At 44.5% G+C, this 72,089-nt stretch overlaps 2 protein-coding genes across 2 annotated transcripts; both read left to right on the top strand.

The window, feature by feature from the left end:
* The first annotated feature begins 4,550 nt into the window (after window positions 1-4,550).
* Window positions 4,551-19,386, top strand: LOC124707421 (DNA mismatch repair protein MSH5-like). The gene is made up of 34 exons (XM_047239077.1): window positions 4,551-4,593; window positions 6,198-6,229; window positions 6,805-6,899; window positions 7,110-7,190; window positions 7,264-7,336; window positions 7,916-7,979; window positions 8,648-8,799; window positions 9,071-9,172; window positions 9,253-9,280; window positions 9,458-9,489; window positions 9,576-9,633; window positions 9,711-9,797; window positions 10,099-10,155; window positions 10,620-10,721; window positions 10,838-10,882; window positions 11,829-11,906; window positions 12,666-12,716; window positions 12,805-12,886; window positions 15,239-15,312; window positions 15,375-15,471; window positions 15,974-16,070; window positions 16,151-16,240; window positions 16,356-16,420; window positions 16,509-16,567; window positions 16,798-16,874; window positions 17,039-17,125; window positions 17,198-17,259; window positions 17,345-17,406; window positions 18,171-18,224; window positions 18,338-18,420; window positions 18,503-18,534; window positions 18,618-18,641; window positions 18,919-19,034; window positions 19,143-19,386. Exons 2-34 carry the CDS (start codon window positions 6,204-6,206, stop codon window positions 19,224-19,226), a joined length of 2,376 nt encoding a protein of 791 aa, XP_047095033.1. The 5' UTR covers window positions 4,551-4,593; window positions 6,198-6,203; the 3' UTR covers window positions 19,227-19,386.
* A 12,331-nt stretch (window positions 19,387-31,717) lies between these two features.
* LOC124648504 lies at window positions 31,718-33,472 on the top strand. The gene is made up of 4 exons (XM_047188261.1): window positions 31,718-31,723; window positions 31,844-32,032; window positions 32,988-33,218; window positions 33,413-33,472. The coding sequence occupies exons 1-4, from the start codon at window positions 31,718-31,720 to the stop codon at window positions 33,470-33,472; spliced, it is 486 nt and encodes a 161-aa protein (XP_047044217.1).
* The last annotated feature ends 38,617 nt before the right edge of the window (window positions 33,473-72,089 follow it).

The raw sequence follows: 72,089 nt of genomic DNA on the forward strand, positions 1-72,089 counted from the left end.
GGGGGCACGTACAGTAGGTACGTACCGTGCTCGATCATCTTCCATTACTTTCCTGCAAGTTCGGAAAACCTTGCTCCGTCAACCCACGTCCCAAGTCTGAACCGTGATGTGGTACATAAGCTAGCACACTGACCAAACACAACCCGGCCGTCCCGAACTATCTAGCTAGCGAGGTGATGCTTGGAACACTCAACGCAGGACCCCTTCTTGATTCCGACTACTAGTGCTTATAGACATTCAAATCCGGATCAACCGTAAAAAAATATGCATCGTTAGGAGGCATACCCGTACATAGGGTTGTATGCGTCGTATTTGTACATATCGATCAACAACAAAAGAATATCAGAAACCCAATTCACACATGCTTACACTAGGATTATTCAGCCCTGGTCAGATGACCCTTCTCTACGCGAACCAGGCAGCGGCAAGGACCGGGGCAACGACGACCGCTCCCACGTTCCAGGCGCGGCCCCGGCCACCGGCGGAGTAGTCGTCGCCGACTCCGAAGCTCGTCTGGTAATTGCGCGGGACGTGGCTGAACCCGCTCCCATGGTAGGCGCCGCCACCACAAGAAACGCCAGGGCCTCCGCAGGGGCGGCCCGGGAAAGTGGTAGTGGGCTCGTGATTGAATCCGAGGACGCCGCCGTGGCCGCGGCTGAAGGTCGCCGCGACGGCGAGGAGGAGCAGCAGCAGCACGCAGAGGCGCCGCGTCGAGCGCGCCATGTCGATCGCTGAGAGTTCGCACGTACAGCTACGGCTTGCTGAAACTTGGTGATTGGTATATCTAACGGTTTGCTCCGACGGCTATCGATCGATCGGCGCGGTGTGGCGCTGGTACTTGTAGTGCAGGTGCGCGCCGGGGCACACGTACGCGCGGCTCGCCGAAGGCGAACGGTGCTCGGATTTGGTGCACGGTCAGGTTTCGGAACCGGTGTAGAACTCTGTCGCGGATTCAGTGTTTAGTTGATCACGGAGCTTCGACACCCAGAAGACCAAGTAGCAGCAACGACTTCCGTCACGGGGCCAGCCAAATAAAGGGAAAGTACACCTTGGACCCGTCTCACTCAAAACAACTCTCGTTCAATTTTTGGAGGATACGATCTGTTTTATTTTGGGACGGTGCTGAGAATCCTTCGGAGGCTCCGAACTTTCGAGCCTCCGACTTCCCTGCTTGACACGTGTCCAAAATAAACAACAGAGAAAAAAATCCCCCGTCCTCATCCCCCATCTCCAACTACCCTGCACCCTGGACATCGACGCCGCCCCCGTTTAGAGCTCCACCTCCCGTCCCCGTCGCCGGAGAAGACGGCGACGCCGAAGAAGACCTTGTCGCCGGAGAAGATCACGTCGCCGGATTCCCTTGCAGCATCCCGGCCTCCGACTTGCAGCACCGTGAACCACGACGGCGCCGGTCGCAGCACCAGTGACCGCCGCCGGCGATAGTCGTAGCACCACTGGTCGTCGCCGGCGCCACCCCAATATCTAGAAGTAGCGCTTGAAGCACTGCTGCTGGTGCCTCGCCCCGGCGCCCGCCGATGGCAGCTCCCGCGGAAGGCGCTTGCAGCACCGGCGGTGGTGTATTGCAGCTTGGGCGCCCGCCGATGGAAGCTCTAGTGGAAGGAAGTTGCAGCACCGACGGTGTTGGCTCGACCATGGCAGCACCGGCGGTGGTACATTGCAGCTCCGGCGGCGGGGCTGGCAGCTCGGCCGTCAAGCATTTGCAGCACCGGCGATAGGGGATTGAAGCTGCGGCCCGCGTCCGTTGCAGCTTCGGCGGCTGGCAGCTCGGACAACGGAGGATTGCAGCTAGGGAGGCGGGCATTTGTAGCACCGGCGGTGGGGAATTGAAGCTCTGGATCCTTACCTTTGCAGCAAGGGCGGCGGGGTAAAAACATCGCTGGCAGGAGTACCGCCTGCTCCTCTCAGCTCCAGCATACACCGGTGGCAGCACTGGTGACCGCCGTATGAAGCTCCCTCTCCCTTGTTTTGTAGCATTGCCGCCCGCCGCATGCCAACCTCCTCTCGAGCTTCGCCGCCCCTCGCATCGCGGCATCTGCGACGGCATGTAGAGCCCCCCCAATTCCTTTGCAGCTCTGCCCGCCTCCGTCACCCTCCTTTGTAGCAGCACGCATCCGCTACCTTGCAGCACGGTGGCGGGGAGCCCTCAAATTCGCCGCCGCGTATGCACCGCTCGATTGGCCACCCCCCTGGTGTCGTCCTCGGACCCGGCGAGCGGAGGCGCACCCACTGCTGCGAGTGGTCAGCGTCGTGGGGGTACCGGTAGGTGGCGCGGCGGCCGGAGATCTAGGCGGAGGAAGAAAATTGGTGGCTGCCGTAGTGAAGGGCGGCGGGGATCGGTGGCCCCCGGAGCTGGGAGGTTCACTGCAGAATGGGAAGGAGGTGGGGAGTGGTCGCTGGTTTTCTCTCTCTGTTCTGGCGAAGACGAAGACACGAGGATGAGGATGAATTGTCGGTGGCTCGGTGCGGTTGCAGGCCCACATGGGACGCGTGTCAATTGGGAAGCCCACGCGATGGACACGATCGGACGACGCCCGACCCGGAGGCTGCGTTGCTTGCAGCCTCCGAAGGAAACGAAGCTTTTTCCTTTATTTTTTCCTATATATATGCCAGCCGTGTAGTTTTGTACATGTGAGATGTATACACGATTTTTTTCTCGGAAAAATCCTTTATTTTCGTGTGACACAATCAACAAAATCCCGCTAATTGTGATCCTGCATTATTTTTCCATTTGTGCATTTTACAAATCCCGCTAATTCAAAAAGGCCTACTTGGTAGGGTTTCTATACAATAGTTTATTTGCAAACCATTTGCAACAATGACACCATGGGACACGCCATCATCAGCATTGGCATTTGCGCCGCGGTCTTTGCGGTGTTGCCAGAGGGTGGAGAATGTCAAGATAAACAAGATTGGAAGACTAGAAGCTATATTGATCACTCAAGTCGAGTTTGAGACCGCTAAGTAATGGTGGAGATGGGGCCCTTGGTTGCGACAAAAACAATGCTACACGGGCTGTTATGTGAACATGATAATGTTCCCGTCTAAACTACACATGCTTGTGAGCCTAGTGGTTGGTGATTTACAGCAATGGCCTTGGCTAGGGGCGAACTTTATTTATGGTGGTGCTACTCAAGCGCAAGTCTCAATTTCCAAGGTAGAATCCTAAATCTGACCTATATCTTTACTATTAAACGGCAATGGGTCGTACATCGTACTTCGTGCATTTTGTATTGAGCCCCTCAAGAGCAGAAATATTAATCCGCAGTCCAATAGTTCTTATCCACTCGCCTCCACCTGATCCTCCGCCTCCTCTCTCCTCTGAGCGGCGGTGACAGATGGGCGACGCATTGGCGAAGCCCCGAGGCAGCCGGCCATCCGGTGATCGGCCTGTTCGTGGCACGGACGGTGGCCGCGTGCCCAGGGATGGAACCAGGAAGGAAGTATAAGGGGGGGCAGAACTAGCTAAAATCACACAAATAAGGAGTTGTCATGGCTTGTGTTCAAATAAAAATCATGAGCATGGGAGGGGGGGGGGGGGCGCACGCCCCCCATCCCCCCTTGTCTCCATCCTTGCGCGTGCCGACGGGAGACTGCGAGAGATACAGAAGCTTCCGGCGGTAAGCTGCGACCTGCGAGGCAACCACCCACCCGACGACAGGGCTATTCATGTTGCAGCGTCCCAGCGCAGCTGCTGGAGCCTGGCAGCAATGCCAATCACTTTCTTGTTGAATGCATCGTCTCAAGAGTTCGGACTTTCTCCAGGATAAAATCCTAAGATATATTCATCAAGTAACAATGATGATTGCGCATTGTTCCTTTCATATAGGCGTCACATTTGGATTTCCCTGTGTGAGTCTCAATGCGGATATGGACCATCTCAGGGCGACGGGATAAAAAAAACTCAAAAACTTTGATTTAGCAAAAACCATATTATTGCACCATTTTTCTTGTTTGCAATTAGGAGATAAACGTTGATAATATAATGTGAAGATTTTTAAAATAGTCGGCTTTTATAACTGTCAAAGCAGGGGAAAAAGAGAATAAAACGATGGAGATGAAGTTTCCGCAGAAATAAGAATTGAGAAAAGCATTTTCACGTCGACGCCGATGGGAATGTGACTTGCTCAACTCCGGAACAAAACCCAAAAAAAAAGAAAAACAAATCTAGCTGTTTTTTATTACAGTAGGTAATTTTCGCTGCTTCTTGTCCAAGTCAGCCAGCGCCGGGCCGTGTCCAAGTTCCAAAAGCCCACACGCAGCCACGCCCAACTTCGGACTCATCACACACCGCCTCTCGCCGTCTCGCCGCCACCGCGCTCCGCAGCCGCGCTCGCTTCCCCGCCGTCGCCGCTCGCTCTCCTCTCCCCGCCGTTGCCGCTCGCTCTCCTCTCCTCCCCCCGCGCTCGCTTTCCACTCCGCCTCCGACGGAACCGCATTCCCGGACCTAGGGGTAAGGGGAGGCGGGTAGCCGCCGTGCAGAGGAGCGGGGGAGGCGAGCGAGCGACCGAAATGGACGAGGAGGAGGTGGAGCAGGACGAGGAGGAGGTTGCCGAGACGGGGATCGATTCCCAGGTGCGTATCGGCTCGATCATCCCGAGAGTTCCCCGCTTCCATCGCGTTATGTCGAGTGCTCTATTCTCGCCGAGAGAAGTGAAAACCCCGCAGCGCCTGACCGAATCGCGCTGCGGTAACCCCAATTTCGTGCAATGCCGTGCCCTAATCTGGAGTGTAGTCGGAGTCAATTGTGGTTTTCGCTCACGGCACTTCCCAAACCTGTATGCTTGTAGCGTCGATCTCCATCGCATAACTGCTTTTGATCTGATGGCCAGTGCTCTGATTTGGTTTATCTAATTTTGGTACGAGGACACTTGTACCCACGCAGTTTGTAGTGTTATTTTAATAGAACATGCCTTTTAGCTTAGCAATTGTTTTCAGGACTCAAGGTACGGAGCGTATTGGTAATTTGAGATGATTGTCGCTTTGCGGCCTTACCCTACAGATATGGCTTGTTTGCGTGTTGCAGGCCTCATTGGCTTACACAATATTATGTCCATTTGAGTAGAGCTTTATAGTAGAACAATAGATTAAGGAATGATGGAACACTCACCAGACGAATCGATCACGATGAATGTTTGCTGTGCAACTATTTCAGTTCAGAACCTGTTTTGAAATTGCATGCATGTTGTGGACACTAGAAAGCTATTCTGCTGCAAGGTTGCCTGCTACTTAGATCAATTGTGGAAGCAGAGCCTATGAAGGTTGAGGGATAATCATATTGTGATAGGATGAAGTATGCTGCTTCATTACTGGGAATCCTTCTTCTGCATTTGATGGGGTTTAGACGCAGTTTTTGTATTCGATAGGATAACTTTTTTCAACAAAGCTAAAGGGGACCTTGATATTACTTTAGAGTTTAGATTGCAAACTTCTTTGTTACTTCTTATGTGACTTACTCCCACCAATCTGAGCCTCATTTGGGAAATGCCCTAAAGTGTCTGACTTGATTGGATCAGTCTCTCAAGCAGGTGGAGTTGTGCATTCGTGTAATAGAAAAACTCCTATGTTACGTGTTATTTGGCAATGTTTTTTCTGAGTGTTGAAGTGCTTCTGCACATCTGAGAACTGAATAAAAAGCTAAGCACAGAGGAAAAAGGATAACAAATGATTGTTCGACTAGACCAATTTAGAGTGAATCAGTTAAACAGTGCAACTGACGGAACCATATTTCTTTACTGTAAAGCAATTCAGAGTGTGGTGTGTCCACCTCTGAAGTTCTTAGTACTGCCTTTTTAAAGCTTATTTTCAGATTTTTCAAGGATAAGGCATCAAGATTTCAGTATAAGTAATATTGCTACATTGAAGCATCATTTTTTTTTAGAAAAGAATGGCATAATTCCAAAATTTGTTAGGGGCCTACCTTTTGTCTTGATATGCATGCACTGCAAAGAATGGAAGGCTTTGGATGGCTTACTTTGGAGTTTCTGTTACTTTGTTCTTACTTTAGTAGACTGTTTCATGAATTCATATGTAGCCTGAAATGTAGTTTCTGTTTCACACTCAATGATCTGGCGGATATGATTCTATCTGTGTATGATGCTTCAATAACTTCTCATAAAATTATTCACACATTCTTGCTATACAATGTACTTACTGATATTCATCTGATTGTATTGTAGGTCCATATGGCTTGTGTAATGCAAGGACGTAGGTAAACTTTAGATGTATATTTAATATATTTCGATTGTTTTCGTCATTTTGTGAGCAAGCTTCTTTTTTCGAGAAAACGCAAAAGCTTTCCGTTTCAATTCATTGATAGAAAGAGTTTGGGACAGCCTAGAGAGGCAACACCTGGGTACAACACGATACTCTACACATTAGGCCGGGGGGAGCAGCACTGCTAGACCCGAACCGTGAACTTGACCCCAGCGATAGGTATACTAGCCGGGAAGCAGATCCAGGAGAGGACCTTGTGCCAGGTGATCCGAGAATAGGGGCAACTGACAAGGATGGTGCTTCTTTAGGATAGTTTATGTGGCAAGTAAACATTTATCTTGTTTACCATTGCACCAAAATTTTAAATGCTAAAATTTCACGGTGTGCGGCAAGCTTCTTTAGGATAGTTTCTGTGGAAGTAAACTTTTCTCTTGTTTACCATTGCACCAAAATTTAAATGCTAAAATTTTATTTTGTCGATTAGTAGCACATCAATGTATTTGTTGGATCAGTAGAAGATACAGCATGAGCCAACTGGTTATAATCCCTGTCACTTTCATGTGATATCAGGGTTGGAGTGGCATACTATGATTCAAATACGCGCCAGCTTTTTGTATTGGAAATCTGGGAAGACAGCACCGAGGGATTTCCTCTAATTGACCTTGGTATGTTGTTAACGTCAATACTATGGTACTGTTTATATCTTTTGAACCAAAGTTCCAGGTTACATACCATGTATACTATTTATTAATATGGAAAAATTGTTTTGGTAGCAAGGTTTTCAACATTTCCACTGTGAAGTAATTTCAACATGTAGAATAGTAAACAAACATAATTGCATATCTGAATCCCTGTATTGCTTGATTTTGGATCAGTGAAATGTCAAGCAAAACCAAGCACCATATATGCAAGTACAAAGACGGAAGAAGAACTTTTGTCGGCTTTACAACGAAATGGTTTTGACCCCATTCACTTCTTCAGTTTATATCTTAAGCTCTGTTTTTGATGGTTTTGCATGGAATCACACAGATAATAATGATGAGGCCCCTGTTGTGAAGCTCATGAAAAGCTCGATATTCAGCTATGAGCAAGCCTGGCACAGGTTAGTAGCTCTCTATACTGTTTACCTGATCGCTAGACCAGGAATTCCTTGAATGCATTGAAAACTATGGTTGCTGCACCTTACGATATGATGTGCATGAATATCTTAAGGATTAGTCAAATTGGGTGATACCTATCTGCTTAATTATTGGATATGTTGTTTCAACTGCTATTTGCTCCTTCTTGAATATGTACGTTAATCAAATAAATTTACCAAAAGATTCAGTCAAAACTTGAGTATGGTTTAGCAATAGTATACAATGATGAGGGCTTTTCAACAGAATTGTTTTGTCAGTGAAAAATCTGTTAGCTGAATAACTGCAGTTGAATGATTTTTTTGTTTCGACGTTGTAGAAGGCTGAGAAACTCATCCATGGAGGTGCTTCATAACTTATGATATGAATGACGAACTTCTTTGGTTAAAAACCTGACAATCTTTTCTGCAATTGGAAATCTATTATCAGTGACTGGAAAGTTCGTCGCAATTGGGCCAACTCTTTCTCCATCTCATGCATTTCCCAATTATTCAAGCTGATGAACTGATGCTAAATTTTCTTTGTATTGCATGTCTAAATTACAGATTAATATACTTGAGAGTTGCAGCAATGGATGATGGGTTAAGTGTAAAAGAGAGGATTTGCTTTGTAAGCGATCCAAACGAGAACCTTGCCACTACTGTTTTCTACCTATATGTTTCACTTCTCAATAGGTTTAAAAAAGGCCAGTTTATGCCTTGATAAACTCTTGCTCATCGTGGTGTTCAAGACATTTATTTTTGTTCTATTATTGTTTCATTCATTCTATATTGCCTGGTCACTTTTCTTTTTAACAGTATCGGTGAAAGTTATATGCTTAGCGTTCTGAATGGGGGCATTGTCAACAATTCCGCTCTATTTTTAGTATCTTGTTTGGTGATTGTAGAGCCATTTTTTGTACCCAACATTACTGTGTACCATCTTGTTTGGTAATTTTGTGCCCTCAAAATGAAGCAGGTTCCTTGGATCTCGCAAATTCTTTGTATAGATAGAAGTTAACTTTTGTCTTCTTGTAACTTATGGAATTTACTTTTATAACATTTTTAGTTATTTTATGGAACTTTGCAAACCGGACATGCTTATTTTCTTACAAAACCTGTAATATATAATTAGGATCCTCATATGGATACGTATCCGATTCTTTTGTGTTCCTTTTTAAACTGATTCCCTTCAGTATATCCTGTAGTTACTTGGTTTTTGACCTTTCTCTTGGCTCTCAAATCTTGTTAAATCATTTTGTCAATGCACAGTAAAATCATTTTATGTTCTACTTGCAGCTTAATTCCATGATGGATCTTGGAAGTGATGTTCAAGTTCGTGCGGCTGGAGGTCTTCTTGCTATATTAGACAATGAGAGGCTTCTTGATACACTTGAGCAAATGGAAGGCGGAGCATCCATTGCGATTGATTCTGTGGCACAGATATCATTTTATCCTTCAATCTGTGATTTTATTAGACGACCTTAACATGATGTTGCGGTGAATTTTAAATTTCATCTTCCACCATGATACCTTATTTCAGGCCCAATATATTTTTTGGTTCATACTGTAAGCAACATAAACAATTTATGTAGCTTCACTGTCACGGTGGAAGCAACTTAGCAATTTATGTAGCTGCGCTGTAGAGTAACTTTATGTCATAAATAGTGACAATTCTTTATATGGTTAGTTTGGCACTGTGTACCTTGACATGCATCACAGAGACAGATACCTGAAACTTGATGCAGCTGCTCATGAGGCACTACAGATTTTTCAAGTAGATAAGCACCCCAGTTACATGGGAATAGGAAGAGCCAAAGAAGGGTAAGAACCGAGAATCTTCGATATGCGTCTTGTACTCTTAACCTGCTTCCAGTGTGTTTAATTGTAGTTATAAACTGCAGGTTTTCAGTCTTTGGTATGCTCAACAAGGTAAATAATTTTGGCTTTTGGGCTTTGGCTTATAAGCCACAAAAGCACCTATTTAGGTGGTTTTTGCTTAGAAGCCAAAATCCAAAAAGGCAAAAATAAGCTCAATGAAACAGCCCCTTAAGCCTATTGCTTTCCTTCACTTATTTTCTAACATTTACTGATCTGTCCTAAATGTAGTGTGTAACACCTATGGGAAGACGTCTCTTGAGGTCAGTTTCCTGCCTTTGCTAGTTATCACTGAAAGAAGAATAATAACATGTTCATAAGCAGTAATTATAACTATGCTTCATTTTAGGGCATGGTTCTTGCGTCCCATAATTGATATTGAGGTCATAAATAATCGGCTCAACACAGTATCCTTATTTGCACAACACATGATCTTTCATCTCTTCGGATTCATTGTTGGTCCTGTATTTCCTAGCAATTCTAGATTTCATTCTTCCTTTGCTGTGAAGAAGTAATGTCTGTACTGCGTGGGACTTTGAAGTCTGTGAGAGATATTCCCCACATGCTCAAGGTGCTATTTGGGTTTACTCTGCTTATGTAGATATTTAGATACTTTATTTCTACTGTAGTCTATAAGCTATCTTTGTATATATCTCATCAAAAGTTATTTCTTGTACTAACTTCATGAATGAATCTGAGATCTTGAGACATACTATTTTGGCCTGAAGTAGAAAAGGCAACTCAAAAGTAGTTCAAAACAGTTGAATCATATGTTCATTTACAATGTCATGGTTATTCTTAGTTTCTTCGAGCATGCATTCTGTCTTAGATTTTCAGATATGTGCAACTAACGTTTGCCTTTTTTTCTGAAGAAATTCAACTCTCCTAGTTCCATCTGTACAAGCAGTGATTGGCACACATTTCTGAAGGTCCCCCAAAAAGCTTTATTTCCAAGTTCAAATATATGTTATCCTGGCACAATATATCTCCTGTCGGCCTTTCTAGACATTTGCTCATTTATGCCTACCGTACTATTATCATACTCTGTTCACAAATAGTGTCATTTTGAACATTGACACAGTCTTCAAGATTTACCTTTGACCACAACTTTTACTATATATATGCATAAAACCAAAGAAAAGTATTATTGAATATAATTTTTGAGACAAATCTAAACATATGACTTACAGGTTCTTAATCTAAATATTCGAAACTATATTTATATTTAACACTTCAAAAGCTTGACTTAAGACACATCCAAAACAACATATATTTGTGATATGGAGGGAGCACTTATTAATCCAGCTATCTGTCACTGCCCTGTTTGTGTGTATGTTATTTATCTCCTTTCATTTCTCTTGGTAATTTCTTTTTTACGGCTCTCTTTTTTCAGTGCCTTTGCTCTTTGCTTCATATAAACAAGATTTTTGAAGTAGGAATATCAGAGCATCTGGCAAATAAGTTGCAACATATGAACATTGACTTGGTTGAGAAGGTACTATTCTCCGAGCAGGGGCTATCAGTTACACACACTAACTAATCGAAGTTTTGAACTAGTTTCATGATGACGCAGTAAGATTTTTCTTTGTTCATGGATGCTTATGTTTTCAGGCAAATTCTTCTATTACAGAAGAGCTGGATTATGTATCAAATCTGGTTCGTACTCATACGGCAATTTGTTCATGTGTTTTACCCTTCTATTTGACTTATAATGATATTCGGTCATCTTCTGTAGGTCATTAGATACAACAATACTATCATCTTAAACTTTTCATCCAATATTGGTGACGTTAAACCATATATGGCTCTGCACACGTCTGCCTACTCGTATCTCTAACTAGGCAATATTAGTGAATTATGTGTGTGTGTGTGGTCAGCACTTGGGTTTCTGACATTATGTAGCATAAGTGTGCATAAAATGATTTATGGATACTTTGTATGAAAAGTTATTTGTGAAATTTGTTGCTTCAGAATCAGACCTGAGCAAACATGTTCGACTTGGACGAACACATATGCAATCATTGCTTCATATCTTTTTCTTTCTCTGAAATAGTCACCGTTTACATTTCCCTTGAATTTGTGGCTCCGTGCAGTGAATGATTGCTATCTTGTTGTTTTGTCCTAATAGTATATTAATATTTGATCCATGCAGAGTGTGGCATTTTGGAGGCCGAGCTATATGTAGCTCTTTATTTTCAAACACTAAAAATTTATTTTTCAAAGTTTCAAAAAAATCCGAAACAAAACTAGAAGTTTGCAAACAAATTTGTATTCAGCTACACGAAATTGACAAAATCTGACAAATCTTATAGTCTCGAAATGTGCACTATTCACTATATAATTTGAAATAGTTTGTATTGAGATTTTTCACCATTGTAGTATACAACATTGGCTATCACTAGAAAAAAATTTCGGACTTTTTGAAACTTTGAAATACAAATTCTGAGTGTTTGCAAATAAAGGGCTACGTGTAGCTTGGCCTCCATTTTAAGTTTTCCATCCACCCAAGGCATATTTTGTTCTTCTGGAGGACTCTAGGCATGCTATTGTTGTCTCATAGATCACGGCTTGATGATTTCTATCTATTATTGATTATTGATAGGTAATTGGTGTCATTGACGTGCAACGGAGTAAGGAGAAAGGCTATGAGACAGTGGTAAAAGAAAATTTCTGTGACGAGGTCAGGCCTTGTGGTGCTTTCTCCTGGCTTTGTGTTCTGTTATTATAAATTGTATATACTTTATAAGCGGTCCCATACTTTATAATTAAGAGACTTTTAGCTGTAACCCATCACACGGTTATCAAACTCTCATCTCTTTATGCGATACTTGGAGCAGGCTTATTGCTTTGCCTTGCACATAACCAGTACTTGTGGTATTCATCATGCTCACTTGTTGCAGTTGGTGATTGCCATATAACATTATTTATATTTTTCATTTGATGTTTAAAATAGCCGGCTACAGGATATAGCCGCGGCCTTCCAAAACAGCTATAGCCTGGCTATAGCCTGGCTATAGCCGGCTATTTAAGGACTTTGACACCTTTTAGCGGGCTAATGCAGTTAGCCGCACCATGCGGGAAAGGCTATAGCGGGCTATAGCCCGGCTATAGCCGGCTATTTTAAACTATGATTTTCTCGAACAAAAACATAGTTGTGTTTCCTTATGCTAAATACATCAGTGGCTCATAGGGATCTGGTAGAATTGGGGTGATAGAAACAGATTTTCATATGTGTGGGTACCATTTGAAGTTTGAACATCCAATCCTCTATGTGATAATAATTGATCATAACATGAAAATTTCTCAGCAACTTCTGCAGTTCTTCTAAATATCTTGATTTTTCCTTTTAAGTGTGATACTTGTACATCTTGTCTATTTCTGTTTTCGCGAAGATATGGGCTGGTTCCTCTAACTAAATCACCCTCCTTGTGGAATGCAGCTGGATGAACTGAGGATGGTGTATGAAGGATTACCTGACTTTTTGGAGCAGGTGAGGGATCTTTCAAACTGAATTTACTTTGATGCATCAACAGTTTATGCATTTATTCGGTAACTTGTCACAGTTTAGCTGCTTCTAGGTTTCAGGAAATGAAAATGCCTCCTTCCCTTTTTCGCTTCAATGCAGGAAAGCTCCGTTAATTGTCTACGTACACCAAATAGGTAGCTGTTTTGTTCATCCCCGGATACAACTTTGTTCTTATTATGCTGCTTAATTTGGTACCATCTCACCCTCTATGTGATGTACATTGCTATTGCATGCTCAACCATTGTCCATTTTCTTTTGTTTATGCTACGAAAGGTCTCGTTGTCTACTATATTAACATTAAATATAAACAAGCATTCTCCTCATTCTTTTGTTTATGCTATGAAAGATCTCTTTATCTACTTTGTATTAACATTAAATATACATAGGACTTCTTACTAATGAACTAGCATTTCTTAGAAACCAGCGTAATTGTTTGGCCATCAAGCATTTTTGTGGTCCAAAGATCATCTTACAAGAGAATATCTTAGTTTTTCTACTTGCCTGCCTGTTGCACCTGCCCAAACTGGACCTCTCCAGAGCTATTGATTCCGTCTCGTGGCCTTTCCTCTTTGAAGTTCTCAATTGCATTAGTTTGGGGACCTATGGAGGGAATGTATGAAAAATGAGTGGGACCAAGGAAGTTCTAACCCACACCTACACTGTCATCTATGTTGGGTTAGAACTTCCTTGGTCCCACTCGACTTTCACCACTTGCCGAGAGAGAGGTGGGGGCAAGCGTGTGGGTAATTAATTGGCTGGATGGGTTTCCTGGTAGAGCAAGAGAGCAAGTAGAAATTTTTGAGGCCCTGTGCAGGTGCACACTCTGCACCTGCATGCGGTACGGCCCTGGCTTGCAATCTTATTATCATCTGCTATCACCGAGGTTATGATCAACGGTGATCCTGGGCCACCAATCTGGCATAGAAAGGGGTTAAGCCACGCGACCCTCTTTCCCCTATGTTATTCTTCATGCCGTTGATGCCCTAAACCGTCTGCTCTATCGTGCCAGTTCTCTTGGAGTGCTGGAACAGCTCAATTCTTGGTGTGCCATGACGTGCGTCTCTCTTTATCCTGATGACCTGGTCCTATTCTGCCGCTCTCCATTCAGGATCCGACCGCCATTCCTGATATTTTGGCGCTCTTCTGAGAGGCCTCTGGTCTGCGCACCAATTGCTCCTTAGAGGTCAGTAACGATGATCCGTGCTCCCCTGATGAGGAGGCTTTGTTTTCCTCCCTTCTTGGTTGTCGGCAGCAAGCTTCTCTGCTGACGAATCTTGGTGTCCCTCTCACGGCAAGCCGCCCCTCGCTGCTCAGTTCCAACTCATGGTTGATCAGGTCACCAATCGTCTTCCATCCTGACAGGCACACCTGCTAAACAAGTCTGGGCGCCTTGGTGTCCAGGACCTCGAGCGCGCTGATACTGCTCTGTGCCTTCACTGGCTCTGGCCCCAAGCCACACTGATGGGGCATGCTCTTGGAGCGGCCTGGAACTGCATTTTTCCATGACAGATTTCTTCGCCTCCACCTTTGTGATTGTTGCCAATGGCGCTACCTTGCTCTTTTGTAACACCAATGTCTTGATGGCCACGCTGCCTATGAGGTCGCCTCCGATGACTATTGCTGCAGGCTCTCACTACCTTGACTGGACCCTTGATATCCGTGTCGTCTTGACTGTCCCAGCTCTTGCGCAACTCGTGCTGCTCTCATGTGCAGTCTTGCAGGTACGTCTCAGTGATGAGCCTGATCACCTTATTTGAAAATGGACAGTGAGTGGTATCTACTCAGCATACCCTTGGTACTGAGCCTCCTTTGAAGGCTCCATCCTGTGCCAAGCCTGGTGCTCACCTGGTGCTCCTGGGCACCTGCAAAGTCAAGGTCTTCTTATGGTTGGCTTGTCTGAATCTCTGCTGGATGGCCGACCGGCTGGAAGTCCGAGATATCCCCCATAGTCCAACCTACCCTCTCTGTGGCCACGCAGCCTGAAACCCTGACACATCTCCTGGCAGCTTCCCTTTCTCGTGCCATGCCCCCCCCCCCCCGGTCGGTAGGCCATGTTTGTCAAGGTCGAGGTAAGGGCGCTGTTTCAATGGTCTTGCTTACCACTTGGATGCTTTGGAAGCACCATAGTGCTTGCATCTTTAAAGATGCACGACATGTGTTGCAGAGCTTCTTAGGCAGACTGGAGGAGACTAGGCTCTGGGCTCATGCTGGTGCCCTTGGCCTCAGAGCATGGCTGCCCACAGCCTGTGATGTGCATTAATGTAAAGTTTGAGTTGGCACATGAATTGAAAATATTGGCAATATGATGCTGAACTTTTTTTCTGGTTGTGATTTACTAGTTTCTTTGTCTAGTTTGCTGTAGTTCGAACTGGACTCTTAATGTTGGTAGGTGGTGCTTGCAAAAATATATTATTCAATCTGTCATACTAGAAACTAATTTTTTTTGAAGTTAGCACTCATGAGTTTTCCATTTATGATGTTAACAGGATACTTGATGTGTTTTTTTGATGAGAAGATAAGTGATGCCTTGTTAGTAGGACTTCCAGATTTTGAATTTGCGGTAAGCTGTTTGTCATTTTTTATTTTTTTATTGATAATGTGTAATATTTTTATGTTCATCAGTTTTCAGAGGACAGGGATGAGAGAAGGTTCTACTATCATACACAAAAGACAAGAGAGCTGGACAACCTTCTGGGAGATATTTACCATAAAATTCTCGGTAGCTTTCAACAATTTATTTGCTTACTATTTGATTCTTGCCCCAGTGGTGTGATTTCTTATCTGATGACATTTAATGTTGGTGCAATAATCATATTTTCCCTGATGATAAATATATAGCCATTCTATGATTAGGAATAAGTTTGTCTTGAACTTGGTGTTCGATGGTTTAAAGTTACAGTCCATGAATAAGCAACCAGTGAGTATTTCACCTTAACAAAATTATCTTTCCATACTCTCCAGATATTGCATACCTGTGAATTTTGGAATATAACTTTATATTAATCTACCAAATTCTTGCTATGCTATCTTTTGTTCCAGTATTTTCTGTAGCTTAAGTTTACATGTGATTTATTTTCGAACATGAAATTTACATGTACGATAACCCTTTTAATATTTTCCAAATTAATTTTTCATACCTTTTCTGATAATTTTTATATTGAGCATACCCCACCTTAGCAAATATAGAATGATATTTGACTTGGGCCTGGTCGCGCTGACAGACATGGAAAGAGCAATCATAAGGGATTTAGTATGCCGCGTTCTTCAGTTTCTACCTCAACTGACAAAAGCAGTGAACTTTGCAGCAGAGCTTGATTGGTATGCATAAATTTGTTGCACATATCAACTTACTGACAATACGGCTACCTAATGAGCTCCTCTTGTTAATATTACATCAGTATTTTATCATTGGCAATTGTTGCTCGCCAAAATAATTATGTGAGGCCCATCTTAACTGAGGATTCTATACTTGAGATACAGAATGGAAGGTTAGTGTTTATTCGTTTTCTTTTCTCATGTTACGTGTTAGCCGGGTATTACTGACAGTCTTATGGTTTGAGGTTTCATCTAGAAGTTCCTAAATTTACTCCAACATCAATTTAGACATGTTTTGCAGGAAATGACTGTTGACACATTTGTTCCAAATGATACTAAAATGCGCAGTGCAGGTCATTAGTTCTCAAGATATGTGAACTTGAAACTTACACAGTACTTCTGTTGTAAAAACTCGGATTTATGACTATTTTTGTATCCCAGGAAGAATAAACATAATAACTGGACCTAACTACTCAGGGAAAAGCATTTACATTAAGCAGGTAATATTACCTGAGAAGTGCTTTATGTCCCAAAAACCAAATTGCACAAATGCTGAAGCTGTATTGGCCAGTTCTGGATTAAAGAGTGGCTGCAGCTCAGATATTTGATATGTTTTCAATTTTGTGTTTTTTTCTTCTAGGTAGATCATGGAAGAACTTCTCTTCCTACTCCCATAAACTCAAATGAGCAAAACAATAAAGTTCAAGCTGTGTTGGGTATTTGCTTTCAGGTTGCATTGGTGGTTTTTCTTGCTCATATTGGAAGCTTTGTTCCTGCTGATTCTGCCGTTGTTGGATTAACAGATAGGTTTGTGTTTGTATTGCATGTTTATATGTTGCGGATTAAGGGACATTTTTGTGTATTACTGTTCCAGGACAAAGGCCAAAGGACAATATGTGTATTGTTCATTAAACACAGTTATAGTACTAATAGTATATTTGCATACTGATAATTTTAATAACCTTTTGTAGGATATTCTGTGCAATGGGAAGCAAGTCAATGACAACGGAGCAGTCAACCTTTATGATTGATTTACATCAAGTTGGAACAATGCTGAGGTATCATAGTTGTATGCACCTTTAAGTTTGTTATCTAGTGATCCTGAACATGCAAATAAAGAAACTCTGCAGGCATGCAACATCGAGATCATTGTGCTTATTGGATGAATTTGGTAAGGGCACTTTAACAGAAGGTGAGACAACAGAAAATCTCAAATCCTCCTTCCATCCTCAAAAAAACTCAAGATTAGATGGCTCATTTTCTCTGATTCCAAGCAGATGGTATTGGTCTACTTGGAGGGACTATCAGTCATTTTGCAAATTATGATTATCCTCCAAAGGTTAGGTTGCCAGCTTGGTAAATATTACAGTTGAATATAAATCTGATAGTATTGCCTGTATGATCTTCTTTGCAGGCACACTTGAAGTTACTACCATCATTTCATAATTAGTTAGCTCAGATTTTCCGCATTGCAAACTTTGTTTTTTCTTTTAACTTCTCTTTCAGTTATCAGGCATTTTGATGTCATTGGTTACTGGACATTAGAGATTTTAATAACGGAACAGTTAGCATTGTCAGGTGGCAGATTTATGCATTTTTAGAACTGAATCATTTCATTCAGGATAGACAATAGCTATATACTCCCTCCGTTTCATATTAGTTGTCGCTGATTTAGTACAAAATATGAAACGGAGGGGGTATATTTTGTAACTTGGAAATAAGAACTTGATGTTAGTATAGAACTGAGTGCACACTGAGCGTTTTCAGATCAGATTGATTTTTTTTATGCTTTCATGCATGAGGAACACAGTATTATCCGGGTATGGCTCTATATTTTTTCTAAGGGAAGACCTGGTCCTTTACTGATCCTGCATCCTATAACATATTTCCTATATAAGAGTTTCTTCTGTATGGCATTTTTTTTCTTGAATGCTATGAACATTGTTAACACATTAGTTCTTCTGATTGACTTGTATATCTTGCAATCAGCTTGATCCAACATGGGCATGCTATAAATTTACTCTATTCACAAATGAGGGAAATATTATAGTATTGTGCTATTGAATGTGTTGGGATCTGATCTAATTGTTGCAAATTTTGCAGGTCCTTTTGTCAACACATCTGACGGAGATCTTCACCGAAAACTACTTACCACAGGTTAATATCTAACTGTTGATGTATAGAAACGATTATGCCCTCTTACACTTGGCGTTTCCAAACCCTGGTTATAATGGTCTGATCTCTTTGATTAATCTTGAGATATTTTGCAGTCTGAACATATAAAATGCTATACCATGAGTGTTCTGAGTCCTGATGGACAGGCAAGCAACGAAGATATCATATTCCTTTACCGGTAATTATAAATGAAAGCTGCTATTATGTATTTTTCCTTTTTGTACTAATTTCTTATATAACTTATAATACCCATGGCGAAGACTTGTACCTGGACAGGCGCTCTTGAGCTTTGGTAAGCTTAGTACTACCTTTATATTTATACAATGACCATGGATACTTTTGAGTCAGATAGAAGTAACTCATCTTTTCTTGCAGGACTTCATTGTGCACAGCTTGCTGGTATGTACATGGAGTAAAGAGTAAACTTCTATTTAGCTGGCAAATTACCATAACATGATAAACTAATATAATTTCATTTTGAGGGAAAGGCTGAATTAATATATTTACTTCGCATTGTTAGTTACCCTTGTTTGCCTGAAATTCACACGGTAAAGTGCTGAGTGTCATTTTCCTTAATTTACATCATGACATGGACAGTTCCAGGAGATACTTTGCAAAGAAACCGGACACTATTACTGTCCGAACAAAGATTATTCTCATGTTTGGCTGTTTGCAGGTGTCCCCGATGAAGTTATTCAGAGAGCTGCTATTGTCCTGGAGGACGTCCATTCCAAGAGACCTATAAGGCGCATGATCTGTGATAAATTGGTGGCAAAGGACCAACAATACCAGGTATGACTTCAATGCGTGTTTGTCAGAAAAGATTGTTCTGATGGTAGGCTGTTACATGCAAAATGGCACAGTCAAGTGAATATGATGTGTTTTTCTTCGAAATTTCAGGATGCATTGGCAAAATTGTTGGCCTTCGATCCGCGTGGTCATCTGAACAACTTCTTCGAGGAAATATTCCCCCCTGAGCCGTAGATTAGGCTGATTTAGAGTTACAAGAGTGACTGTAAATATGGAACTGGTAGACCGTTGAATATAAGCCGTGAAAGTTAGAATGCTATTGGCTACAAATAATTCACTCCATCAAATGAGTACTAATCAATATTGACCATAGAGTACTTAATAAATTAAAGTACTCCCTTCATCCCATGTAAAATGTTTTAACTTTATCTAAATTTGAATGTATATGGATAATATCTAGATATACCCAAATTTTAATGAATCTAGACATCGAGTAGTTAATGTTTTGTGTACCTTGTTCAAACGAATGAGGCATGATTTACAGTTGTCACATATGGCTTGTCTCGCTGATATAATATCTCAGAGTGTACCGTAATGTAGCAACGCATAAACTGGCGATCTTGGACTAAACCAGATATTTCATTTAGAGACGGGATTGCTCTAGCCATTGGGCATATAATATGCCAGAAAATAGAAGCTGTACAGCATAAATTTGGTACAGAAATAAGTGATTTAACTTTATGTGCTGTTGGAATCTAAGATTAGTGTAATAGTACTCTAGTAGAGTCTAGAATGCTCTAGGGGAATTGGAGATTAGTAGTCTCCTAGGAAAGTCTAGAATATTCCAGTAGTGTGTTAGAATCTAAGTTAGTTTATTAGCAAAGTCTAGAGTATTCTAGGGAGTGTTAGTATAGTAGTAGTGTCTAGACTATTCTAGTGTATGAGTTAACATGTAAGCCTAAGTTGAGCTATATATATGAGAGGGTGTGGAGGTCCAAGTGACCAACTCATCCACAATTTCCCCAAAAGCCTACATGGTATCAGAGCTAGAGGCAGTGATGGTGTGTGCTACGGGCTGTCTGTGGTGATTCGGTGGAGTGAGGTGGAGTTCCGCAAAATCCAGGGGAAATACAACAGACGGGCAGAGGAGTGGAGTGTTGCCCAGGTAGAAGTGTTGATGTGAGCTGCTGCAGAGGTGCGGAGCCAACCGTCTGCGGCGTTCGGAGTGGTGGTGAATCTTGCAAAGTTCGGTGTGGTGGTGAAGGGAGCAGCTGGGTGAGGTGTAGCTGCTTGTGGCTTGCAGTGAAGAGGGAGAAACAAAGGTGCTGATTTCTGCGTGTGCGAGTAGAGGACAGAGGAGAGACCTAAGCTGCGTGTGCAGCCAGAAGAAAGATCCAGAGGGGTCGAGAGATCTGCAAGAGTAGGTCAAATATAGCAGAGAAGAGAAGAAGCACATAAGCTGGTTTGTTGGTGATTTTCAGCAATATTGATCAACCTGTGAAAGGGGTCGGCACAGTGAAATGCACTCCATCCATTACATTGTCTTCGGTATTATATGCTCCATCGTTTCCGGTGAGTTTGGTGTCTATGAGCTCTTTGGTTGATGATATTGATTGTCGAATAATTGCCGATCGATATAATTGTATAATTGAAGAGAGGAAGACTGGAAGGAGGCTTGGGATAGGTGTGAGACATAAGGGATTGTGGTACTTGGATAGAAGGGAAACCGATGAAGCGTTGTGCACTGCTCTCACAGTTGTTACCAATGATGATGAGGCAAGGTTGATACTCCAACATTGTCGATTGGGCCATATGTCCTTTGATACTATGAGTAAGATATTCCCTGAAGAAATGAAGAAGGTGGACAAAGAAAAACTTGTGTGTGATGCATGTGAGTTTGGAAAACACACCAGGACATCATATGTGAGTCGTGGACTGCGGAGCACGTTGCCCTTTGTACTGATTCACTCGATGTATGGACTTCCCGGTGGTCTGCGTTAGCGGGATGAAGTATTTTGTCACCTTCATTGATTGCTACTCCCGAATGACTTGGATATATCTTCTGAAACATAAAAGTGAGGTGCTTACATGCTTCAAGGACTTCTATGCATATGTCCAAAATCGCTTCAACGCTAGTATTCAAATTATCAGGACAGATAATGGGACGGAGTATGTGAACAATGAATTTGGCAATTTTCTTTCCCAAAAAGGAATACTTCATCAAACTTCATGTCCTGATACTTCTCCACAGAATGGAGTAGCTGAAAGGAAGAATCGTCATCTGCTCGAGGTGGTTCGATCACTTATGTTTACCATGAATGTGCCCAAATTCTTGTGGAGTGAAGCGGTTATGACTGCTACTTATCTCATCAACTGGATGCCCTCAAGAGTGCTTGGGATGAAGACTCCATATGAAATGATCTATGGCCAAAATGAGTTCATCGTTCCGCCAAAGGTGTTTGGGTGTACTTGCTTTGTTAGAGACCATAGACCTTCGGTGGGAAAATTGGATCCTCGTGTCTGTGAAGTGCATCTTCATTGGATACCCATCTGGACAAAAGGGCTACAAGTGTTGGAGCCCTAGTGAGCGGAGAACATTTGTTAGCATGGATATGACATTTAGAGAGTCTGAGCCGTTCTATGGAGAGAAGACGGACCTCAACTCGTTGTTTGACTTTGACTCTCCTAGCACAATCGAAGCTAGTCGAGAGGGGAGAGTGAACTTTTGAGGACAAAGGAACATGAACCATCCGAGTTGTTGTTGGTTCAATTCCATCTCCTACGAGTGAAGAGAGATGGACAAAGCCAAATGAGGAAGAAAATCTAAGGGTGTCTACAAGGAGACAAGCTACAAGTGAAGAGAGATGGAGAAAGCCAAACGAGGAAGAGAACTTGAAAGTGTATACACGGAGAAAATCGCAGCATGAGCGGCAGCAACAACGAGTTCCCATGACAAGTGACACACGAGTGCGGGGGAGCAACATGTGCAAAAACAGGTTCCCACGACAAGTGACACACAGAGTGCGGGGGAGCAACATGCTCCAACAGGTGTTGAAACCGATGAATTGTCCGATGACGCAGGTCCATCTATTACGAGGGATTCAATGGACTTGCCCATTGCCTTAAGAAAAGGAACCCGAGTTGCAGCTAGAAAACCTCCAAATTGGTACCGGGAGGAGCATGACATTGCTAATTATGTATCATATGCATCTCTATCTACGAACTACGGGGCCTTCATCGCATCATTGCAATCTGTGGTGATCCCAAGAGATTGGAAAGAAGCAAAACAAGACCCAAAGTGGTACGAGGCCATGTTGGAGGAAATGAAAGCTCTTGAGAAGAACAATACATGGGATCTTGTTACTCTTCCAGCTGGAAAACGTCCAGATTACTTGCAAATGGGTGTATTCCGTGAAGCAATCCCCGAAGGGAAAATAGAACGATACAAGGCAAGGTTGGTGGCAAGGGGTTACGAGTCAAACATATGGGATTGACTATGACGAGACCTTTGCGCTCGTTGCAAAGATGAGTACTATAAGAACTCTTATTTCTTGTGCTTGCTAACTTTGGTTGGCCCTTGCATCAGCTGGATGTCAAGAATGCTTTCTTGCATGGAGATCTCCGGGAAGAAGTTTATATGGACATTCCACCTGGCTTTAGTAACTCCAACACCCAGGGGAAGGTGTGCAGATTGAAGAAGTCTTTATATGGTCTCAAGCAGTCACCAAGGGCATGGTTTGATAGGTTCCGGAGAGCCATGCACAATATGGGTTACAAGCAATGTAATAGGGATCATACCGTGTTCTATAGGCATTCAGGGCGTCGTATTACCATCCTTGCAGTTTATGTGGATGACATTGTTATCACTTGGAGACGATAATGATGAAATAAGCCGGCTGAAGATGAGATTGAGCGAGAGAATTTGAGGTTAAGGATCTAGGACAACTCAAGTATTTCTTGGGTATTGAGATTGCGAGATCTCCTAAAGGAATAGTTATCTCTCAACGGAAATATGTGTTGGATCTACTCAATGAGACTCGGTATGCTTGGGTGTCGGCCTGCTTCAACTCCTATTGAGCAAAATCACCAGCTATGTGCTCAGTCAGGAGATCCAGTTAATAGAGAGCGCTACCAACGGCTTGTTGGTCGACTTATCTATTTATGCCACTAGTAAAAGACACGTGCGATGCACGTATGAAATGTATGAAATCTGATTTAACAAACATTAGATTGTCATTTTATTACTCCCTCTCATGTAAAGTAGTTGAAGCAGATTTATTGAATCTAGACAAGTTTTAGTCAAGATTTGACTGAATCTGAGTCAATTAATTTAGATTGAAGAAAGTTCCTTGAAATCAAATTGATGAATAGTGCGATAAAAATTCTTATTGCTATATTTTCCTCTAACATTTCTATGAATCAAATATGCCGTAGAGCTTTGACAGAGGAGAGAGGTCAACAATGACCAACGAACGGATATGCTAGGCGACGCAACTTATCCGTATCAGTGGAGTATTTTTACCTGAAAAGGGGAACTTCTCCGTATCACGGCAGTACATTTTCTTTCTTATCTATAGTTGTACACCTTATCTTTAGTAGTACACCGGTGAAAATCCGAAAACTGCACATTTTCCCACCGTAATCAGAGCTTAGTTATTGCTGCAACTGTAAATAAAAAAACTCCTGCTGCCGCCCAAGCGCCAAAACCAACCGATCTGACATCCGCTGCACTATGCTGATTCACATTGTCCGCCGCCGGATCGAGGACGCAGGCGGTCAAATCGATCTCTCCGCTGTCCTTTTCAAATCCTCCACCACTTATTTCTCGTAGCCACGGTCCTAATTGACGACTATCTGCACATTTTTGCACCGTAATCACAGCTTTGCTATGTCTGCAAATCTGAAGAAAAATAACTACTGCTGTAGTGTGAGTGCTGAAGCCTACCGACCTGAAATCTGCGGCGCCGCCGGCTGATCATGTTGTCCGCCGCCGGATCGAGGCTGCCGGCGGTCGAATCAATCTCCCCGCCGTCTATTTAAAATCCTCCCGCGCCGATTTCTCCTAGCCACTGTCCTAATCGAGGACTCCCAAGGCCGCACCTAGGAGCTCATCGCTCGATTCCGCGCCTGGATCCTCTCCTTGCGATTCGTAGGCCGTGCGAGGACAGCTGGCCCCGCTGGTCTCCGTCCTGGTTACTCACAGACAGCTCGCGCAGTGGCGCCTCATCGTCGTCCTCGATCAACGGGTCTACGGTGGGAGAAGGGACGATTCTGGAACGATGTAGAGGAAGCTATGCTCTACTGTTCAGGCGAATCCCTTCGATCTCGTCCGTCAGATTTAGGAAATCAATGGTTATAACTGATGCTTTCGTCTCAATTCAAAACTCGTGCATTATAGTAGTAGAGATACGAGACCTGATATATCTTATGCCGTGAGTGTGGTGAGCCGCTACATGCATGACCCAAGAAGTGGACATCTAGAGGCAGCTTATAGAATTTTACGCTATCTGAAAGGAAGTCCTGGAAAAGGTCTATGGTTCAAGGCCAATGGGCACTTGAGTGTGGAGGGATATTGTGACGCTGATTGGGCAAGTTGCCTTGATGACGAAGGTCAACATCGAGGCTTTTGTGTCTTCGTAGGAGGAAACTTGGTATCTTGGAGGAGCAAGAAGCAGCATGTGGTCTCAAGATCAAGCTGCATGAGCGAGTATAGAGCAATGGCGGTGTGTTTGTGTGAGATGTTATGGATGAAAGGCCTCCTATCGAATTGAAACTATCGCGGAGAGGGCCATTGAATCTTTGGTGCGACAACAAGTCAGCAATAAACATTGCTAACAATCCCGTTCAGCATGACCGAACAAAGCATGTGGAAATAGATCGATTCTTCATTAAAGAACGGCTTGACGAAGGAACCTTGAAGTTAAGCCATGTAACCTCTAGAGAACAAATAGCAGATTGTCTAACCAAAGGATTAGGTAGTAAGGAATGTTTGTTGGCATGTAACAAGATGGGAATGATAGATATCCATCGCCCATCTTGAGGGGAGTGTTGGAATCTAAGATTAGTGTAATAGTACTCTAGTAGAGTCTAGAATGCTCTAGGGGAATTGGAGATTAGTAGTCTCCTAGGAAAGTCTAGAATATTCCAGTAGTGTGCTAGAATCTAAGTTAGTTTATTAGCAAAGTCTAGAGTATTCTAGGGAGTGTTAGTATAGTAGTAGTGTCTAGACTATTCTAGTGTATGAGTTAACATGTAAATGATGTAAGTCTAAGTTGAGCTATATATATGAGAGGGTGTGGAGGTCCAAGTGACCAACCCATCCACAATTTCCCCAAAAGCCTACATGTGCCGATGTAACTAGACTCATTTTAGTCTTATCCATATCTATAAAAAAATTAATCACTTATTTTCAAACCATTTTAGTGTATAGATATATCCGCATTTTATGATATTGTCCCTGTAATACTTCCTGTAGTACAACTTAACAGGTATACACACAGTTTAAGATAAACTTTAACCATTAATTTGATAAAAACAAATATGAATGATGTGTCTCCAAAAGCTATACCATTATATCCCTATTAGATATGGTTTTCACTGATATAATTTTTATGACATATAACTTTAAAATTTTCACTAATAAAATAATGATCAAACTTCAAAGTAGGAGTAGTTTCTTAAACTATGTACGGCTCTATTAAACTGATCCGAGGAAGTATCTGAATTCCCTCTCATGGTCGACTGCTCAAGAGGTCAAACAACTCAAAACGTGGCCATAAATATTTGATAGGCACTTCAAGAAAAACAACACACGTGGGTCTCACCTCGCTTCCTTAGCTCTTACTCATGTCTTATCTTTTTCTTTCAGTTGTTTGCATAAAATTACTACTATATTTTTACCTAAATTTACCAAAAAAAAGTTTTTGTTAATGTGAGCTCACAAGTGGGTTCAGTCCATGTGAAAGGATCGTATGACACCTAGAGGGGGGGGGGGGGTGAATAGGTGTAATCTCAAATTTTAATTATTTTTCAAATTAGGTTTGACACAAAGGTAAATTCTCTAGATATGCAACTAAGTGAATTCACAAGTGGGTTCAGTCCATGTGAAAGGATCGTATGACACCTAGAGGGGGGGTGTGAATAGGTGTAATCTTAAATTTTAATTCTTTTTCAAATTAGGTTTGACACAAAGGTAAATTCTCTAGATATGCAACTAAGTGAATTCACTTATATGACAAGATACAAGCAACAATACAAGATACACGTATTAAAGGCGGTGAGAGGATAGAGGTAACCGAGGTGAAGCACACGGAGAGATGATGATATGATTCCTATAGTTCCTTCCTTGTAAAGGGAAGTACGTCTACATTTGGAGGGGTGTGGTGCCACGAAGGCTCACCCAGTTCTCCGGTGAGCAACGCCACAAAGGCCTAGCGCACGCTTCACTAAGCGATTGCCCTGAGGTCGCAACCGGCACCTTTACACAAAGCTTGGGGCACACATCCACAACCAAATTGGAGGCTCCCAAGATGTAACCACAAAGCTTTACACGAAGAGTAGCTTCGAGGTCATCTCACAAAGATCCACTAAGAATGTTAATGAAACACAAATTCCTTTGGTGGAAGAGTAGATCTTGGTCATCTCTACCAAATCCTCAAGTATGGTGGAGTTTGAGTGGAGGAGTAGAGAGATCTAGGCGTTTTGAGCTCAGCAATGGTGGTCTCAGAATTGCTCTTTTTCGTTGGTCAAAATCATTGGGGAAGAAGAGTCTTTTATACCCCGGGAGGGGATCCTGCTGTTGGAGATGGTGTGACCGGTAGTACCGGCCAGGTTGGGCCGGTACTACCGGCCGTGGTCGACGCGGCTCGCAGAGACGGAGGCGACGTGGCGCGTAGGGGAGGAGCCACGGGCCGGGGGGAGACCGGAGGCTCCGGCCAAGGTACCGTTCCGGGTACCGCCGAGGCATCCCAATTTCCTGGACCATCTCTGTGAGCGAGAGCCGCTTAGCGGTACCGTGGGCGGTACCACGCTCGGAGGCTCCGGCCGTGGGCAGGCCGGTGGTACTGCCGGCGCCTCCGGCCGCTCGCCCCTCCTCTCCATTTCCTTCTCCTTTTTTTCTTTTCTTTCTTCCTTTCTTCCTTCTTTTCTTTCTTCTTTTCTTCCTTCTTTTCTTTCTACTTTTCTTTCTTATTTCTTCCTTTCTTTCTTTCTTTTCTCTCTTCCATCTAAGCCCAAATATGAAGATCATTTCATTTCCCGAAATAATAACTTCAAGCTCTTCAACCTTTGGGCACAAAGATCATTGCTATATCCTTCAATTCTTATACAAAATAATTACTCGAATATAACCGCTATCATCAACACCAAAACCACTTACTTAAGGAGATATGTTATTTCAATCTCCCCCTTTTTGGTTTCTTGATGACAACATAAGATTTGCATAAGAATTGAGAATTGAGCAAAAAATATAAAATGGATATAAGCTCCCCTAGACATGTGCATCCAATTAAAATTGCATTTGAATAAGAAGCACATCATCTAGGATCAAAAAACTCTAACATTTTATAGACTAACCAACAAGTGCAAGGTGCAAGGGGTAAGCAATCAAATTCATCACTTGCACTTGAGTAGAGACAAAGCATATGTGAGTAAAGACAAGTGTTGAGTTTAGAGATCATACCACAAGTAGTCCACTTAGTCCTTACCATAGATAGCTAGATAGATAGAAAATGTCTCACACATAAATAGATAGCCCATATGTCTCACACACATAGATAAGGTCCATAAAATATAACAAGATAGTTCACAACAACTAATAGCCATAAGTCACAAGCATAAAGAGTCAAAGAAATCGCAAGCTTGTGACTTCTCATGCAAATCCCGTACGAACCTAATAGAACTCTTCTCCCCCTTTGACAGCAAGATGCCAAAAAGGTTGAAGAGCGATGATATCGTCCCGAGAGACTCAAAGGAAGTCCCCGCCAATGTCTGAGTCGACACTATAGGAGGGTCCATCTTCACCATCAGACCACTGGCTGTGAGAAGAAATCCACTGGGGCTTCGGAATGATATTCTCTTCAGATCCTGGAGGAGACACTTCCAAACCAAGCTTTCTCATGACGCTCTTCTGACGGCGCCGAGCTTTCTTCTCGGCCACATAGGAGTCATACATACGCTCCTGGATATCCAGCCGTAGACAGAAGGTCTTCTTCACCTTGATCTTGAGCTTGGTGTACCAAGATGACTCGAGCAGAGGGTCATATATGGAGTTGGGATTTTCCCCAAGTGCCATATGAGCAGTAAATCCATCGATCTTGCGAGCGGAAGCACTTGAAGGACCTGCTGTAGGTGCTGCTGTGGCTGTGGCAGAAGCTGGGAGCCCATGATCTTTGATAAGGAGGTTCTTGCGAGGATGCTCGGTAAGAGGTGAAATCGGTTCAAGAATTTCACCATCAAATTTCGGATGCCACACCTCACAAATGAGCTTCATGATATAGGGAGCAAATGAGGGAGACCTATTTTCCACCATACGCAGATAAATCTGGTTGCACAAGCAATCCATGACATCCATCTGCACACCCTTGCCCCTCCGGAGGTGTGTCTGAAGCAGCAAGTCAATGACAAATGAGTGAATATCATCAACGTTACCTACTTTGACGGCAACAGTCTCACGATAGATGTGGAGCATGATATCATAGACGGGTTGAAGAGCGGAAGTGAACCCAAGATTGCATCTACCAGGCATATAGAGTGGCTCAAGAACATCCTTGGTGCTTGCATTATTGTCTCCTTGAAACCTCCAACCACTAGTTTGATCCTCACAATTTTCCGGAATGGGATAGCCAAGAATCTTGGGAGGATAGACTTCATTGAATATCCACTCTTGAGCTTCGGTGTAGAAGTGACGATTGCGGACTCGAGTAGCCCGTGGCCCCCCATAGGGGCTAGTGGAGCGAAGAGCCATGTACTCATGAGGACGTATCTTGGCATAGGACTCAATAGCCTTCTTCCCCTTCTTCTTATTGGCCATAGAAGCACCACGAGCAGTAGTGGCACGGCGCAAAACTTCATCATTTTCAACAAACTCGTCCTCAACAGATGGAACCCCTCTTCTCTTGCGCGGTCTCGCCGAACCCGATCCACTAGCACGTGTGAAATAATAGGACAGCGTAGAGGGACAAATGGGATTGGTGAACTATTAGATTTTACTGTGCATGCAAAGAGGGGAAGGGTTTTTTGTGCTGGGGTTTACCATGGTGTGCTTGTTGTACGAAAGATTAAGCTGAGTCGCGCTAGTTTGTTCAGATGCAAGAGGAGTGGGAGGAATTGAAGAACGAAGTTTCTCTGCTCAAGAATCTGCAGAGAACACAAGCACAAGTGATGAGTGCTAAGAAACAAGAATGGTAGGCAAAAATAAAGGCTGAGAAGGCTGAGAAGAGAAAGCTAGAGTATGACATATACGATCTACTGCAAGTGAACTTTGCAATGAAGGATAAACTCAAGAGGATCGAGGCTATTTGTGATGAGTGATGAATGTGTTCTATATGTACTGAAGGAGAATTTGTAATGTACCCTAAGTAGAATTTGTAATGTACCCTAAGTACTACCTGTAATGTACTCAATTGGAACTGCTGCTTGTGTTGTTTCTGATTGAACTAGGCCGATGATTATAACCTGAGATCATAATATGAGGAGATGATTGATCAGAACCTATGGCATGACTGAACATGACTATGCCATTGGTTCTGATCAAACATCTCCTCCATATGTCCTCATAGTATGAGGCCTCTGCTACCTTGCTTTGCACGTTTCTGCTTCTTCAGTTCTGCATTGGCCAATGATTGAACAATGGCACAATATGAAAGGCAAGGTGATATCTTCGAACTTAGTCGTGTGTGCTAGTTTTCCTGCACACTAGACTTAGTTTAGGGACAGTCCCTCTGCCTGCCATGTGACCAAATGTATGAGGCCTCATTTGCGTTGGCCAATGATTCAACAAAGACACAATGGAAGACTGGTGGTGGCCTCAAACTTAGTCATGTGTGCCACAGTCGTTGCACACTACACTTAGTTTGTGGACACTCTCTATGCCTGCCGTGTGAGACAATGTATGAGGCCTTACTAATGTTATGAATGTCCGTTTTCATCTAAACTACTTGTGAGCAGGCATACCTCTAATGGCATGTGTTCTTGTGGTAGACTGAGAAGATCATGCTTGGGTCACCTGCTGAGGTTCTCGGCGAGGGACCAGCGAAGAAGCATCGTGGAAGGCCGGCTAACGTCGGCCACTTCCACGACGACGTAGGGCCTAACTAGTTCCTACTCATCATCTTCAAGCCCACCTTCGGCCGGCTCCTGATCCCTCAAGCTTTCGTCAAGTGGTCCGAAAAAATCCTTTCCAACATCATCGTCACCACCAACACTGGATGCAACTGGAGGATGACTACGAGGAGAGAAGACAATGACACATTCATCGACGAGGGGTGGGCGGCCATCGCCATCGCCCATCAGCTCAAGGTAGGCCAGTCCATCACCTTCAAGAAGGTGTCCTCCTTCGAGTACAGTGTGGTCATCTTCGACCACACCAGCACTAAGGTGATGAGCAGGTGCCCGTACCTTGGCGATGCCACTAGGTGTGTCGTCTCCGAGCATCATGTCTGAAGCTAACCTGGTTATGTGTCGCTGCTACCATGTCGTGTCTAGTTGTTGTTCGTGTTAAGTGTGCTGAATTATGATAGTGTCTGTTGTGTCCCGAACTATGATCGTGTCTGAACAATGGTGTGTCGTGAACTTGTGTCGTCTATGATAAGTGCTAAGTTGTGTGTCATCTACGATTGTGTTCTTGCTTGTGCTGTTGTTCGCTGGTAACCTCATCACCAAAGGGAAGAGGTAATCGGAAGCGGATTTTGGTTTGCAACCAAACAATAAGGGCGCCGTTCTGGGCTGCTACTAGGTCTGAAAACTGACCTACCAAGCGGACAGAGCTCAAATCTCCATGGGCCCAAAAAATTTGCGGGCCACCAAACAACATGATTTTTCTCGCCATGGCCCATCTAAAACGCGCATGGTGCAGGAAATAGGTGCAGACTACCAAACACGTCCATAGCTGCATATTGGTAGAGATGGGAAGGAAAAAAAATCCACAAGACAGGAGTGACCATGGATGATCGGTGCTAAACAGTTGCACCGCAGCACTACTCGTACTATGTACTGTAACACCGTTGCTGCTACACGTCTGGTCCGTCTACGACATTGCACATCAGCCACGTAAGAAAAGCGGCGACGTACGCTAACAGCGCGAAAGCTCACGCCCGGCATACGCGAGCCTGGTACACGTCGTGGTCAGCGCTACAACGTCCTCGAGTCAGCCACAGTGTCTCGCGCCCACATCTTCCATCAGCTCATTGACCTGTAGACTGTAGTATATACAAGTGGTAGGTGGCCCCCACCTGTCATTGCGCTGCCGTCAGTGCACCTGCTCTGCTTCCTTTCTGCGACCACCTACTCCGGCCCGCTCGACCACCACACGACATTCTCCCTCCATTCCCGCTTGTCTCGCTCTACAAATACATGGACCGCCGTGCGTGTCTCGCACACCAGTCGCATACCCTCGACAGCTAGAGTGCTGCTCCACTACTCCAGTATCCGTAGCTAGCGAGCCAGCCTCCTTCGTCTCTTCAGCTTGACGGTAGCAAGCTCACCCCGGCCGTCGCTGCACTGCCGCCATGAAGGTACGTAGCGAGCATCGCTCCCATGCATCTTCTTCTACCTGCGGCCAGTTGCTTCTGCCTGTCTCTGCCCACATCTTGGTCGTTAATGCATTGCTATTGCGCGCGTGTGTGTCGCTGCAGAATGTGAGGGCGAGGCCGCGGCGGATCCCGGCGTTCGGGGAGTGGAACTACTACGACCACGGCGGGTACGGGTACGGCTACGCCGGCGGCGGCGACTGGCCGGTCACCCAGTACTTCGAGTCCGCCATGCAGGCCGGCGGCGGCATGGTCATTGCTCTGCCAGCCTCGCCGCCCAAGCCGGCCAAAAAGGTGAGTACGTAGTAATTGCTCACTAATTATGTGCCGTTTAGTAGTACAAGATCTATCGCTGAGCAATTAAGTGAGCACACGTTGTAGTTGTAGGGCATAATAAGTTGTTTTGTCAAGCTAGCTAGCTGAAAAGTTTGTCTTTGGAGCTTTCTCTCTGATCCTAGTACTTTCTTAAAACACTTCGTGATGAACTGATGATTGTACTTTTGTAGATCACTAATACTTAGTTTTGTTTGACACTTTGAGTAGAGCTTCGCACTTGTTTAGGATGAGCTATTTTGTTGGAAAGCTGGCTGAGTGTAGCTTTTTTTTTTGCGGGGTAGCTAGCACAGTGTAGGTAACTGTTTTGGAGCAACTTAGGACAAAATGTAAGCTCCTTTTCGAGGAAAAGGCAAAAAAGCGAGAAGAAAAGCCGCTCCTTCCAGGGATTCGGTTACCGAGTGAAATACTGGGGTTGTGCCGGTAACGGAAATTCCTAGCCCACTCCAATAATTTTTTTATTATCTAAAAAAGCATAGTTTATTTAAATCTGGTTTGAATTTAGGCTGATTGGTCAGTCCAGTCTTAAATGGACGTGTTTCTCCTTTGCTATAACCGTGCGCCCTAACTCATTTCCCGATACATTCGCTTCCTCCTCACCCAAACATTATATTCAAAAAAAGATAGACTTTTATTTTGTTCAAAATTTAGAATTTTGAGAATCTCGACGGTAACCGAAAATCTCGGCCACCTTCGAGATTTTTTCTTACGGGTACCCAAAACTTTGGTCCTTCCACTAGGATGAAACACTAAGTTAGAATGCAGTTGTAGCACATCTTCTAGTGTTCAATGGTGCTATTATTTCTTAAGCGCTATTTTGGCCCAAAAATAAGAAGCTGGCGAGCATTCAACTTGCATAAAGTTTCTGCAGACATACCCGCAGTAAGAACTAATGGTGCTGTTATTACTTGGGTAGGCGGTAACGTGGAGCAGCGCAACAATGGAGATGGCCGACGAGGAGGAGCAGAGGAGGCAGAGGCAGAAGGTGGTGGTGGGGATGCAGGAGCAGCACGCGACGAAGAAGAAGACTGGCGCCGGGGCCCCCGCTATGTCGTCCGCAGAATACCAGACGACGCGCAGGGCGGTCAAAGCCGTGGACGAGGACCTCTACGTGATCCCGCCCGACATGCTCTGCCACAAGCCAAGGGTACGTACCTCTACCTGCACCTCTCAGATCGAGTCTCTATACCTATTCACTGATCCCGGGCCCCGAAATCCGATGGATCGGTCGAAACTGACAAAATTATGCAGTACCACCACCACCATGTGCTTGCTTACTGTCTAATCTAATGATGGTCTTATCTTACTGAGAGAGTGCTTGTTATTCCGTGTTTCTTGCAGAAGCGGCTGCCGAAAAGCCTGTGGATCGGCGGGTGCCTGGGCCTCAGCTGCGTCGCGTAGCATGGGGATCTGCGCGCGTTCGCCATGGACTCTCCTTGCATTGTTGTGCGTGCGAGCAGTGATGAGGAGAGCGGCCATGATGCTGTCACAGCACGATCATATCATACCGAACCTCATTCCCGACCACGACGATGGTGATGCGCGCGCGGCATCGTCATTTCCTCGTGCCGAACACCACACTCGAGTGCCGCTTTTCCCCGTTGCGTCTTTTCCGATGCGTTTTTTGCTCCTGATGCTACCTATACCTGGTTCGCTGAAATTTCGGAGGACCGAGAAGAAGCTGGGAGGTGATGAAAGGTGTGGATGCAATGTACTAGCTAGTAATCATGTAATTTGAGGGCTTGTCCTGTACCTTTCGAGCATGTGTGCAAAGTAAAGACTAAAGATCAACCTGCCTAGCTAGTGTTTAGGGGCTGATAGCCATCTCTTCTGGTGTTTACTGTCTCCGTGTCCTGTTCTAGCTTATGACGGTGTGATTGTGGCGCTGATTCTGTTGGGACTCGTTGATTTCGTCCGCATGATCACCTCTTAATTGTGTTGTTCCTATCGAGAAATGTCGGTGTGTAACGGCTTAGGGCCTGTTTGGGCTAAACTTCGGTCCGAACTTACCGGCGACGGGTCTCGCTCCGCTCGTCAGAAGTTAGCCTCCCTTTAGAATAAATTGTCTAAATTCGAAAATTGTTCATATATAAAAAACTAACTTTTCGAAGATAATGTTTTTAAATTTTAAAACTTCAGATTTAAAAACATTTTAGCTTTTAAAAAACGTAAAAATAAAAAGGCAGAAAAGAAAAGAAAAATGAAAAAAAAATAAAGAAAAAGTGAAACGAAGCGGTGGGTACCGGGCAAACCAGGTGAACCGGGAAAGGCATACCGCATAGACGGTATGCCCGTCCCCGGCTGGGTAAGTAGTCCCCTTCGGTGGGTACAAGCCGAAGGGGAGCTTTCGTCTTCTAAGTTGCTTCTCTAATGTGACAAATCTATAAACCTATAGACGAACACTATCCCTAGTGTCACTAGAGCTCCTCCGATCACTAGGCACCCGGCCATCACAAGACCCGTTTTATCGAATAAGTCAGCATGATCCGCCTCATGCTCGCCGGTCGAATCCATCACCTGCATGTTTTACGGGATGGGGAAAGGAAATGAGATAAATCACCAACACACATCAAGTTATGCTAAAGATGCAACCCAGCATTAACTAAAGTAAGAGAAGTTTTTCTACAAAAAAAATCACAACATTTACTAATTTTAGATGGACGTTGTATTATTTTTTACAATTCTTTATTTAACTTCCCCCTAGCTATCCCCACTCAGTTAACTTTTGAGGACATTGTTAAATTTTGTTGTGAAGAATAAAATGCTCCACGACCCATATTTATACTACTTCAGAGAGCAGCATTGAGTCATTGTAAGAACTAAATTTCTTTTCTAGACAGCATTAAAAAATAAAGCATATAAAGTTTTGAAGTAATCCAATCATATCCATTGAATCATTATAATAATTATTACTTTGGTCACTCCATGATGAAATATAGAAGCAGACAGCTTCAAGATTTAACTTTGACAATTAATTTATTGAACAATATATGGATTACATGATATTAAAATAGCTTCTACATGTATCGACTTAATGTATAAGACCACTCGGCGGAGCTATGTTCAGTTCGGGGGGCGGGGGAGGGGGCGTTCCCCCCTCCCCCCCTATAGGCAAATCTATAAACCTATAGACGAACACTATCCCTAGTGTCACTAGAGCTCCTCCGATTACTAGGCACCCGACCATCACCAGACCCGTCTTATTGAATAAGTTAGCAAGATCCGCCTCATGCTCGCCGGCGGTCGAATCCATCACCTGCATGTTTTACGGGAAGGGGAAAGGAAATGAGATAAATCACCAACACACATAAAGTTATGCTAAAGATGCAACCCAGCATTAACTAAAGTAAGAGAAGTTTTTCTACAAAAAAATCACAACATTTACTAATTTTAGATGGATGTTGTATTATTTTTTAAAATTCTTTATTTAACTTCCCCCTAGGTATCCCCACTCAGTTAACTTTTGAGGACATTGTTAAATTTTGTTGTGAAGAATAAAATGCTCCACGACCCATATTTATACTACTTCAGAGATCAGCATTGAGTCATTGTAAGAAATTTCTTTTCTAGACAGCATTAAAAAATAAAGCATATAAAGTTTCGAAGTAATCCAATCATATCCATTGAACCATTATAATAATTATTACTTTGGTCACTCCATGATGAAATATAGAAGCAGACAGCTTCAAGATTTAACTTTGACAATTAATTTATTGAACAATATATGGATTACATGATATTAAAATAGCTTCTACATGTATCGACTTAATGTATAAGACCACTAGCGGAGCTATGTTCAGTTCGGGGGAGGGGGGGGGAGGGCCCCCTATAGACAAATCTATAAACCTATAGACGAACACTATCCTTAGTGTCACTAGAGCTCCTCCGATCACTAGGCACCCGACCATCACGAGACCCGTCTTATCGAATAAGTCAGCATGATCCTCCTCATGCTCGCCGGTCGAATCCATCACCTGCATGTTTTACGGGAAGGGGAAAGGAAATGAGATAAATCACCAACACACATAAAGTTATGCTAAAGATGCAACCCAGCATTAACTAAAGTAAGAGAAGTTTTTCTACAAAAAAAAAATCACAACATTTACTAATTTTAGATGGATGTTGTATTATTTTTTACAATTATTTATTTAATTTCCCCCTAGCTATCCCCACTCAGTTAACTTTTGAGGACATTGTTAAATTTTGTTGTGAAGAATAAAATGCTCCACGACCCATATTTATACTACTTCAGAGAGCAGCATTGAGTCATTGTAAGAACTAAATTTCTTTTCTAGACAACATTAAAAATAAAGCATATAAAGTTTCGAAGTAATCCAATCATATCCCCGTCGGGTTTCTCCCAGTCGAGCTTCTCGTCGGCGTCGCCTGCCATGTTCCAGGAGGGCGCCTACGGCCAAACGGCCAGGTTCACGCCGTCGCCGCCCGACCTTGCCGGCGGAAATCTGAACGAGGGCTTCTCGCCGGCCCTGCGACGAGGGCCACTCCCGTTCGGTGCGATGGTGGCGCCGAACGACGAGGTGATGAACGAGATGATCGACTCCGGCTCTGCGGCCGCCGCTGCGAGCCCGGGGTTTTTCACGCAAGAGGAGGCGAGGGCGACGGCAGCTGTCGCGGCGCGCAACGACTGGGTGGAGGATGTGGCCGACGGAAGCCAAGCCGTCGAAGAAGAAGAGGAAGAAGTAACCCAAGTCGGGGTTGCCGACGCCAACCCGCCGAAGGCAAAGAAGAAGAGGAAGAAGGACTCGCCGCCGGCCGAACCGCGCATCAAATGGACGCCGAGGGAGGAGGAGTGCCTCGCCGAAGCTTGGATGACCGTGTCCATGGACGGCATAACCGGGGCGAATCAGTCCTCCGACACGTATTGGCTTCGAGTGAAGGCGGCATTCGACGAGCACAGACTTGGCGTTCCTGATGGGCGGCAGGAACACGGAACTGATGGACGAGGAGATGAGGAATTGGTACGAGGGACACCGCAGCGACATCCTCCGACCCGCTCCGGCCAGTTCTTCGTCTTCTCCGGCGCCTACCTCGTCGTCCTCACCATCTACGACGTCGACTGCCGCTGCTTCAACGCCGACTGTGGCCGCGGCGTCGGCCGCCGCTTCGACCACCGTGCCAGACGGGACTGCCGACGCCCCTGTTTCAGTGTAATTTCCCTCCGATCGCCGATTTGTGGCTGATCCTTTTGCCGAACGAATTTGTAGCGGGACGACGACTGGTTTGAATTTCTACTTTGTCCGGCGAACTCCGGGTGGACGACTGGAAATATGGTTCTCCCCACGAATTAATTTCGTTCAATCCGGCGGTTGTTTCGTCCGGATTTCGGCGTGGGGAGGCCAAACGAGTGGAGATGCTCTAATCATGCTACTAGCTTGAGACCTGTTCCGTTCCTTTTAGAGCATGTGTACGCAAGTAAAGAAAGCCGCCTAGTGTTTACTTTTGTAGGGGTTGATCGTGATAACTCTGTAATTTACTACTGGTATTAGATGTCTTGTCCTGAGCTTATGACGGTCTGATTGCGGCGCTGATTCCGTTGGGACTCGCTGATTCATCCGCATGATCACCTCTTAATTAGTTTCTCTCGGGAATGTAGGTGCGTAAAGGCTTGTGCGTGTGCAGTTAAATATGCACTAGTGGAAAACGGGGCAACAGGCCCGATTTGTTTGGGCTTTCAGTCCCGGTTTTCAAACCGGAACCAACAAGGCGGGACTAAAGAGTCCCCCTTTAGTTCCGGTTCAAAGTTACACCGGGTCCAAAGGTGTCGCCACGTGGTGCGGCCAGGGAGCTCGCGGTGGAGGGCCTTTGGTCCCGGTTCGTGGTACGAACCGGGCCTGGAGGTTCTCTGCCGCGGCAGAAAATTGCTATTTCTCTGCCGCGGCACAGGTTTAAGGTGGAGCAGCGTTTCTCTGCCGCGGCAGAGAAACTGGGCATTTCTCTGCCGCGTCAGAGTTTCAGCAATGCATATATCATTCAAGAAACCACAAAAAATCGTCGTGAATATATAGACATCGTCAACAGTACACGTAATGCATGCATATTTACAATATAAAGCTAGTCGGATCTATTTACTAAATCTATTAGCCTTTACCAAGTTGCTCAACCTTCGCATAGTGCTCTCCAGTTGGGGCAATGACCTCGGTAAGAAAGAATCCCGCGATTTTCTCTTGAATTGCTCGTATGCGATCCTCCGTTATGAGAGTATCTCGCAAGTGTATCATCTATATTTAAAAATGAGATCAATATATATATATATATATATATATAGGTATATTAACTGGTGCTCCATGGTGCCCGGGCACCATACGTAGATACGCATATTTTTAGTTTGTAGTACACATACCTGAGGGTATACATACCTAAGGTATACATACCTAAGATATGCATACTCAAGTGATACATACCTAAGGTATTACATACCTAAGGTGTACGTACACTGATACGTGTATATATATATTAGGTATGTGTAACTTGCATGTGTGTATGTTAAGTATCTAAAGGTATAAACGATGCCCCCCATAGGGGGCCTCACAGCGATATGCGCTTGTGAGCCGTTGGATCTTCACATCTGGGAAATCTCGTCCATTGATTGTGGGCTCAGAGCAATGCTGCTGGTTGGCTGGGCATTCTCCCGTTGGTCCTCCCGCTAGAGAAAACCATGCAACGGCAGTGTGCTACCCGCCTAAGGCTGCTCGTGGGTCCCACATTGGGCCAGGCCCGCTCGTCGGTGGCTCTAGGTGGATTCTGGTTCGGTGGAGTGTGGAGTCAGCCCGTGAAAAGATCTCCACCCGCGGGGTAGAATAGGCCTTTCCTCACGCGCTGTTTCGGCCGGTCAGTACGCTACCCTAGCAGCCAGTCCCCAGTCCCCAATCGCATCACGATCCATCCTCCCCAATCCCCTGCTCTCCTCATCCTCCCACACGCCATCTCGTCTCCCTCCGCCGCCGCGTTCGCGCTGCCGGCGGGAGCAGCGCCCGTCGCCGCGCGCTATGCGGTCAGGAGTGGCTGGTGGAGCTCAGCCTGTTCTGCGCGTTCACGCATCATCGAGCCAGCCATCGAAGGGAAGATTCAGGCCGCCACCATTGGAGATACTCGCCCAGGAAGACCCCTTCTCCTCCCGCTCCCATCATGCTCCATCCCCGCCACCAAGCACACACACTGTATCGACTTTCGGCAAGAGCATCATAACCGCCGCGGGGTCGAGCAGCTGCAGCCGGCAGTCAAGGCAGGGGCCTGTAGATCCGCCGTCGTCCGCGTCTTGCGCGCGCTCCGCCTGCGGTCGGGGTCGAGCAGCTACAGCCAGCGGTCAACGCGGGGCCCTGTAGATCCGCCGTCGTCTGCATCTTCCACGCGCTCTACCTACGGCCGTAGATCAATGGGCCATCATCTTGCATCCGTGAGAGCAGGTCCTTGATACATCCAATTTGCATCACTATTTTATATCATAATTTACTGTTATTCATTGATATATTTCATATTGGGACACAATACTTATGTTATTTCATCTATTTTGCATGTTTCATCATTATTGGAGGATCAAACACCGGAGCCGGGATTCTCATTGGAAAAAGCACCGTCGGAACGCAATATTTCGGAAGATCAACTGTGGAAGGAAATTATACCAAAAATCCTATTTTTCAAGATGACGAAGGAAGCCAGAAGGAGGGGCCAGGAGGACCCAGGGTGGGCCCACACCCTAGGGCGGCGCGGCCCATGCCCTGGCCGCGCCGCCATGTGGTTTGGGGGGCCCACGACCCCTTTCACCTCCTTTTCTTCGCGAAACCCTTCGTCCCGAAGACCTAAGCCACAGAGGGTTCCTCACGAAGAGTTACAGCCGCCTCTGCGGGGCGGAGAACACCAGAGAGAAAAGAGCTCTCCGGCGGGCAGGAATCCGCCGGGGAAATTCCCTCCGGGAGGGGGAAATCGACGCCATCGTCACCGTCATCGAGCTGGACATCATCACCATCACCATCATCATCATCTCCATCATCATCACCGCCGTCATCACCGCTGGACATCGTCACCGCTGTAGCAATTTGGGTTTGATCTTGATTGTTTGATAGGGGAAACTCTCCCGGTATCTATTCATACTTGTTGTTGATGCTATTGAGTGAAACCATTGAACCAAGTTTATGTTCAGATTGTTATTCATCATCATATCACCTCTGATCATGTTTCATATGATGTCTTGTGAGTAGTTCGTTTAGTTCTTGAGGACATGGGTGAAGTCTAAATGTTAGTAGTGAACTATGGATGAGTAATATTCAATGGTGTGATATTTAAGTTGTGGTGTTATTCTTCTAGTGGTGTCATGTGAACGTCGACTACATGACACTTCACCATTTATGGGTCTAGGGGAATGCATCTTGTATTCGTTTGCTAATTGCGGGGTTGCCGGAGTGACAGAAACCTAAACCCCCGTTGGTATATCGATGCAGGAGGGATCGCAGGATCTCAGAGTTTAAGGCTGTGGTTAGATTTATTCTTAATTACTTTCTTGTAGTTGCGGATGCTTGCAAGGGGTATAATCACAATTATATATTAGTCCTAGGAAGGGCGGTACATTAGCATAGGTTCACCCACACAACACTTATCATAACAATGAAGATTATTTAGCCGTATGAAGCGAAAGCACTAGACTAAAATCCCGTGTGTCCTCGAGAACGTTTGGTCATTATAAGTAAACAAACCGGCTTGTCCTTTGTGCTAAAAAGGATTGGGCCACTCGCTGCAATTGATACTCTCGCACTTTACTTACTCGTACTTTATTCAACTGTTACATCAAAACCCCCGAATACTTGTCCGTGAGCATTTACAGTGAATCCTTCATCGAAACTGCTTGTCAACACCTTCTGCTCCTCGTTGGGATCGACATTCTTACTTATCGAAAATACTACGATACACCCCCTATACTTGTGGGTCATCAGTCCTGCCTGTTGTATGTCACCTGCTATTTATTTTGTTTTTTTTTTGCGTGATTTGCTCAATTCCTGGATGCTTTTGTGTGTCTTGACTTTGCAGATTGGCTCCTCTCTCAAGCTCTCCATCGCACCACCATCTTGACCAGGCAGGAGGACCACGGACAGAGACCTTGCTGCAAACGGTGGTCCATTATTTGGGATTTGGGGCCTCTGATGTGAGGTGCTTGGATATGGTTCCGCAGAGAGAACGCCACTGATTCGTCCATCCTCACCCCCAGAAGGCAGCCACAGATCTAGGTTTTTTCTCTCTTTCTATCGATGTGTGTGCTGCTGCAGCTAGTGTTAAGCGAAATATTTTCGTAAACAATTCTGTTCTTGCAGCTCGGTTTTGCATCACTGATCCATGATGTGAGCAATTATGTTCTTAGAGAAATGATGGACCTGTGACTATGTACCAGATTTTTCACATTAGAGAGATATGTTAAAGGTCCATTTAAATTCTCATGTAGTTTAGTATGTGTTTGAGGTTTCACTGTTGTCACCTAATTATGTGTCTTAGATCTGCTTCTCTTAGCGCCACACTTCTATGTTCTTCTTGGTTAGGAAATATTTCCAAATGATATGTATTTCCACAATTTTATAGTTATATAGGGCCAGGTATTTTTTCCTCCATGCTTCAGGTTTGAGGTAATGGTCTTGGTTATATGATTTATTTCAGTCCATTTAAAGGAACAAAGTTAGCATTTCCTGTTTGATTTTCTAGAAATCTTATAGTATAACTTACGGTATGATTTGTCTCCTTTATTTCTCTTGATCTGTTCCATGTCTTATAATCTGCTCTGCCATAGGTTTGGAGTTTCCTCCAACAAAATCCGGTGCCCCGCTCAAGGCTCAAGGAGGTTGAGGCACCGGCAACGTCCTCATAGGAGCTGCTCAACTGAGCCTGAACCCAACGATGGTATCTAGGTAAGGTACCAAACTCTGCCTTACTGCTTGTGTTACCAGCTTCTACTTTGGTATCTAGGTAAGGTACCCAATATTAGATGATATGATTCTTTTCTTTATTCGTGACTGAAGCTAAACTATATCTATATCCTCTTAAGTTGTAATCATTATATTATTTACTCACCTTCGTCAATTTAATTCTAGCGTTTTGCGAAGGAGAAGGATCATCTGAACAATGGATGTAATGAAGCTATCGCTGCTCAAACCATGGGAAAGGAGAAAAGAGCAACGCCAACATGCATGTTTGCCCACACTTGATTGTACTTGCCTCAAGAGGATTCTCTTGTTACAGTCTCAAACATTGGTGCAATCTCAAACATGTATGCTGTGAATAATTTATCATGTCTAGGTATAATCTCAAACATTGGTTTATAAAGGGATTAAAACCCCAAATCTAATATCAAATTTTTTGTTAGTTTATTCCCAGTACCCGTGTTGCAATGCTCTTTCTTTCCCGCATAGTTTGTGATACTTTTTTTTCTTGCGGAGTGATGCCTTGAAGCAAGATGATATCTGGTCTACATCTATTTTCCAGATTACTCAAGCTATTGCTTTTATCCTCCAACTTGACTTAAAGTTAATTCAGTTGGAAGAAGAAAATGGCCAGGGACAAACAGTATAAAGGTATATTTACTTTGCCACTCTTATCTATTTTCAGCTACAATTGTTTTGTTTTCAAAGGGGACATTTATGTAGCACTATTTCAGTTTGAGTAAATGGCCAGGGAAAATGACTCTTTGATCTCCATATGGGTAAAATCATTCAGCTACGAGTTTGAGTATGTAGCACTATTCAAGTTTGAGTAGTTTGGCCAAATAGAACCGTCAGTTTACGTTGTTGTAACTATTTCAATTTGAGTATGCAATTTTGCTGATAGCCAAGCGGACAAGCACCTAACTGTTTCTGGATGGCCACACCTGATTGGTTCCTCTCCGTCAGCACCGCCCCTTTTAGAGGTGAGATACTCATCTTTAGATCTTTAGATCAGAGAAAGGGTAAAATACCGAAACAAATCAAAGCATGATTAATACATGTGAATCAAACCGTCGCTGAGCAGTTGGGGGGAGGGAGAGAGTTTCTTACATGTTATGTCGTTTCTCATGCAGTTTGTGTTGGGCAACCTTGGACTAAAGATGGTTTGGTCGGAATAAGGAAAACTGAGGTATCTATTTCTTTTTTTTTTTGAGAAACACAGTACAAACGTAGACGCCCACATACACGCGCATACACTCACCCATATGAACGCACACACGCACACCCTACCCCTATGAGCACCTCCGAAAGACTGAGCTAGCGGATTGGATCTTGAAATTGACGAAGTCACCACAGGCGCCTCGCTGTCGACGGTAACGTCGCCTCCCACTGAATGAATATTCCGCCGTTATGAGACACACAGATGTCAAACCTGGGGTTTGAACTCTGGTGGGCTGGGGTACAACCACCCTCATAGTGCAAGAATCTTTTTAGAATTATTTTGGTAGTCGAACATACATGGAAAAATACACCATATGGAGCGTCATATTATCAAGGCCTGAATAGTAAATTATACACTATATAAAAGGAAAACAAATTTGGCAACTCAGAGTGATTTGGGTACTGTAGATAGCTAATTTATTACCATTCCGGTTCATCCACGTAACCCTTTTTTCCATTCAACAACGTAACTTACATTTTTCTTTTTACGTTTTTTTGTTAGAGTCTCTGATAAGGTTACCGGTTACCTTCCGGTTGCCTTTCTCGTGGGGAAGAAAGCGATTGCTTTGTGAGATGTCCACGTTGTCCACGTCCAGAATATTCTACCGATACGTGAGATGCCCATATCTAGGAAACTCCATCCCTCATTAAAATTTGTCTTCCTCTACCTACCTTTATTTGGTTTCTTCTGGTCCCTTCCTATCTTCCCCTCTCTTCTGTCGGCATCCTGCTCCAGCGGTCAGCGAGCTCAGCCTTCAGCTCGGTGCACGTCCTCGGAGTCGGTGAAAAGATGGTGAGCGGCCGCCGAGCCGGGCCAAGCTGCTGCAGCTGGTGGGCCGCTCCAGCACCCCCTTGGCCCTAGGATTCTCTCTCCCTGGCAGCCGTATTGCTTCCCGAGGCGGCCATCGCAGCTGGCGACGGGGAGGAGGATCTGGCTGTCGTCTCGTGTTCCACTCCCCTCTACAGGCTTAATTCACACCTCGATGCACGTCTCCACTGCCCCCCCCCTTCCCCCGAGCCGCCGCCTACCGCGAGCTCTGCCACGCCCGAGATCCACCTGGCCGACCTTCTTCGTGGCCGGCGGCAGCACGGGTGAGGTCCTCATCCTCCATCACGGCCGCCGCGGAGGCAGTACGCCTTCCTCGCTGGCTGCCTTTTCGGAGGCCAGTGCGGCCGCCGCAACCGCTCAAACCAGGCACCACATATTGCTACTGGACCACCTCTCCTCTTTTCCTCCGCTCGCGAATCCGATCGTTGTTGCTACGGTTTCGTCCTCTTGGACGCAAAGGATAGGCGGGGGTGCTACCGGTAGAAGCAAGACGACAACAGGCGGTGCCATTGCACAGGGAGGAAGATGGTGCTGATACAGGAGCAGAGACATCAATCCCATGGTCGCTCAGGTGAAGGCATCTCCTGTATGTCCAGCGTCATCTTTCCTAGCTGAATTCAGTGATTTTTTGAGTCATGGAGCTGATCAGAACCTAGGTAGCGAGGAGCCGAGGACTGAATGTTGCATACTTTTTTTTTTGTTTCTTACCCTTATATGCATACCTTTGTTTCTCCCTGATTCTGAGTATGTTTGAATTTACATGCTGAAGATGTGTATATTTAACTGGCTACTGGAGACATTAGCTCTGTTTTTAACTTATTTATTTGTTCCTCGGTTTTTTTAAAGCTCAAGGCGCCTGCTGTTGTACTTTTCACAATGGAGGCGCTGGTGGCCATTAGGATGGGGATGCAGACTCACTACAGGGTGCTGGACAACTGGGACACTAGCTCTGTCGACTCCTCCACAGCTGGGAATCTCTTCATACTTATGAGTATGTGGATTGTGTTGTGTGCATGCCAGATTTGTTTTCCATATTCATGCACAATGCATCAGAATGGATATCTGATCATTCAACTATAATACTGACTAAGTGTTTTATTGTCCTTTTTAAACAAACAAATATATTTCAATGCCATCTTTGATCCATTTCCAACTACTTAACCTTTATAGATCTTAATTCCTTTTGGTCAAAACATGTTAGGCAGATAAGGACATCCAAAACCTGAACTCATTTGTATTCGCTTGGGAACATAAACTATTTATTTGGAGGAGTATGTTTAATGTTTGACAAGATTGTTGTTAATATTACAGTCCTACTATCCTAGCATATTGAAAAATATTCAGATTATTGGGCAGGTAGTAGCAAGTTCCATTTCTTCTTCTTTCAATGCAACCTTTTTTCAGATGCTTTCACTAAGGTAGAAAAAATAATGTTGAAAGAGATTTGGGTTATTGGGCAAGTAGTAGCAAGTTGAGAAGATAAAGGGATGGATGACATGGATTCTTGGCTGGATGAGATGACTCAAGCGCCTCCATGTAATGGAGCGGAATATGTGATTAATAACTTATGGGAAGGACTGCCTGTAGCTTTGAGAGTGAAAGTTTGACTCGCAAGCTAGAAAAATTAAAAAGTAGGAATTTCTGGCCTATGGGTCAAGTCAATTGAAAATTTGATTTTATGTTTGCATTGTTTCTCTGTTAGATATTTTTTTGAAAAGAACATTTACATTATTTAATTCTACATCGCTTGCTCAGATAAAATAATTCCATGGGAACTTGATCGTCAGCTAGCTGAGCTAAAACGAGCTTTCAGGAACTCCAGGGATATGTACAGTCATGAACAGGTGAACTGAAGCCAGGAGGTCATTCAACATACTTCTGCAAGGGCAAATGTCCAGTTCTCTATGGTGCAAGGCCAGATGTGTCACTCTGGACATCCCTCGGATAGAAAGTAAAAGGATGTCAAAATGTGGGAACCTTTTAGCATATAATTCAGTTTATAGTGTTTCTCTTAACCTTTGGTCTGCAGTTTAAGCTGCTCACTTTTCTACAGAAAACACATAAAATATCTTCGATATTTGGATGATATAGGAGTGACCATGCTATGCATGTTTGGATTCAAGACATTGCAGTCCAAATAGATAAATAGTTCCCCTATTTTGGTTTTTGACAAGACAATTCTATTGACAATTCACGGGCAAAAGTTGAAAAAAAATAGTTAAAAAATAAACGATCCAACTCTGAGTTTAGGATTAGTTTAAACATGAGACTTTACAAGGTGGTTCACCTTACATGGTTGCCTACAGGTGAGCCATCTCTAACCACCAACATCCCTAGCTTCACTAAACCAACCAAATAAAGTAAGATTATTTTCTTGCCATTTAAAATAAAGATTCCAAAGGTATGTTTGGAGTTCATTTTAGATCTTGCTGACAAATTTGATTATTGCTTCTTTGTACTTACACTCTAATTGTTTTCTTACAGATCTTTATTTTACTGACAGAATGCATCATCATGGTAAAAATAATTGAAAATCTTTATGGGGTTGATGCATTCATAGAATGATCTCTTCCATATAGCAATACCTAATCAGGTTAGATTTCATATGTAGTAGACATTGAAAACATTTTAAATGTCAATCAGCTATTACTGTTCTTAACATTTGTCTTATCAATGCAGGTGAGCATATACTGAGAATTAACATTACATTTCTGCTTGGGTTCAGATTGAAGAAGCCACACATGATTTTTCTCTATTGTTTTGTAATGTTGAGATAGTTTCCATGCTGCCAAAAAAGCTATACTGGCACAGATGTTATACCAGTTGTCCTTCAGATACAGATGCTGCCATTGCGGCTGATGGATTTGACCAAGGTTTCTACGGACGGCTGTTGCAAATACCCAACCCTGGATGTATCTATACAAGCTGATAGAGCTCCAAGCCGAGAACATTTCGTTCAGATGACGCGCTTGGTTCCTATCTATCATGTAGTATTTGTAGACTCTATGTTGTATGGTAGTGTAGTCTTCTCTTTTTGTTGGAGTCATATTCCCTTTCTATGGACTGTATTGTAAGTTGCTAAAACAATGTCCCTGTTTATACTTTTGGGCCAATCCATGAGAAGCAATTTTCTCTATATTTTGCATTTTGCTCTTATCTAGCTGGCCGTTTCCACTTTCCAGAATACTCAACTGTATCGCTCTATAAATAGTAGTCCGGAAAAATCTACTATTATATTTTAACTTTATGTCTTCTAATCCATTGTTCATCTTGATGCCACAACTGTGAGATGGAAAATTAAGTCAATACAGAGCTCCATGGCAGTCCAGTTAACAGAGCTACTATATTACCATTAGATGAAATCTAAGGATAAGATTATTCTCCCTCCAGTTTTATCCTACAAATTCGTATATACATGGATTCTATCAGTTCTACAGGCAACATTTCCAACTGGCTTAAGGCAAATGTGAAAGAACGAGTGACTCTGACGGTCTAACGGAATAGAACCAACTGCTGATTTGCAGGCCGTATCTATTCTAGCCCATGGATATCATTTCAGATTTGCAACACGGCGAGTGAAACAAAGAGCAAAGTGCTGATTTGCATAGTATCCTCAGTTGCCATGCCATGCACGGGATTTTGTGTCGTCTAACAACAACAGCACAGTCGACGAACCAGTTCTCACCCTCTCTTCGGATTAAGACATGTCAGGAGTGTAGCTTAGTGTCACGGGTCAGCTTATTTCCTCCATGCTGAAGATCCATGCACCATCTAATACAGTAGAAGCATCTATCGGCGACCCAGCCAATGTGCAATACTGCAATCCCACTACCAATTATTTATGTTAGTGCCAATTTAAATTTAACCCAGAAAAACTGATGGAACTGCCAGCTAATATTGGCACTCTAAATATGGAGCAGTTTTCTGAGCATTACTAATTGTATTATCCCGTTCATATTACTTCTACTATATACTTAAATTAGTATTTCTCACCCAAATTATACCCATCCAGCTTACATTGCCTTCACCCAATGCTCAAGTAAGACGAAACTTCAACCTCCACCACTGAATCACTGATTCAGTCCACGCCTGACTGACATCTATTAAATCATAGAGAGTGTCACCCTTCATACATCCCACCCTTCAAACCATCAAACACACGCTTAGAAGCAAGAAAAATAGACATCCATACAAAAGAGATAAGTCCACGGGCGCGGCGTGCCGCCGCGCCAAGGCTTACTAGTGTTATATGCATTGTAAATCAATACGTGGTAAGGATTGTTTTAGGTAACGAGGCATACTCCATGATTGTTTGTTGTTGTTACAGCTTGTAATTATGCTTCCTGGACTGCTGGGGCATCCAGCCTGTACCTGCTTTCCGCGTGTGTGTGCTGCTGCAGCTAGTGTTAAGCGAAATATTTTCGTAAACAATTCTGTTCTTGCAGCTCGGTTTTGCATCACTGATCCATGATATGAGCAATTATGTTCTTAGAGAAATGATGGACCTGTGACTATGTACCAGATTTTTCACATTAGAGAGATATGTTAAAGGTCCATTTAAATTCTCATGTAGTTTAGTATGTGTTTGAGGTTTCACTGCTGTCACCTAATTATGTGTCTTAGATCTGCTTCTCTTAGCGCCACACTTCTATATTCTTCTTGGTTAGGAAATATTTCCAAATGATATGTATTTCCACAATTTTATAGTTATATAGGGCTTATTTTTTGTATGTGTTGTCACATGCTTATGTCTCTTCTGGTTTGGATGGTGAAAAATGAATAAGATGGATTTACTACTTGATGTTTGATTTTATTGGGACATGTAATTTGTTAGCTGGGTTGTGTTTAATCAACATTTTTTTGGCTTTATCCTTACATTTATCCTTACATGGTTACCAATTTTGTGATTGCTCAACGTTTATTTTTAGATAATGTTTACTGGTTTCATGACATCCCCTCCAGGGATCAATCAGAGGGAAAACTTGAAGACGCTTTAGGTTATATCGAGGATGATTCATGTTGTCAAGTGTATGGTGAGGTATTTAAGTCTATTTAGAACTTGGATTATATTTTATTATTATCTCTGGGTGCTTCTTTTTTCTTGCCTGATTAGGTTAGCAAAACGATAAATATTCATATTTTTTAAATGATGGCATGATGGTTAAGCGTTGTGTTTTTCTTCGATACTCTTTTGATCTTGAACTTTCAATTCATAATTCAGTACACTTCTTCTGATCCATGTGCTCACTGCCTCTTTTGTATTTTGTTCATATTTTGTCTCGCAGATTGTGATGATGAATTGATGACTTCATGTATTGATCTGCTCTCATGTGTGAGTTCTTTCTTTTCACATAGTGATTGCTATTAGATTACAAGTTCACGTGGCATTTGAGTTCAAGTTATTGCTCTCTACTGATTAATATTTAGTGGCTTCCCAAACATGTATTTTCCAACTTTGCTATACAAGAGGATACCAGTAAGCAAGTATTCAGATTTGGTGTGTCTTTGAAAGTAGGTTATCGTGCATAAAATGATCTGTTGGCCTGTTTTTTTTGGTTTGAATTCTTGGTCTCATAGAATCTGTATCTGCTGTTTATGTTGTTTTTCATATTCAACCATCTTCAAAAAGCAAACTCGTATACCACATGTTCTTGATGGTTCACTAGGTTGTCCCATCCTTCATGAGCATCACGGCTCAAGCGAACGACAACAAAACTTATCTCTTGTCTTCTCTTTCTCCCGTCTTCCGTAGGGCAGGCCATCGTGCCCGCCATCTCCATCCACCTTGTCCCGTTCTCCATTAGTATGTTTGTTTGGTTCGTTTTCTTTCTCTATTTGGTTTTACAAAGGGTCATGCTAGGCGGGTTGAAAAGCTAATGCTAAAGTACGCTAATGAGATCGCTAAAATATAGGTTGATGCATGCCAATGTAATTTATTTAGTTGTAGATCTGTGTGGCCTGCACTTCCTTCCAGTTCACAAGAGGATATTTTCTGAAATCTATATGATGTTTCATTCAGATTGCATCTTTTAAACATAATTGAAGTCTTTGAATTAAACTAATATACTCATGACATGCATCTTATTATGTTTCGTTTGATTTATGCAGGGTTCATTCATGACATCCAGTTCACAAGCTACAAATATATGGTGACCATGGCTCTGTGGGGAACCTGAGCAAATATTTCTCAGGTTCACACCTCTGTTTCTGTAATTAGAAACTTCTGTGTTATTCATTTGGTGTTGATGATTAAGATTCATGAGCAAGAACATATTCCGTGGAGATTATCTTAGTTAGTCCTGATTACACATGAGTGTGGAATTGTGCACTTACATCAGCTAGGTTCTTTATCGGAAAAAAAACATCAGTTAGGTTATGTAGCGATGCTCTTGCAGCAAAATACTTATATCAGTAAATGATTCCTGAAACTTGTTTGAGTCACTGCCACTATTAATAATTTACTGAAACAATTCATCCTTGCGTTTTTGGTTCAGATAGTGCTAGGAATTATTTAGCCAGCTCTAGATTTAGCGTGTTCAATCGTTCGAATTATTTACTGTCAAGCACATGGGTTGACAGAAGGTAAAATGATTTTGTACATGAAAAATAATTAAATCCTACTTATGAAAACGATGCATGAAAACAATACCAGTGGAGGAGATCCCAGCAGTTGACTTGAAGCAGTGTGGAAGAAGGGCATGAAGATCAAGGAAGGGACCTGCTGGATACAATCGTGCCAGACCTGGTGTTCATCATCGATGATAAGTCGCACCAGGTGTTCACCCGGTGCGGAAACTACTTGGTGGCCATGCATACTCACAAAGCAAAAAATTTCCTATGTGGTTATGTTATTTCCCCTTTTGGCTAACGACAACTTTTGTGTTCTTTTAATTTTGTTTGCTGCTCAACTTGTGCGGGTAAATTACTGTCAGGTGACCAACCTGGATGTTATTATTCTTATTTTTAGCATATGGTAAATCTATTTTCTCTTGCTATGTGCTATTGTGGAATTATACACGATATGCGTGTGTGTGTAGTCACCACTCTTGAGTTAAATTTTCAGTTCCTTTATTCAGAACCATTGCTTCATGTGGTTTACGAATTCTTTGAAACAATGTAACGTGCTTCATTTTCCTTCTGTATGCACTTATTATCATTTTCTTGAGCTATTGGATGATTATTCATACTAAGTTATTATCTCATCACGACTTAGTTTACAGTTTGATCTTACTATATACTTCTTGCATTCACTTGCTCTGTATTTTGTGGGCCATGGCACGCGAGGAGATTGGTAAGGCGTGAATGGAGATACAGGTTCTGGATTCTTTTACATAGTGCTAGGAATTATTTAGCAGCTCTACATTTTAGTATGCTCCTTCATTCTAAATTATCTACTGTCATGCACATGTGTTGACAGAAGAAAAACAAATAATTTTGTACAGGAACATAATACTAACAATCACAGCTACTCTCAATTTCACTGCCGATCTGCTCTTTTAGGTGCTGCCGAATTGGCTCAATTCTTCTCCACACGTCGTTGGAAGGCTTCATTGCGCCTCGCCGAAAGGTTATCAGGTCAGCTTCTATTTCCCTCTAGATTGCTGGCCGCATTGGTATCACGTAGAGATTCATACCTTGAGCTTTTCCTCGGGCCTCGGTTCTTAGGCAAGCGTAAATATAATGTAAATATCGATAGGCTGCTAAGGAACTATACCCTAAGCTGGATTAGTTCTGCATGGAACTAATGATTCTCCACTCTATTGATTGGCTACCAAAAAAAGCAAATTACACTACCCCTATTGAGTATCGTTGTCAATAGATTGTTGTCGAGGACAAGTGTGTTCCCTTGAGCACATGTAACAAAAATAACTAGGGTACTTTTTCTTCTTCGAGCATAGTTAGTATACGTCATCTGCAAGTAAGAACCCGGGTACTTTCCTTCTGACTATTAGGTGGCATCATCTATTTATATTGATATCATTTTGAGAACATATACTTATCGATTTCTTGGTCTCGCTAGGACACACAAAATATTTATCATTTGTCAAACTGTTATAAAACTAATTATATATTTTGTAATGATAGATCACCTAATCCCTGTCCAAAACTACCTAAAATTTAATTTATTCACCAATGGAGGCAAATCTTGAGCCTTGGGTTTCTTATGCTATATCCAAGTGCAAATAATACTCCTGGTTTACAAATACTTTCATCTGATTACAGTATTAGTATAACATTCCCTTTATTCTTGAACATATTTTGTTTCTGCGGTGTTCTTAATGTTGCTTTACTTACATTTTTTGTTACAGCCTAATGGAGGTTTTTTGAGATCAAGACTATCAAGATCCTGCCCGGTGTCATGCTGGAAGCTATGTTGCAGAAGCTGCACCTATTGGTGGTGCAGCAACCTATTAGAATTAGTTTTTTTGTGTGTGCAGTGGCCTCTAAAGATTGTATTGCAGCGATCTTATTTAGATGATACTTTTGCTATTTTTAGCTTTATTTCTATTCGTCTTTGAAAAACTATAAGAGTGTTAATATATTTCGCTATTTTCCTAATTGTGTGTAAGCATTCTTGTTCTGTTCAGATTTTGTGTGTTCAAACTTATTGACTTTGTTTTCTAAATCCTATAAAACGTATTTTCATTTACGCGTAGATCGGTTTGATCTTCACAGGATCGTGCGCCAAGGCGCACATTATTTGGCCATCGAATTTGAATGTTATTGCAATGTTGTCTTTCGGTGTTTATCATTCTTTCGTGCTCGGTTATTTATGCACTTCTTTTTTAAACGCCTTAGTCCAATGTGTTCATCTATAAGAAATGAACATGAGCTCTACGGGGTCGTGCGCCAAGGCGCACATCTAAATCTAGTGTAAATGTTAGGTATGTGTAACTTGTATGTGTATATGCTAGATATGTAAACCTTAGGTATGTGTAATTTAGACACGTACACTTCAGGTATGTACGAAATACACGTTTGGTGCCCGGGCACCATGGTGCCCCAATTGTGAAAATTTGTTATCGTACACGAGTGTGGAGTATAGCGACATCCGCACCCCTGGGACAGGCCATGTCATGAATGAAGTTGCAGACGTAGTATCCACATAAGTTATTCCCGAGTTCCTGCCTCATACACTTTACGAACAAATAGTTCGATCAAACTAATAATCAAGCATCGTATTGAAAGTAAATATCATAGAGTTTCACGGACATAGCTATATATATAGTACTACTTACAGGGTAATCTTTAAATGTAAGCTCCGGTTTCCATTTACCCGGAACAATATTGATGAACCGTTTCCAGGCCCTGCCCGGCAAAAAATAATGAGTAAATGAGTAATTGATTAGTTGATGATATCGTCGAATTAGAATAGATGGAGATGCCAATACGAAATTGATTGAAATTACCTCTGGAGGATGGCAGCCATGTCCGCCCATTCCGCATGTTCTTTACGTTTTGAGTCCATGCCATTTACGACTCCTTTGTGAAGATCAATGATTAGGAGAATAAAGTGGAATCTGCACAAGCATAGCTCAATGATTACGAGAATAAAGTGGAAGCTGCACAAGCATAATGTATGTTATATATAACACTCACTTGAAATTATAGGGAAAGAATATATCCTCTTTGTTTGCTTGCTTCACTAAAAACATTAGCATGTTGTCATCTATGTCCTTGGGGTACTGTAGAACCGTAACTTCATGAACTGTCTGTGGGTCAATGAACCCCAGCTCGTGGAGCTTGCCTCTTTTGCATTCGAGCTTCTTCATTCTGCATAATTAATATATAGCGTACACAAAGAATATAGTGAGGATAAATCTTAGTGCAAATGAATGAGCTAAGCTACAGACTTAATTACATAAATAAATCACTTACATGCAGTAGCAACTGATGACAGCTTTGTCGAGGGCGTCTTGATTGAATAACTGAAACAGTTCTTCTAACTCAAGGTTTATCTCCTCGCCCCCCCGGAAGTAATGCTCATCTCTAAGATACACCGTGAGGTAGCGATCACCTCTTCAACAGGCTTGCAGGTACCATTCATGCAACCTTCACATTTGAGTCCCTAGACACGCGAGCTCGCCAGGTTTGACGAGATCACATCCGTATCTATACTTGTTTACGACTTGAGCCGTTGGATAGTAATCTTCGTACTGAACTGATGCTCCCTGAGCTCTAGCCTCCCGTTCGATCATCGATGCCGTCTCTGGATCATCATAGGACTGCACGACGAAGTGGGGTATGGACTGAATGTCCTGCTGTTCAAGCTGGGCGACTTTTTTTTGCTTTGCCCGCTCTATAGGAATGTCCAAGAGAGCGGTCATGATCACTTCTCGGCTCAGCTCTCTTTATTCTCGTCTCGGCAAAGTGCTTCATTGTATGCGGTGCAATAAACGTCTTCTTCGGCGCAAGAAACGCCTTTTGCTCATCAGTCTGCTCATGTGGTAACAACTCTGGAGTCTGTGCCCTCATCGGAGTTGATGATCTCTTCGGAGTCGTAGGAGGTGTCGCGGTTAGCTTCCTCTTTTGCTTAGGCGGAGGCGGCGGAGTCTCCTGACGAGGAGGAGGAGGCGGCGGAGTATTGTCACGCGTGGGAGCCGCCTGTGATTCCTGAGGAGGAGACTGCTCATGCACAGGGGAATCATCATCGCGCATAGGAGAATCATCACGCGGAGGAGACTGCGCAGGTGGCGTAGGAGGCGGACGAGGTGGCCTGCTTGGTGGCTTCTCACCTGGAAACATAATGTTCTCCTTCCTCCATTGCACGGTGGTTCTACGGGCTTCTCCCAGTTCTTTGATTTCCCCATCTTCACCTGCAAGGTGCTCAAGCACCAACCTCTCATAATCTCTCAACACTTCATCCACCATCACAACAGCAAAGTCGTCTTGGACCGGACGACAATGGTAAGTCCTTGTAGGTAAGAGGATGCCGACCGCCGCCTTGAAGGATAGGTTGAAAACTTTAACATGCAGCTGACAAGGAGGGCTCTCAGTGAGATCAACCACGGGGGGTAGCGAGGAGGCTCGACCACCTGGTCATCATCATCATTATCCACCTGCTGAGTGGAAGCCACACTGCTTTTCCGGTGTTGAGATTGCAGCGGGACGATAGCATTGAGCAATGCAGGATCTACAGCCGCCCTCCCGTTTGGATGCATATGCGTATCTGGAGGAGCCTATGGAGATGACGTTCGGAAGGTTCCACTTTCGCGTCGAGAAAGAAGGAGCGTATCGTCTCGAAATTCCGATCTCATCGGGATTAGCGGCGGTCGATCCCGACTTTTCAAGTTCAACATCATCAATCGAGTCAGGCGACGAGGAGACTTCATTGCCACGCTTCATCAGCGCCAGGGCAAGCGAAAAGCTCGCCAAGATCTTCAGCGACATGTCCTTCGAGTCATCTGCGGACTCCGATATAAGCGATGACTCGAGCAGCGTCGACAGCTTCAACTTCATCGACAGATCCACTACTGTTGGAAAGGTCTTCACCAATCTCTACGATGGTGTCACCAAACCCAGCAAGGTTCAGAATCCGAAATATCATCAGATCTATGCCATCGAAGAACCGAGCCGCGATCAGGAGGAGACGTCAGAGGCTTTCGATGATATGGGAAATCCATATGTCGATCCCTCGGACCTTAGGCGAGATCTAGGCACTAAATATGTCGGGCCTACACCGCGTTTAAGGGTTCAACTTCCACAAGAAGCGTGGGATAGAGCCGCAAGAGCTATGGATGGTACAGAACCAATGGCTACAACCGCCACGACGGAAGAGCTACAAGCATACCAATACAGACTCGCCCGAGCTGGACGAGAATTGGAAAAACAGACAGCTGCTCTGAACAGAAGAAAGGAGGCAGCTTCGCATCAAGCAGGCGAAGGGCAGACTTAAGTCGACATTCAGGAACCTCGGGAGATAGCCACAAAGAAGCTCGAAACAGAGCAAGATCTCGGCTGCAAAACATACCTGAGGCTGACAGAGAAAATCTAGTTCAGAACCTCGACATGTCCTTTATGTCGATAGACACAAGGGGGAACATTATCCCTAAAACACCGGAAGCTGGGTATATGGCGACGCAAGCCTTCATCCTCGCATCCAAGCCACCTCCCGGAGATCCAAGAGAAGTATTGTACAATATGGTCATGACAGGAGTTGGAGCCATGGGAACGGCGTTCGCAACTTCGCCTCCTGAAGGATCAGCAAGGCAAAATAGTCCACGACCTGCTGCAGCAGCACCAGGTCCCGAGAGAACAAGTGGAGCAAGAGACACAGCATCTCAAGCACGGGTGGACAGAGCACGACAAAATAGAAGGGAACATCGGCACTCCCTGGAGATAGATGACGAGGATATGTGTGGGCTGCCGTGCTTTACAAGGAGGGTCCGAAAAACTCGAGTACCTTCGGGGTTTAAATTACCCGATAACTTCAAAAAGTTTGATGGCCTGCAAGATCCAGAGGATTGGCTAATTGATTACCTCGAGACGGTGAAGCTGGTAGGAGGAACCAGAGCAACAGCCATGCAGAGCATCCAAGTACATCTGAGTGGAGCCGCGAGGTCTTGGATAAAGAAGCTTCCTCCGGGTTCCATCGATAGCTGGGACAGTTTCGAGGATGTGTTCGTCAAGAACTTTCGATCAACCTGCAAAAAACCTGCATCGTTAGAAGAGTTGAGAGCGTGTCGACAAAAGCAGGACGAATCAATGAGGAAGTATATCCAAAGGTGGAATATCATTAAAAACTCGGCAGAGAACATATCTGACGAGAGGGCGATAGATGTGTTTGTCGCAGGAATCCGACGAGGAGATTTTGTCGAAGACTTGGGGAGAACCAACCCAAAGACAGTATCAGCGTTGATGGAGATAGCAAACAGGTGGGCAGATGGAGAAGATGTTCTTCATAACAAGCGGCACAGGTCACCAGAGGAGGACCGTGGTCGAAATTTTCAAAATAGACGTCGGTTTTCTCGACAATTCTCGAATTACGACGCTCCTGGTCAAATCTCGGCTGGGTTTCGAGCAAGCGCTGGAGGAGGCAATAGGGATGACTATCCAAGGAGCAGCGAGGCGATAATAGAGATGACTCTCGAAATAACAGGCAAAATAGTGGGCCAAGGTTCTAGAGACCTTTCGTGTCTCCCGAAGATATGATGAACGGGCCGTGTCAGATGCACTTCTATCTCGACAGCAATGGGAAGAGACAGTCAGGACACCTGCAGAAAGACTGTCGAAATTTTCAGGCAATGTTAAGGTTTGCAGGGCAAGCCAATGCTCAGGCGACAAATAGAAATCCTCAGGGGCCCAGGAGTGAGATCCACTTACCACCTCCCCCCGCAATCACGGACGAAAATCGACACCAGCTCAGAATAGCGGCAGCACCACAACCACCTCCATACGTTGATCCCAACTCCAACGGAGCGGTCACGATGATTCAGAAGGGTAGGCCATCCAATAGAGCTCAGAAAGTAATCTCGCGACAAGTGTTCATGGCAGAGAAGAAGCCTCCACCAACGATTGAGTACCTAAATTGGTCAGGGCAAGACATTGGATTCACAATAGCGGATCATCCGCAGCAAGTTCCTCGACCAGGGCAGTCAACACTTATCTTACCAGCAGTAATCGCAGGATTCGACGTATCTCGAGTATTCATAGATGGAGGCAGCAGTCTAACCCTTATGTACGCAGATACACTAAGGAAGATGAACATATCCCTAGCAAATCTGAAACCAACTGACACACGTTTCCATGGCATCACGCCGGAGAAGCCGAGTTATCCGTTGGGGAAGATCAATCTCGACGTTCAGTTTGGGACCCGAGAAAATTACAGAATAGAAAGGCTAGAGTTTGAAGTCGTAGATTTCCCGTCGCAGTATCATGCCTTGTTGGGACGGCCAGCATATGCCAGGTTTATGGCGGTACCACATTACACGTACTTGTTGTGGAGGATGCCTGGACCTAAGGGACCAATTACAGTCAAAGGAAGCTTTGCGTTAGCCGATAAATGTGACAAGGATTTTCATCGACTGTCAGAAACTTTCGGGATGCAAGCAGAATACATGGCGTCAAGGCTCACGACTGATTATGATGTGCTGCCAGATGTAGGGAGGCCTAACATAGAACCAACCTTCAATACTGCGAAAGATTCCAAGGAGGTGCAGATTCACCCGACAGATCCTAAGAAAACGACGTCCATCGCGACAGACATGGACCTCGCATAGGAAAGCGCGCTCGTCGAGTTCCTCCGTGAGCACTGGAAAATCTTCGCATGGTGTCCAGCTGACATGCCAGGAGTACCCAGGGAACTTGCCGAGCACCACCTAAACTTGGATCCAATAGCGAGACCAATTAAGCAACCTTTGCGGCGTTTCTCGGAACCAAACCGCAAAGCTATGTTGTCAGAGATCGATCGACTCAGAGAAGCTGTTTTCATTAAAGAGCTGCATACAGAGGCCACGTGGGTAGCAAACTCAGTGTTGGTCCCAAAGAAAAACACTAAAGTCCTTCGCATGTGTGTCGACTTTACGTGTCTTAACAAGCACTGTCCAAAGGATCACTTTCCCCTCCCGAGGATCGATCAAATTATCGACTCCACAGCAGGATGCGAACGTCTTTCCTTCCTTCCTTCCTGGACGCATATTCTGGTTATAACCAGATCAGATTAAAACAAGAAGACGAGGTCAAAACAGCGTTCATCACACCTTACAGCGTGTTTTCCTACAGAACAATGCCCTTTGGTCTGAAAAATGCGGGAGCAACATATCAGTGGATGATGCAGAAGTGCTTAGCAACACAGATTGGGAAAAACGTACAAGTGTACATTGATGATGTCGTCATAACGTCAAAAAAGGGGGCAACACTAATCGAAGACCTGAAGGAAACTTTCGACAACCTCGACAAGTTTTGTCTCAAGCTGAATCCGACGAAGTGTTCTTTCGGCGTCCCTGCAGGAGAACTTCTCGGGTTCCTAGTCTCAGCAAGAGGGATCAAAGCTAATCCCGAAAAAAATCCAAGCTATCGTAACAATGAGGAAGCCAACAAAGTTGAAAGAAATACAACAATTAACTGGGCGAGTCGCAGCTTTAAGCAGATTCGTCGCCAGGTTGGGAGAAAAGGCGTTACCGTTCTACGCTTTAATCAAGCAAGGAGAGAAGTTCCAGTCGAACGAAGAGGCAGATAGAGCTTTCGAGGATCTTAGACGCACATTTTCGACACCACCAATCTTGGTGGCGCCTAAAGAGAAGGAACCCCTCCTATTATATATTGCGGCCACACCACAGGTGGTCAGCACAACACTTGTCGTTGAAAGAGAAGAGGAAGGAAAACTCCATGGAGTGCAGATCGAGGCCGGTATATTTCATTAGTGAAGTTTTATCGCCTTCAAAACAGCGGTATCCGCAGTACCAGAAGTTAGCATATGGAGTATTCACAACCGCAAGAAAATTGCGACACTATTTTTCGGCGCACCCGATATAGTGGTCAATGAGGCGCCTTTATCCAACATACTAAACAATCCAGAAGCTACGGGTCGTGTCTCCCTTTGGGGAATAGAACTTTCTCCTCGGGACATCACGTATGAAAAAAGAAAAGCAATAAAGTCGCAAATTCTGCCAGATTTCATCGCAGAGTGGATGGAGCTGCAAAATACAGGAACCCCGGATTTATCGGGAACTTGGACTATGAACTTCGACGGGTCCAAGAGGGTAGAAGAAGCTGGAGCAGGCGTGATACTCATATCACCTGAAGGCGACAAACTAAAATATGTCTTACGAATGACGTTCCCGAACGCGTCTAACAATGAGGCAGAATATGAAGCTCTTATACACGGGATGAAGATGGTGAAGGCTTGTGGTGCAACTCGACTAAAAATCTTTGGCAACTCACAATTGGTGGCTCAGCAAGTCATGAACCAATGTGATGCAGTCAGTGATAGCATGGTGGCATACAAAGAAGTGTACAATGAGCTCGAGAAGTTATTTGATGGATGCGAGGTAAATCACATCAGCAGGCTGAGCAACGATGAAGCTGATGTTCTTGCAAACATCGGGTCGCAGTGTCTCGCAATTCCACCAGGTGTGTTCTGGGAAGAGATAACTGAGAGGTCTACAAAGCCGAAGAAGGCACCAAAGAACCAGAAGGATGAGAAAACCTCGACAACTCCTAAAGAAGCACTAGAAGAAGAAGAGGAACAAGAGCTAGTGATGATGGTATAGGTCCCATGGATGCAAGCATATATATCATACATCTTAAGGAAAGAAATACCCGATGACCCAGTTGAAGCAAGGCGAATTATTCGACGATCCAAAGCTTTTACGGTGGTCAAAGGGGAGCTGTACAAGCGCAGTATTTCGGGTGTGTTACAAAGGTGCGTCACACCCGAAGAAGGAAGGATGATTCTGAAGGACGTACACGAGGGAATATATGGTCATCACGCGAGCAGTCGAGCTATTGAGGGCAAGGTTTTCCGAGCTGGCTTTTACTGGTTGACAACACTCGAGGACACGAAGGAGATAGTACGAACTTGTGACGCGTGCCAGAGATTCGCCGCAAAGCCTCACTCTCCGGCAGCGGAGCTGATGCCAATACCGCTGTCTTGGAGCTTTGCTCAATGGGGCCTCGACATGGTGGGAAAGTTACACAAGGCCTCACCAGGAGGATACGAGTATATGCTCGTCGCTGTCGACAAGTTCACCAAGTGGATATAAGCAAAGCCGATAAATTCACCAGACGCAGCGTCGGCAATAAAGTTCGTAAAAAGCATCGTCTTTCGGTTTGGAGTACCTCACAGCATCGTCACGGACAATGGTAGTAACTTCACATCCAAGGAATTCAAGGCATACTGTGCAGAAGTGGGCATCAAATTGCACTTCGCGTCAGTTGGGCACCCACAAACCAATGGTCAAGTCGAGAAAGCCAATGGTATCATCTGCAACGGTATCAAAAAGCGCTTCTTAGGACCGCTGGAAAAAGCTCGACATACTTGGCCAGAAGAGCTGCCGAGTGTATTATGGAGTATTCGAACGACACCAAATACAGCGACACAGGAAACTCCGTTCTTTCTGGTCCATGGAGCTGAGGCAGTATTGCCGATAGAAATAGAGCATGATTCTCCGAGAGTCACAGAGTACGATGAAGAAGCTTCCAGAAAAGCATTAGAAGACGATGTCGATGCACTTGACGAAGCTCGAGATGAAGTACTATCACGGGTTACCAAGTACCAGCAAGACTTGAAGAACTATCATAGTCGACGTTTACGGCCAAGGTCTTTTCAGGTTGGAGACTTAGTCCTACGGCTTAATCAAAACGGTACTGAAAAACTCGAGTCGCCATGGCTTGGCCCTTACATCGTCACAGAAGTAATCGAAGGAGGAGCATACAGGATAAATGACAAGAAGACGGGGGTTCCCGAGAAAAACCCCTGGAACGTGGCACAGTTAAGGCGTTTTTACGCCTAGAGTCAAATATAGTCCTCCTTGTAAAAATACAATGTACTGAAACGCACGCGAGTTTTCAGACGCACTCTTTTCCTTTCAGGGCACCGAGTGGGGCTGAAAGTTTTTTAATGAGGCGGGCTCGCGGTGCTGCAATATAGTAAAAGATATTGGTGATATACATCTTTTTTTTGTCGACATGCTCGGGGGCTCGTAACCCGCGACAATAAAATATATATACTCTCACAAAATAGTAAATCCATCGGGACGCAAAAAATAGCTTGAGCTCCGGCCAAAGGCTCGGGGGCTTCACAATATAGATTATACTTTACAATATAGACAACTTCATCATTACAAAGAGTTCGACACAAAAAATATATATGACTTCTCGCAATATAGTACAACTCAGTTGATACATAATATATTATCTATGGATAAACCTTTGTTATTTGCAGCAGTTGTTGTATGTTCAGCATAGCTATCTTTGACAAAGAATTCAGAGTCCATTCGAAGAAGTTCGTCCATCATTTCTACGGCTACGGGAGTTACAATATCATTGATTTTGTCGATGTTCCTCTTGCGCCTCGACTGCTTAGCCAGGCACTTGGCGACAATCTTCGTCAGGTCTAATTTCCGGTAGCAGATATGTATCATAATCATGGCGAATCTTGCCCCAGCAGACAATTGAGCTCGCACAAAATTATGGATACGAGGAGCATCCCAAAATTTCTCCATCAGAGCAGGAAGAGTGTCCGGTATTTCGTTCCGAGGAAACATGGTACTATAAACTAGCGACAAGGTTCTTGTACAGAAATCAAGGAACTCACGAACTTGACAGACGCGGTCCTGGAATCTAACAATTTGTCGGGTGCGTTCTGGAGTGGCCCAGAACAGAGAACCATGGTCAAGTGAAAGATTAACCAGGAGATTTGTCCTTGTGTCTACCCTTTGGTCTACGGCAGCAGTGTCCAGAAAGGAACCTATTCGGTGACATCACAATAATTTCAAAGGAGGAAACAGCGAAAAAACAGAGGAAGTTTTAGTTTGCAAAGCATACCCGACATATCCAAACTTGCTTCATTCATCAACTCGAGCATAAAATTCTCTCGGGTGGTAGCCTTTGCAGCTTCGGAAACGGCGGCTTCTTTCGCAGCTATGGCTTCTTGAGCCTGCTGCAGTGCAATTTTTTCCCTCTCGGATGATTTTCGAGATTGCTCCATTATTTTAAGTGTTTGTTTCTTCATATACTGAAGTTGCTGACGAAGCTCCTCCAAGTCTTGGGTTGAATCCTTACTCGAAGAATCTTCAACAAACTCGTTGTCAACATGCATTTTCTTCGAGTGGGAGGAAGCAGGAAAAACATCGGAGGGACGAGGAGTTGAAGTGTAGTTATCAAATATCAACTGAAAATAAAAGTTTCGACATCAATCATCAAGCAAAATAGATTTCCATTGATTCTCAGAATATTTACAAGGCATTACAATGGAGGATACCCTAATGAACTAGTGGGATAAGTGTCGCCAAAGCTACTCTGGCGACAGCATCAAAAGGAAAAAGAAAAAATAAGAAAGACAGGGTGGTCTATTTGACCTCCGGCTTGGATGAGCTTGGAGCAGGAGTTGGCTTGCAACCGAGGAAGGCAAGGATCGGCTTTGAGGGTGGTCTGTCAGCCTTAATCAAAGATTGCCATTTCTTCGTCTCCATCTCCTTTATATCGCCAACCTTGGCCCGGTCGACGTCCTGTTGGCTGTCAGCAACCAGAGCAATGGTGCCCTCGACGTCAATCTTCAGGCCTTCTTGGCAAAGTTTAAGCCCAAGATCTTCTTGAGAGTTGAAGCACTTGGCGAGATTTGTGAAAACCTTGGGTTCTTCTTTCTTCGGGAAGAAATAAGGAAAAAGGCGCGACAGACCTGCCCTGGCTTCAGCAAGGCCTTCGCTTGCTTCCTCTCCATGAAATTCAAGAAGGGAAAGCTCGTCAAGCAGCTGATCGCCTTCAGGACATTCCAAGTCAAAATCTTGATGTGTTTTCTGTAACGGCCCCGGTAGAACCCCCAATTAGATTTGTTTGTGCCTTTCCTTTTTATGCATCATCATGTCATCATGCATCATCTCATCCATGTTCTTTTACTAAATAAAATTATTTTTATAAACCCAAATTATTTTATTTTCCCTCTCATATGGATTATATAATAAGACCCTTCTCTCTCCTTTTCTTTTAACCAAACAATAAAATCAAACTATCGAACTAATAAAATTATTTTCAATGTCTTCAAAATAAGACTTGTTTGTTTGGTCTTTTCTGTCCCCTCCTTCTATCTCCCTTCCTTCGTGTTCAATCCATCTTGTTTCCTGCCATTGGCATAATTCCAGAATTTTGGAGAAAAGGCCAAGCCTCACCCTTCTATCTCATATCCTCTTCGTGGCCCAACTTCATCTCAAACAGCCAGCAGTCAACCTGAAGCCAACCTTTTTTCTGTTGGACTCCTTCTCACGAAGAGAGAGCATGAGCTCTCTGGCTCAGGCAAAGGAAGGTCGCATGCGTGCCGCGCCGCACCCGCTCTTCAAGATATTTTTCTCAGCCATTCTCCACAGCCACCATCGGCCTCCACTTGCTCCCCTCTTCTTTCCCCTCTCCCAAGTTGAACCCGAGGAGGAGAAACCCCACCGAGCGCATCGCAGCAACCTCGTCCTCGCCGTCGATCCGCCAGCTCCGGCCACCCACTCCGCATTCCTCCTCAACCCAAGAAATTGAGCCAGGGCGCTCTATATCATCGCCAGCTTCGTCATTTCCTCTCCGACCACGGCAAAGAAATCTTTGTTTCCGACCACCTCCGACCTCGCCCACCCTCGCCAAGGTGTTCATCTTACTCCTGGTGAGACGGCACCCCTATTCCACCTCTTCCCTGTCATGTTGCTCTTTGTTCGGCGTCGCGTATTTCTGATGGAACTGTCGTCTTCCTGTCCGAGATACGCTGTCGGCGTTCGTTTTAATACCGCCGCCTGGGGCCTTCGTCCACTTCGCCGCCGCAGTGCTCTCTGGCGAGTACCTCGCCGTCCCTGCTTCGTCTCCGTCCTTGTCGAGCTCATCTGCCTCGCCACCGACCTCCCGGGTGAGCGCCCCCTCTTTCCTACCCATTCTCTGCCTTTTCCGTCAGCGTAGTTTGCTTCTTTGGCGATGTTCGTGCACCGTCGTCACTGGCGCCGGCTCTGTTCGCTGGGTCGTTCACGACCCAGGTCGTGCACCTGGAGATACGTCAGCTGAACGTGCATCTGCCACAAGCTTCTAGCTTGGTTGCGTCTTGATTTACTGGCTTACTGCCCAGGATCAAATCCCAAGGGAAAACACACGACCAATCTTTTTAAAATCTGTTGTTCTCCTTCCAGTTTCAGATAACACATGTGCAAGTTCAGTTATCTTTGGTCTAACAGTTCCTGGTATCCTCGTGCATAGATCATCTCATGTTTTTCTCTCTGGCTAGCTGTCCGATTCAATTACATGCAGTCCAAAGTTCAGTTAACATTTTCGTTTACTCGTCAGTTAACTGTAGCGACTAGCACTTCCGCTCTGTATATGTTCCTTCTTTTGAAAACCTGGTCGGTAGCACAGTGGTCTTGGTTACCTTAATCGAGCCAGATGGTCCAGGCAACAAATCCTGCTAGCCTGCTTGGTTCAGCTAGCTAGGCATCAACGATCAATTGATCCAGCTTACTTGTCTGCATGCTTAGTTGCTAGCTACCCATTCCATGTGTGTTTTGTCTCTCCGTCGGCATGTCTATGCTTTTCACTTCAGTTTCGTCAGACAAGTCACAACACTCCCAGATACATCTCAAAATCATCTGAACCCTGCCGTATCACATCTGCATGCCCGCTTCATTCTTTTATTTTGTTATATATAAATCTGTTTGTACTTTCTAAATACAAATTCAAATAAAAAAATGTTTCTATATATAAATTGATTTGAAATTATGAGGAACCTAAATATGTCATCCATTCACCTGTTTGCATCTCGCATCATATCGCGCCGTGATAGATTTGCATTACCACCTCACATATATGCGGAGTATTTCGGTTTTCCAAATAGGGATTCCGTGCTACGTTTAATATTGAAGTAGCGCACCCCTTCCATGTTATGCCATGCTAATCAACACTTAACTTTGCCGGTAGAAAAGGCAACTCCAATCCTAAATTGTTTGTCCGGGATTCCGACTTCGATTAATTGGTGAAGTTGCATCGCATTCTCGCTGCCATGCCATGCATATCATCTCGAGCATGCTGATTCTTTTACCGTAGTAGTAAGATTTGCACCCGTTGTGTGTTCCAGAATTTGCTTCTTCTCGGATAGGATCACGAAGTGTTGATGTGAGATACGACGAGTTCTTCGACAAGTGCTTCTGCAGCTTTTCACAGGCGAGCCCTCCCTCTTCACGTATTTTACATTTTGCTCTCCCTCTCACTGCTATCCTTATGTTGCGCTTCTTTATTGAGTCACGTGCCCTATACACTTGTTTACCATAATAATCCTATATGTATCATTCCTTACCCATAGCCGTTGCTTGATGTTTGAGCCTTGCAAGTCGTAGGCGTGTTTAGGCTCTGTTGTTTATCTCGATTTGTTATCGGGATATGTTGGGTTGTTGGGAGGTTATCACATTCTATATCAGTTGTTGGAGATACAATGCTTTACTTTATTGTTAACAACTAAAATTGTAAGCAGAGACATCTGTGAGCCCCTTTGCGAAAGCATCAGAACTTTGACTTGCTAATGTCCCCTAGGACCCGAGTTCTTGTTATCTATTCCGAGATTGAGCGCTCTACCTGTACGTGGGGGAGTGGGACCCCCATCACCCACTACCTTTCCCCGAGTCTGTTTATTGGGAGCCACAACCTTGGTTTTATTTGCTCATATGCACGATGCACGATTTACTTCCTGTTGCCTTCGGGTGTTTATTTCTGTACTGTACTCATAACGCAGATAGACTTATCTTGTGCCTGGTCGTAAGTGCCCGCCTGGACTATGTCGCAAACCTCTGGGTCCGTATCGGAGTACGGCCGAACTTTGTCACGGGTAGCTTAGTTGGGTGGCTCCCATTAAACTTTCTCTTGCATTGGGAACGGTCTTGATGTGAGACTCCACCTGTAGTAAGTGGGTTGGAGCATGCGTATGGTTACATTTGGGCAACCCCTGCAGGGTGTACATCATATCGATAAGCCGTGTCCACGGTTATGGACGACTTGGAATTGTATAGCTTGATCATAGAACAACTTACACCATTATCTTGTTGCTAATAATTTGCAAATAACTTGCGTACTAATATAGCATTACTACAACCGATACCTAATAAAACTTGTCCACCGTTGAGTGTCTTTTACATTGCCTCTTCGCCTTGTTGAAGGGGATATGTGTAATCGGCTGGGTTATGTTTGTGTAGTATTTATCTGTTACCTTATGCGCTCTCTTATCTTATCTGATTAGACGTATGTTGTAGCGTGTCTCTATTGGTTATAGTTTTGCTGCCGCTAAACCTACCATATAGCCCCAGGCGATATATATATATATATACTCGTCCGACGAGCATAGCCATTTCTAGTCTCGCTAAGTACGTGCCGGAGTTCGTTCCTTGGTACTTACTCTCGCCTTTTTCCTTTCTCTTTTGCTTCCTCCCTTTTGTCGGCAACCGATGGCCCGACTTCGACAGGTACAAGATGACGACGTTAGCAAGGTTACCCTTCCAGCTTGGCCTGGGCAGGGTTATGGACGCCACTGGTTATCTTCAGGACTCTTAGTCCAATTTGTATCTTGTCTGTACTCAGACGTATTCGATCTTCTGTATGAGTTGGATCTTTGTATTGTATATCTGTATCTTGACTCGTTGGAGTCGTTGTTGTAATATATATGTTTCTTGTGGGCTCTATTTTAATCCTGTTGTAATGTTACCGCTCGTGTTAATTCCTCTGGCATCACGTGTGTGATTCGTCGCGCACGTCGTGTTAGAGGGCGTCTCGGAATCGATATCGTGCGGATTTTGGCGGGATCTAGGCACTAAATATGTCGGGCCTACACATTTTCCCTACAAAGGAGCAAAACAAAGATCGTCAAAGATTGCGCAAGGATAAAATTGACAACCCGAAGAAGTGGCGGAGGTTTGAGGGCTTACTGACAAAACGTCGACTTTGCGATTGCAAGCGACTAAGGATTTCAGCTTCGCGAACAGTTTGCTCGGATATGTTGTCGCTCAAGGAAGTTTTCGCGTCATGAAGTCTTTGGCAAAGATCTTCGACAACGGCAGCATCTGCTTTAGCCTTCTTAGCATCTGCTTCAGCCTTCTTACGAGCCTTTTCACTTTGCTCCAGTTTACGAGCAAGTAAATCAGCACGTTTGTTGGCCTCTACGAGAGTTTCTGACAAAATAGTCGACATCAATCAAAATCATGATAAGAAATGGGGGAGAGATCATTTATCAGGAGAAGTAACAAAATAGTACCTGATACGTCTCCGACGTATCGATAATTTCTTGTGTTCCATGCCACATTATTGATGATATCTACATGTTTTATGCACACTTTATGTCATATTCGTGCATTTTCTGGAACTAACCTATTAACAAGATGCCGAAGTGCCGAGTTCGTTGTTTCTAGCTGTTTTTGGTTTCAGAAATCCTAGTAACGAAATATTCTCGGAATTGGACGAAATCAACGCCCAGGGTCCTATTTTGCCATGAAGCTTCCAGAAAGCCGAAGAGGAGACGAAGTGGGGCCACGAGGTGGCCACACCCTAGGGCGGCGTGGCCCAGGCCCTGGCCGCACCGGCCTATGGTGTGGGCCCCTCGTGCCGCCTCTTGACCTGCCCTTCCGCCTACTAATAGCCTCCGTCGCGAAACCCCAGCATCGAGAGCCACGATACGGAAAACCTTACCGAGACGCCGCCGCCGCAATCCCATCTCGGGGATTCTGGAGATCTCCTCCGGCACCCGCCGCGAGAGGGGATTCATCTCCCGGAGGACTCTTCACCGCCATGGTCGCCTCCGGAGTGATGAGTGAGTAGTTCACCCCTGGACTATGGGTCCATAGCAGTAGCTAGATGGTTGTCTTCTCCTCATTGTGCTTCATTGTTGGATCTTGTGAGCTGCCTAACATGATCAAGATCATCTATCTGTAATACTATATGTTGTGTTTGTCGGGATCTGATGGATAGAGAATACTATGTTATGTTAATTATCAAGTTATTACCTATGTGTTGTTTATGATCTTGCATGCTCTCCGTTATTAGTAGAGGCTCTGGCCAAGTTTTTGCTCTCTTAACTCCAAGAGGGAGTATTTATGCTCGATAGTGGGTTCATGTCTCCGTGAATCTGGGGGAGTGAGAGAAACCTCTAAGATTATGGATGTGCTGTTGCCACTAGGGATAAAACATTGGTGCTATGTTCGAAGATGTAGTCACTGATTACATTACGCGCAATACTTAATGCAATTGTCCGTTGTTAGCAACTTAATACTGGAAGGGGTTCGGATGATAACCTGAAGGTGGACTTTTTAGGCATAGATGCATGCTGGATAGCGGTCTATGTACTTTGTCGTAATGCCCAATTAAATCTCACTATATTTATCATGACATGTATGTGTTATCACCGGAATTTAACCGAGTCAGAGGTGGGCCGCGACCAAGAGGGACATAAAGAAATATATATAGAAGGAATACGTGAATCGGCCTTTTATACCAAGTTGGGCTTAATTGCCCGTGTATCTGTAATATATTAGATCGTATTTTAGTTAAGAGATAGAATCTTGGTCGTGCACGGTTTAGTGCACGCCTTCATTAGAAAGTCCACCGGACTATAAATATGTACCTAGGGTTTATGGAATAAACAACAACTCACGTTCAACCCCAAAAACAAACCAATCTCGGCGCATCGCCAACTCCTTCGTCTCGAGGGTTTCTATCAGGTAAGCGACATGCTGCCTAGATCGCATCTTGCGATCTAGGCAGCACAAGCCCCACGTTGTTCATGCGTTGCTCGTATCGAAGCGCTTTTGATGGCGAGCAACGTAGTTATCATTAGATGTGTTAGGGTTAGCATTGTTCTTCGTTTAAGCATGCTTACGTAGTGCAACCCTTGCATATCTAGCCGTCCTCACGCCTATCCCGAGTGTGGGGGCGGCACCCCGCTTGATCATTATTTAGTAGATCTGATCCGTTACGATTGCTCCTTGTTCTACAAGGATTAGTTTAATATCTCGCAATAGTTTGGCCTTACAAAGGGGGAGGATCCCGTGGCACGTAGGGTGGCGTTCGCAAGTCCTAAACGGGATGTTCCTAGGATCAACTTCATGTTGGTTTTCCGGCCTTGTTTAGGATCGGCTTACGAGCACCGTGCGTGGCCATCTGGCCCAACCTCGGAGTAGGATGATCCGATTATGTGGTGAAAACCCTAAATCGTCGTAGATCTCATTAGCTTCATCTTGATCAAGCAGGATCACCAAGTATTCGTACACCCCGTACGGATCATGGGTGGATCGGCTCTTTGAGCCGATTCACGAGATAACCCGAGAGCCGATCGAGGCTCGTATTTAACGTTTACATGTATGCCCTGCAGAAACTAAGCGAGGCAATCTCATCACCTTCCCGACCGGGTATAGGTCGGGTGGCACGCCCTGCACTTCGCAACGCCGCGTGTGACCAGAAGAGCATTGCGGGCCGTCGCTCGGAGGGGTCTCGGCCAGCCGCAGCTCTAGGCTCCCCCCGGCTCTACAGTGTTGACAAGGCCGCTGCCCGCCGGTGGGTTTTGGCAGTCAACACATTCTGGCACGCCCGGTGGGACTATCGTCTACATCAACCACATCGCCATCTACATCCGAGATGGCGGACGGCACGCCGCTCACCTACGAGGATCCGCCCGACGACCTCAAGAAGCAATACAATGAGGTCAAGGCTACCCTCGAAGCCGACCTCATCGGCTCTTTTCGGAGAACCCGTTCTGGTGGCATCAGATGGAAGGGGTTCTCACCGGAAGGTGCACTCGATGGGATAGACCTTTCTTCCCCGTCGGAGGAACGCACCGTGGGTCTCGCGGCAGGAGATCAACTACCCGGTGGCTCACTCGCTACACCGCCACTCGAGAACTTGGTTAACGTGCTGGAGCGTGTCGCTCTGCGCGTGATCCAGGAGATCATGAGCCACCAGTACTCGCCGTCGGGACCAGCTCTCGGGACGCATCAAGGAGAATTGCCATTCCAGTCCCGTCCACCGCTGCCATTTGCGTTGGCAGCACCTCGCTGAAGTGCCGACTACACCGGCATTCCTCGTCTACTGAACTGGTGGCGACCCCAGTGACTACCAGTTCTTAATGGAGGCGCCTAAGGAGATCCCTCATGGGTACGCATGCATGTATGTGCCGGATTGTGGTGACTGGGCACTCACAAACCAGGCCACAACATCGGGGACTCCGGCGAAGACAGGAGGAACGTCGGCGACAGAGCAGACGTGGCTAACTAAATACGCCACACCGACGAAACTCCCGAGCCCAGAGCTGGAAAAGCAAACATGGCAGGCCAAGTACGCCACCCCGGCGAATCTTCAGAGTGCAACTCCTACGGCCAGCACGGCGGATCGGATCGGTACCATACCGAGAGACCAGTTCGGCATGATGCCGAAAAGAAGGGCGGTCGGCTATTCCAAGCCGTACCTCGACGATTACGAGATGATCCCGCTGCCACCAAAATATCGGCTCCCCGACTTCTCCAAATTCAGTGGATCGGATGGCTCCAGCTCCATCGAGCACGTCGCCCGATATTTGGCTCAACTAGGACCGGCTTCGGTGTCGGATCAGCTACGCGTGAGGCTCTTTTCACAGTCCCTCACGGGATCGGCTTTTGGATGGTACACCTCTCTACCAGCGAACTCCATCCAGCCTTGGAAGCAATTGGAAGAACGAGTTCCATATGCAATACCATACGAAGCTTCCGAGTCCGGCATTGCCGATCTAGCACAATTACGTCGAAGCGCGGGGAAACGGTGACGAATACATCCAGGCGCTTCAGGAATCTTAGGAACCGATGTTATTCGGTTCGTATAACCGAAAAGGAAGCAGATCGAGTTGGCGGTAGCAGGCCTTGCAACACAGCTCAAGGACATGGCCTCCCAAGCAGATTATCCCTCACCGGCGCACATGGTTCGAAACTATCGGCATATGAACAGGCGCCACCCCCGACCTGTACCAAGACAAGTTCAAACGTGCAGTAGTCATGGTCGATACGGAGGAGGATGAAGTGCCTGCGGGAGGCCAAGAGATAGCAGTGGCTGAGTGGACGCAGGGAGGAACCCCTGTGGCCTGCAAATGGGTAAAGCCGCCAGGGCCGCCCAGGGGATTTGATTTTGACGTGACCAAGACTGAACAAATCTTCGACCTCCTGCTCAAGGAGAAACAGTTGACGGTTCCCGAAGGTCTCAAGTTCCCCACGGCGAAAGAGCTAAACGGAAAGCCGTACTGCAAATTCCACAACTCGCTTTCCCATGCCACCAACGACCGCCGGTGTGGCGTCAGCACATCCAAGCGGCGATAGAGAAGGGGCGGCTAATTTTCAACCAGGACGCCATGAAGGTCGACACCCAACCCTTCCCCGCCGTT

Source organism: Lolium rigidum, chromosome 4 (genome assembly GCF_022539505.1).
Source record: "Lolium rigidum isolate FL_2022 chromosome 4, APGP_CSIRO_Lrig_0.1, whole genome shotgun sequence".
NCBI classification, from domain to species: Eukaryota; Viridiplantae; Streptophyta; class Magnoliopsida; order Poales; family Poaceae; genus Lolium; species Lolium rigidum.

Bases quoted from the DNA above. Each gene is read 5' to 3' on its own strand.
- LOC124707421 (XM_047239077.1), top strand. From the start codon at position 6,204: ATGGCTTGTGTAATGCAAGGACGTAG. The intron at 9,490-9,575 runs GTCAGTTTCCTG...GCTTCATTTTAG, and splicing joins ATGGGAAGACGTCTCTTGAG to GGCATGGTTCTTGCGTCCCA. The intron at 19,035-19,142 runs GTATGACTTCAA...TCGAAATTTCAG, and splicing joins CAAAGGACCAACAATACCAG to GATGCATTGGCAAAATTGTT.
- LOC124648504 (XM_047188261.1), top strand. The intron at 32,033-32,987 runs GTGAGTACGTAG...TTACTTGGGTAG, and splicing joins CGCCCAAGCCGGCCAAAAAG to GCGGTAACGTGGAGCAGCGC. The intron at 33,219-33,412 runs GTACGTACCTCT...TGTTTCTTGCAG, and splicing joins TGCTCTGCCACAAGCCAAGG to AAGCGGCTGCCGAAAAGCCT.